Source organism: Barbus barbus (assembly GCF_936440315.1).
Source record: "Barbus barbus genome assembly, chromosome: 36".
Taxonomy (NCBI): domain Eukaryota; kingdom Metazoa; phylum Chordata; class Actinopteri; order Cypriniformes; family Cyprinidae; genus Barbus; species Barbus barbus.
Genome location: NC_136714.1, coordinates 26,062,395 through 26,134,483, shown reverse-complemented (window position 1 = coordinate 26,134,483; position 72,089 = coordinate 26,062,395). Strand labels below are relative to the sequence as shown.

The 72,089-nt window shown below is 36.3% G+C and overlaps 1 protein-coding gene across 3 annotated transcripts; it reads left to right on the top strand.

Annotated features, from left to right (window-relative positions):
* Positions 1–31,718: 31,718 nt before the first annotated feature.
* rapgef1b (Rap guanine nucleotide exchange factor (GEF) 1b) lies at positions 31,719–70,880 on the top strand. 3 transcript variants are annotated; one of them, XM_079395065.1, is made up of 27 exons: positions 31,734–31,974; positions 46,004–46,146; positions 46,767–46,945; positions 47,073–47,229; positions 47,312–47,400; positions 47,477–47,629; positions 49,959–50,021; positions 51,656–51,776; positions 52,157–52,343; positions 52,425–52,898; positions 53,414–53,619; positions 54,930–55,088; positions 57,059–57,205; positions 58,973–59,059; positions 59,136–59,221; positions 59,328–59,424; positions 60,538–60,613; positions 60,769–60,853; positions 60,937–61,029; positions 62,399–62,584; positions 63,376–63,460; positions 64,319–64,413; positions 64,944–65,022; positions 65,192–65,293; positions 65,411–65,508; positions 66,402–66,530; positions 69,064–70,880. In XM_079395065.1, the coding sequence occupies exons 1-27, from the start codon at positions 31,947–31,949 to the stop codon at positions 69,212–69,214; spliced, it is 3,555 nt and encodes a 1,184-aa protein (XP_079251191.1). In that variant the 5' UTR covers positions 31,734–31,946; the 3' UTR covers positions 69,215–70,880. The 3 variants fall into 3 exon arrangements, with proteins under 3 accessions (XP_079251192.1, XP_079251191.1, XP_079251193.1); XM_079395066.1 differs by lacking the exons at positions 49,959–50,021; positions 54,930–55,088; positions 57,059–57,205 and having other exon boundaries at positions 31,719–31,974; XM_079395067.1 differs by lacking the exons at positions 49,959–50,021; positions 54,930–55,088; positions 57,059–57,205 and having other exon boundaries at positions 52,160–52,343.
* Positions 70,881–72,089: the final 1,209 nt, after the last annotated feature.

Genomic DNA, 72,089 nt, shown 5'->3' with positions numbered 1-72,089 from the left:
TGTTACATTTTACTGTAAATAAAATTAGTTTACTTATTACAGTTGGACCATTAGTAAAATAATGATTAATGTACATTGCTGCTCAAAATGAAATTTTTTCTATAGAGGAATAATGTAAATATTTAAAGAAAAATGCATGCCTAACATCTGTGCTTTGAAAACCTCCCAACTGCCATTGTAAGTGCATTACTGTAAATGAGATTTTGTTCGTTTTTTTACAAACTGAGAAACAAGTCAATTATTTTCTTTTGTGATCAACAGCAGTTTAATTGAAGCAGAGCATTCCTTTAAAGAAGAACAAAAGCGAGATCAATTTTGATGTGTGACGGCCTACATCTGTTAAACATTTGTATAAGGATGGATATTCTGTGATTTCTTTGTTTTGGTTTTACAAAATATGCTTGAATATTATTAATAGTGCTTCTCTTCACTCTAACATTGTTCAAAGGAGACGTTTGATCTTTCATTGACTTCTAAGGGGAATCTACTGTGTTTTTTGTCCATGTTTTCTGTAATTACTCACCATATTTGTTTTTTGGCTTCTTTTCTCTGGCTATAAACCTCTCCAATCTTTTCCTCCTCACGCACGCTGAGATCTTAAACAAAGACTTTGTGTGATTTTTGGCTTGTGGCAGGTGTTGATAAGTGTCACCGCTTCAAAAATGACTTGGGATTTAAAAGTTCTTTAGCTATTTTTCTTTAACACTTTCTTTTATTTGTAATCAAATAAAACACCAAAACTACCGCGAGAAGTTCATCACTTAAAAAGTTTGTCATGTGCATATCCTGTTTCCTGTGGGTGTGAAGAAAGGCTGTTGTGACTGCTTGTGACATCCATCTACAGTAAGACAGCAGCAATTAGTTCCACGCTATAAATCAGATATCGCCTATATATTTGTGAAGATTTTGTTAGTAATGCATGCTTTAATTGGACATTAAAGAAATAGTTTACACAAAAAGCTGAAAATGTTCTCAGGCCAAACAAGATGTGGATGAGTTTGTTTTTTCATCAGATTTGGAGAAATGAGAGTCTAAACAGCTGATAAAACCATCACAATAATCCACAAGTAAACCACTCCAGTGCATCAGTTAATGTCTTGTCAAGCCAAAAGCTGCGTATTTGTAAGAAACAAATCCATCATTAAGGCGTTTAACCTTTGGTCACTTTTGGCTAAAATATGAGTCCATATAACCCATAATAGCGCTTCCTCCAGTGACAAAGTCAATCTCCTGTTGTCCTCTTATATCAAAATCCACCAGCTGTTTGTAACAGACGCAGGCAAGTGTGCTGGTGCGTGTAAACCTCACTCCCTTGATCTCAAAGAAGTGGCGCTCTGGCGACTGACGCTAGAGGCCGTGGCCTTTAGCCTCCTCGTTAGAGCGCCCGCCTCCCGCGTCGGAGACCGCGGTTCGAATCCCGCTCGGAGCGAGGCGAAGTAGAACCGGTTACATTGGTGCCGTGACCCGGGCGGGAGTGAGGTTTAGGGGGGTGAGTGTAACAGACGCAGGCAAGTGTGCTGGTGCGTGTAAACCTCACTCCCTTGATCTCAAAGAAGTGGCGCTCTGGCGACTGACGCTAGAGGCCGTGGCCTTTAGCCTCCTCGTTAGAGCGCCCGCCTCCCGCGTCGGAGACCGCGGTTCAAATCCCGCTCGGAGCGAGGCGAAGTAGAACCGGTTACATGTTTACAGCTGTTTTGAACTGTTTTGACTTATAAATAGTGCATGATCTGTGCAGATTTCTCTCCTGATTCAGACAAAAGCAATATTATAGACAGAGCATTCTTATTTTAGCTGGAAGCAATGATTTGAAGTAAAAAATGTTTCTTGTTAACATGCAGCTTTTGGCTTCAAAATGATGGATTGGAGTGGTGTGGTTTATTTTGATGTCTTTATCAGCTGTTTGGACTCTCATTCTGACGGCACCCATTCACTGCAGAGGATCCATTGCTGAAAAAGTGATGTTAAGATGAATTTCTCCAAATCTGTTCTGATGAAGAAACAAACTCATAATTTAATCAAATCTTATATAAGTGAAAAAACCTTGCTATGTGTACTGCATTAGGCTACCGAGACTTGTCATAGCACTTGCTTATTATTGCTCTTTTGTTGGTTTTGATTGCTTCTATTGTCCTCATTTCTAAGTTGAATTTGTAAGTCAATTTTCTTTTCAATTTCGTCCAGCCCTACTAGCCTTTATTCCTTATATTGTACATTATGTGCATTGTCCTTGACATTACATTTTTATGCATTTAGCAGACGCTTTTATCCAAAGCGACTTACATTGCATTCAAGTTACAGTTTTAACATTTTATCAGCTCTTGCTTTCCCTGGGAATCAAACCCATGACACTGGTGTTGCTAGTGCCATGCTCTACTATTTGAGCTACAGGAAAGTCCGTCTTTTGTCCGTCTTTGTTTGTGTGTCTGTGTATTTGTAGTGTATGTGGGTATGTTTTCCAGGCAGTAAACGCTCATTAGTGGTGAAAGCGGTCCACAGGGCTCTTTCAATCAGTTGGCCAGATGTTTGCTGCTCTCTTTACACCGAGAAACCCAACCCACACAACATGCTCACAGGTACAACAGCCCAGATTGATTTCAGCTCAGATACATTCAAAAAAACTTCAAAGTCACAACAGAAGGGAGAATTCTAAAGAGAAGATGTTCTAAAGATTCTAAAAAAGAAAGGTTCCAATTAGAACCCAAACAGGTTTTACCGTTTGGCTAGAACCTTTTTAAGAACTGTTTGTTTTCTAGTTCTTTAGCAGATTTCTGTGCTGGTGCTCTGAAATCAGTGGTAGAAAGTCTGGATCGTGCATTAGTTGCTCAGATAGAAATCTGATCCAGGATTGGCATAGAGAGCTTCTCTGCGGTTTGGAGCTGCTCTCATTGTGGAGCGGTGACAGATCAGTTGAGTTTGAGTGTTGTGAAGCTGCCTCTCTAATGGTTGATGGATCTGCTCTGATTGAGCAGGTCTGGAACGGTTTTGTTTCTTTTTATGAAAGCACATTCACTAGATCTGATTAGAAATTTTCTTGCTCAGAAGTTGCTTTTTCATTGCTCAAGAGACTTAGAGTTCTCAGATTTGCTGCTTTTAAATTTCATCTGTTTTTAAATTGCTTTGGAAAATATAAAAATAGACAGAAATGAGAAAAGTGTTGACATGCAAACAGAGAAAAGAGTTTATTTATTTATTTTGCATGGAGAAACTATAAGCCTCTTTTAAGACCATTAAGATTTTTTTAATTGTGACATTATTTCCATGGCAATTAAGCACTTATAATGTATTTAAAAAAAAAAAATACAGATACACTGAAAAACTGGTTGTAGAAACAATGATCAGTTAATTTGAGAAATAATTACAAAAGTAACACATTGAATTCAAAGAGAAAATATGAAGCAGAAAGTCTGAAATAGTAATTTCTTGTCAAACATACTCCAATAATCCTTCTCTTATTTGCAGTGTAATGAACAAAAGTAGCAAAATAGATATTATTTTAATAATATAGTGTATTATTTAAATTGTACAGTATTTATGCATCTTAGTAATACACTGAAAAAAAAGTTTAAAAGATTAGATATTGGAGTGTTTTACATAGAGATGCACCAATACTGAATTTCTCTGCCGATATCGATATCCGATTATTCAGAATGATATCGGCCGATACCGATGCCGATATCAATTGTTATGTGCGAGTTAAAATTTGACGTGGTTGCATTTGTGCCAGTGCGTGGTCTGCGCTGCTCCAAAACGTCTGCTGCTGAGCCCGCCGCACAGTGCAGCAGGAGTAAGATTTCTGATCACGTGAAAAGAGTGAATGCGAGCTCTTTGGGATCAGAGCCTGGTTTATACTCGCCACGTCAGCACGAGCGACAAAAATGACGGGAATACTGAGGAAACGATGGTGGACGGGACGGAGGATTTGGTTTTCAAGCGAAAGTAAAATAAAAGAAAACAAAACAGACAATTATCTTTTCTTGTAAAAAGAGACGGTCATGAATTCGAATTTGAAAGTGAAAGCGTCCGAAGCCCGGCTTATAGCACAGCACAAGAGGAACTCCCGTTCACAAAATTCAAATCACAAATATTACAATATTATTATTATTACAAATAATACTGATGAAAAAGAACAGATTGAATGTTAACCACTTTTGTTACCATACACTTAAACTTCCCTTTTTTCTTCATAAATACCTTAATGTCAGATTTATTCAAAAATACATATATAATTATAAGTAAAAAAGCTCCTCTTCAGTGTTGTTTTATAGCTAACTAATGAACTCTGAACAGCAGAATAACTTTGCTGAGGTAAATGTCACGTTAAGTGACATACTGTTCACAATCTGTTTTATTGACATCTTTCCGCGGTTGAAACACTGATTAAGCGATTACATTAGACAGGCATGATGATACATTTTGGTAAGCCATACTGTATCTTTCAACATCTTATGATGTACATTCATGTGTATTTTGCGTTATAACTTATTAAACTGGAAGAGACTTGAACTGAGGAGCAATAGAGATCTGTCACGTCATATTTAAAAGTGTCAAAACAGCATTCGTTGTTTGTATTTCGTGATAGAATGTACAGGATTTGAAAGCTGAGAGTTTGTTTCTTATCAGAAGTAAGAAAGCACAGAACTCTTTGTGATTATTGGATGCGAGGCGTGCTACAAATGCCGATGGTCGATGGTTGCTTTTATCGGCCGATACCGATTGTTGGCCGATACATCGGTGCATCTCTAGTTTTACAAGGAAAAATATTATTTCTTTCTACTAAAAATGTCATGCTGTTTTGCTTTGTAATTATTTGTGAAATTTACTAGAAATGTCTGAGCAAAAATTTTTCAAAACATTTTTTTCAGTATACTGTATATCATATTGCCTATAATTTATGCAAACAAAATAACACGGGTTTACAATATTTGTACCTTCTAGAATTGTGAAAATAAAGATCTTGTTTGTGATTTCTTTTTCCTAGACAGAAGCACTGAGTCTGATCTACTAATGCAGTCCAGGAGCTTGAGTGTATAAAGTATGTAAGAGAAAGAGTGCTGAACCTGCGCTCACCTGAGAATGATGGATTATTTCTCCAGCACATGGCCACGTATGTGTGTGTGTTTTAGTCTGTTGGGAAAAGAAAGAACTGATGTGACATGAACCAGAACAAACAAGAGTGTTATGCACTCAATGGCCCAGTTCAGTGTGTGTGTTTGAGAGAGAGAGATTGATTCAGATGGTGATTATGTTGTCAGTGTCCTTGTTATGCATTGTAAACACGGCATTTTGCATATATACACACTTACACACTAAAACATGCACGCAAAAACCCACGGTTGTTCACCTCTCTGTCAATTAATGCATATTTTTTAGGCCCATATGCACATGCAGATATGTGAACACAAAGGACTCTTTCTACGCAATGCATAAGATCAATTCGGGTGTTAAAAAAGACAGGTCAGTTTGAAATCAAACAGAAATACAGTGAAGAGAAACGCAATTCATGACACAATGCTGGCATGCATTCTTCATTTCCTTGTGGGATTTATTTTTTGTTTTTAAAGAAATGACTTGTATTCAGCAAGCATGCAGTAGTGACAGTAAAGACATTTATAATGCTTCAAAATAAATACTGTTCTTTTGAACTTTCTATTCATCAAAGAATCCTGAAAAAAATAAAGGCATCACGGTTTACACAAAAATATTCATCGGTGCAACTGTCTTCAACATTAATAATAATCAGAAATGTTTCTTTAGCAGCAAATCAGCATAATAGTATGATTTCTGAAGGATCATGTGACACTGAAGACTGGAGACAGGATGTTGAAAATTCAGCTTTGATCACAGCAATAAATTACATTGTAAAATATATTCAAATTTAAAACACTGTAATAACATTTCACAATTTTTACTGTATTTTTAATCAAATAAATGCAGCCTTGGTGAGCAAAAGAGACTTTTTTGAGAATAGAATAGAACGTTCTTGTGATGCGTTATGAAATTAAGTCTTAAGACACAAAAATGAATTAGTGTGGATCAAAGCACTTACGTTCACAGGTATATATTTTACATTGTTTCACGTCTGTGTGCTTTAGTATGTTAGCTTTAGAATAAATATCACTAACCATCCCTGTCTCTCTCTCTCTCTCTCTCTCTCTCTCTTTCTTTCTGTCTGTCTCTCGCTCATTTAAAATCTGGGAGCAGTTTCAAATAGTTGCCTCATCCCTGAATGACTGCACCAGAGAACCTGTCCTTAAATAATCTCTCAAACACACACACACACACACACGCTGCCTTTTCTTTTCATCCTTCCCCTCCATCCTCTTCATCATTTCATCTTTTTCTTCTGTCACTCTTTCTGGAGTTTAATGATTTCACTCGCCGTAGCATTTATATTTGAGAGCGTGTGTCTCCTCTGCTAGATTCCTTCACTTTGACACACACACAGAGAGAGAGAGAGAGAGAGAGAGAGAGAGAGATCATTAGTTTTGGCCCTGAGCTGCTGTTAATTAAATAAATTCTGGGTTATGGTGTGTGTGTAGAGGATTGTGTAATGTAGAGGGCGTCCCTGCCTGTGGAGAGAAGCGAATCACACACACACACACACACACACACATGTGGTCTGTCTCTGCTTGCAGTTCAGGGCTGATAATTAGTGCAGGAGGAGGAATATTTTACATCTGTTGGCAAACATGCACACACAGACTTTCGTAAAGGCGTCTAAATTGGCTGGGATCAAACATTCCCTTGGTTTAAACAGACTTTCTGCAACAAAACAAGCTACACACACACCAATACAGTATAGCGGTTTGCTAGTTAGGAGGAAACACACACTGATGTGGGAGGTGACGTTCACTAGACGTTCTGTGATTTTCATCTCATACACACACATAATAGTGTTTAGTTTTTTTAATTGCGGAGAGACACACGTGGACGTACAGTATTCAGATCCCCTGAAGGTGTGTGTGTGTCTCAGCGAGCGTTCTCACAGCGTTCTGGCAAGGTTATCTGGTCTTTAATAATGTTCTCAAATCATTAGCACAAAAACGTTGTTTATACATGGAATAATAATAATAAAAAAGATAATTGTGACTTTTTATCTCACAGTTTACAGATACAGTTTGCATCTCACAAATTTACATTCTGTCAGGAATAAAAACTTGTCTTGTATATATGAGTATATCTCACATTTCTGACAGTATATCTAGCAATTTGGTTTTTTTTCTCAGACTTTTGAGGGGGAAAAAAGTCTCAAATGTGAGCTAAATGTGAGGATTTTTTTTTTCATCCCATGGCAGAAACAAGCTTCCATACCCATCATCCCTCTCTACACCCACTTATGCATTGCTATGGGTATAAGATGCATTTTTATTATGAGATACTGGAACTCTAAATGCATGAAAAAAATGTTTACTGAATAATTTGTCATTGCAAGTGTTGTTTGATTGTTAGTTTCAGTCTTTTGGTAAACTGTATCAAAGCTGATTCTTCCACCTATCAAGATAATCTGTTTGTGAACGTCCGTATAACACACACACACCCACACACACGCGTCTGTGCTTGTAGAGGAGGTGAGTGCATGCACTTATGGTGGGGTGAATGTCAGTGCAAGGTGACTCCGCTATAAGTGTGTTGAGGCAACTGAACACAAGTGATGAATACATCAAATGTTGATGATAAAAACGTTTCCCTCATGAAGATATCCAGAGAGAAGCTCAAGCTTGAATTGACAGTAAGACAGACCACATCTGTCCCAGATGACATTCAGAAACATTAGATTGGTGCAAAAGGGATGAAAATTTAGTTTGCATAGACTGCATTATACAGTTTTGCTTTATATATTATACTATATTATATTATATTATATTATTCTATACTATATACTTATTTAAGATTACTTATATTAGATTACAAAAATTATATTTATATTTTTACTAATGTCTATTTCACAATAGTACTCTTTTTACAGTTTTCACAGTATTTACTGTTTTTTTTCTTTCAAAAACAGCCTCACATACAGACAGTGTGTGTGTGTATATATATATATATATATATATATATATATATATATATATGTGTTAAAAAAAAAGATTTTTTTCATTAATAAAATTATAAATACATATTGCTTTATTAAAAATGTCGTAATTTTATTTATATTTAGTTATGAATATTTCATTTCTCTTATAATTATTTATTTTTTGTATCATATATATTTTAAAATACATTTTTATTATAATTATTTTTGCTCCAACAAATGCAGCCTTGTTGAGCAAAGAAACGTCTTTCAAAAATATTTAAAAAATCTTATTAATCTCAAACTTTTGAATGGTAGTGCATAAAATGTAGATTTTTTTTTAAATAATTTATTACAATAATAATTAAACATTTAATTATTGCATTAAAAAGTATTATTTTATTACTTTAATTATATTATTTTGTTTATAATATTTATGATAATTTAATCATTTTTATAATATATATTTTATAATATATAGATTTTTTTTATTATCACTATTTTTACAACTAAAAATGCTAAAGAAATGCTGTGCATGTTTCTGTCAAATCCCTCTCTTCACCTCAGTCCATGCTTTAACTTTTCTCTTTGTCGTGTGAGAACACACAATGATCTTTTGAATCGCGGCCTGTCATCTCTTCTGTCCCTCTAACACACATTCTCTCTCTTTTGTCTTTTTCTCCAGCAGACGAGATGATTGATCAGGATGGAGAGACAGACAGAGCAAGTATCGGGTTCTCCACGGCAGAGGTTTGACAGCAAACACCGCAGGCGCACACGCACAAACACACGCTCTTGTTTCAATCGTGGACGATGGCCGAGCTCTGAGACTTTCATCAGAAGATTCATCACGTGTGTGAGTGTGAGTTCATGTTTCCTGACACGCTGTGATAACCAAGGTCATCCCGACAGGCCTGCTGGGAATGCCCTCTGTGTGTGTGTGTCCTTGCAGGATGGGTCCGGGGGTGGCGTGTCAGGACGGTTCTGATCTGAGAGGAAGTCAGGCGATCCTTTGTGCCCGTGTGTGTCAGGAGAGATCACCTGACTGTCAGGTATGAGGTACTGTCGCAGAGTGTGAAAGATGATAACGAGGTGGTGATGATGTCAGTGTGTCTGCTGGGTTTATTCAGCTGTCCGTCTCGTCAGCACACACGCCAAACACACGCTAAAACACTCGTGCAACTTCCGTGACGGCCGGATGTGCTGCGCCTTTTCCCATGGGCCGTCCAGAGTTATTATCGTTAACTAAAACTAAAACTATTAAATCAAATATAGCTCAAATAAAATAAAACATGTATTTTAGATGGTGAAATATTGCTGAAACATTTAAATGATCTGAAATATACCTTTAAACATATGATTAAATCTGTTGGTTGTTTCTGCCTGATAAACCTGACCTGAAACAACCTGGATGTTTTTTGAGGTCTAACAGCAAACACGTCACAGACACTCTAGCGTCACATCTGTCACCCCCATTAAATGCCCTCTGCTCAAGAGATATGTGATGAACTTTGAGATGGTTTTTCTTTGTCTTTTATTTGTCCATATCCATCTTATATAAAGCGGTGTGTGTGTGATCTGTGAGAGACGGGGATTAGGATTGAGATTATACACCGCTGGATTAATCTGACCCCGATGCAGCGCTGACCATGTGATCATGAGAGAAGAACACACACATTACCAGTGCTGTACTACCATATTACTACACACGCTCTCCTGACACTGATTTCAGTGGCCAAAACTGAAGATATTTGATTTTTTACACAAAGTTTGATTAGAACAGGCAATACACTGAAAAAAATACTTTCAATTTTCAGAAACTGCTTGTAAATTTCACAAATAATCCCATATAAACAACAAATAACACATTGAATTAAATGTGAAATTTTGAAGGAGAAAAACTGTAATTTTTTGACACACACACACACACACAGACACACACAAACTATATATATATATATATATATATATATATTATTTAAATCTTTTTCTGTAATTGAAATAATTCTGAAATAAAAACAAAGATAAACTTTACATGAAAAGCAACTAAAAAAAATACTTAGCATTCAACTAACGTTAATAAAGTAAATTTCATTTAAAATAACTAAAACCGAAACTAAAATAAATAAGCGTAACAGAAAAATAAAAACATTAAATAGAAATATTAAAAACATAAAAATAAAAAAAGAACAAAATTATTAAAACTCAAATTTTAATTAAAATTAAAAATATAAAAGTCAAGTACTATAGGAATATATAAATAATAAGAGGTAGAAAATTTGACATTTTGGCAGGTGGATTTAAAAAATATATATTTTTGGACAAACAAAGAAGTTTAGATTTCTGAATAATAAAATAAATACATACATACGAACATACATACATACATACATAAAGTACTCTTATTAAAAAAGTACAAAGCTGTAGCAGTATCCTATGAAGCTAAACTATATCTTTTACATATAAGTACCTTAAAAAGTACTTTCTTCCTGGGACTGTACATTGTATCAGCTACTCTGTGTAATTTCTCTGCTGAGAAAGTTTGATCAATTGTAAAAATGACAATGTTAGTTCATAGACATCATTCAACAAACAGGAGAGTCCAGTTGTGGCTCCCTCTTGTGGTTTCTAATGCAAAATTAAACTCTAAGATTAGAAATTTACGAAAAAAGATACAGGCAAAATTACTTTATGTTATCAGAATGATAACTCTGTCAGTACTGAATGGTGATTGATTTGCATTAGTGTATCACACACACATCGCACGCTCAGAACTGACCTCCATCCCGCAGAGAAAGTGTGTGTCTCTGACACTCTGTCTTGTGTTTCTGCTGACACAGATCCATACGGGGTGTGTGTGTGTGTGTTTGATCAGGACAGCAGTAAACTCACCCCTGTCATTGATAGCATTGATAAATCAAAGACAGATTTGTTTCCACGGTAACAGTCTCATCCGGTCGGACACATTGACAGATGTCACACACTGACGAATGAACCACACACACACTGGGTTTGTTTGTGGTGTAAGTGTGTAACTTTAGGAAGAGAATATCACAAAAAACATCTCTTTAAATGTTCTTCTGGATAGCAAAAATTTTGGCATTTGCTGAAATTTCCTGTTTCTCAGATATCTGAGTAAAAATCCAGAGTAATCTCATATATGTCTCCTCTAGAGTTTCATAATGTCTCAAATATGCCAGGATCCCAAAGTATCTCAATATTAAGCAGTTTTATTTTAGTATATATATATATATCAGTCAACATTTGAAGTGGTTCAAAACACTTTTGCCATTTTATTTATTCATTTATTTATATTTCAGTTAATAATTTTAGTACTCCAGCTTATTTCAGTTAGATGCCAAGGCAACATTTCTCATATTACCTAATATTTATACTGTTTTATTTCAGCTTAATATATTTATAAGCTGCTCTCCACATTGATTTTATAACTCTTTATTGTTTTATAGCTCTTACTGTATGTCAGCTATTGACTATTTAGGTCTGTTTTTATTTTAGAAGATGCATCAGAAACTAAGCTGAGACTAAAATGAATGTGTTTCTAACCAGAAGTATGAAGTATCCAGACTAACTGGGATATTCAGCATGAACGAGCCCTCAGATGGTGTGTGTGTGTGTGTGTGTGTGTTTGTCAAGGTCAAGATAATATATTTAACGAGGCATCACCGTCTTAATGACCCGCTGTTAATTAACTCTTTTCACAGATTCACTCTAATTCCCTTTTTTGTCTTTCTCTCCTCACGTTTCAAAATCAGATACCGTCTGTCCTAAATAGTGTGCAAAATTGAATTGAATGCATTCCATATAATAGTACATACTACAATTACCTGGAAATGTACTAGTTCATTCTCTGAAGTGTTTTCTTTTCTTATTTTTTTTATGTGGAGTGCTTATTATTCATTTATTAGTGATGGTCATGAATGATTCGTTTTTTGCATCTGTCACGTGACAAGGGAATATTGTATATTTCTCATAATTTATCTTTGGCTGCATAACGATTTCCTAATTTAGAATATGATCAAAGATGCATATGTGGACATGTTCAGAGGATTTAGTGGCTGAAACATTTTAACTCTGGCCAATGAATGAAATTATTTCATTCTGATCTTCTCATCACTACTGTTACACACAACTTGTATCAAGAGATATAATTTTTTGCATAATCAGATTCAATTAATACTTCTATTCAGGAAGGATGCATTAAATTCATTAAAGTGACAGTAAAGACATTTATAATGTGACAAAAGTTTTCTATTTCAAATACATCAAATAATCCTGAAAAATGATATTGCAGAATCAAGTAGAACACTGTTATTTGAAATTGTAATATTTGACAAATTTTACAAAGTTTTTGATCAAATAAATGCAGCTTTGGTGAGCAGAAGAGACTTCTTTTAAACCATTAAATAATCATACGGTTTCCCCAAACTTGTACATGTATGATCGCAAATCACTTATTCCAGATGTCACAAGGGTAAGTGTGTGTGTGTGTCTGAGGGGTTAAAAGTGATTGATTAGTCCACGTTAAACACGTGCCTTTCTAATTAGCTGATAGGTTTTATTGAGCGCTACAAGTCGATCAGCAATTGACAGGACATTTCAGCTGCTGCTCTGCACAGAATTACCACTTTACACACACACACCATTCGTTACAGAACTGCAGGATGAGAGTGATCTGCGAGACTGACTGAGGTTTCTGTTTGAGAATGTGCTAAAAGCTGCTGTAAGGTCAGAGGCTCTTTATTAACCCTGAGGACACACACACACACACAGCTTCCTTTCTGCTCTGTCTATGTAGTCTCAATGAATTATTCTTTATGAAATCATAAATCCATGTCACATAGCATTGATCAGTCATTGGTTAAGCTGTCCCAGGTTACCAGCCTCTCTCTAGATTACTGCATGTGTCATAGTTGAGATTTGAGAATCGCATTTGCACAGTTTAAAGGAACAATTCATCCAAAAATGATAATTCTGTCATCCCTTGGTGACCAGGGGCTTCAAGCTCCAAAAAAGGAATAATTTGTCCAAAATTTAAAATTTAATGAAATACTCACTCTCAGGCCATCCAAGATGTAGATGAGGTTTGTAGAAATGTAGCATTCTATCACTTGCTCAGCAATGGATGCTCTGCAGTGAATGGGTGCCGTCAGAATGAGAGTCCAAACAGCTGATAAAAACATCACAATAATCCACACCACTCCAGTCCATCAACTTATGTTTTGTGAAGCAAAAAGCTGCATGTTTGTTAGAAACAGACTCTTATTTCATCTCATTCTGATGGCACCCATTCACTGCAGAGGATCCATTGGTGAGCAAGTGATGTAACACTAAAACTCATGAAGAAACAAACTCATCTACACCTTGGATGGCCTGAGGGTGAGCACATTTTCAGCAAATGTTCATTTTTGGGTGAATAATTCCCTTTAAAAGCATCATAAAAGTAGTCCATATGACTTGTGGATCATCTGAAGCCATTAGGTAGATTTGAGCAATTATCAAATCTATTTTGTGCTTATGTATATTCAAACTCAGTTGGCATCATTGATAACAAACCAAGTTTGAATACACAAAAACACAAGTCAGAATAAATACTGTAACTCATTTTGACCAGGCAGGAATTTTATTTTTGGGTGATTTTGTTTTTTTAAAGAAAGTGTGTGTTTGTCTCTTGGTGTGCATTCATGTTTAACAGTTTTAACAGAGATATAAAAACTGTCAAAACTTCAAAAAAATCTCTCTCACACACAATCCTGTCTAATAATTTAGCATGCACATATTCTGACAGGCAACTTTGAAATCAAAAAATAAGAAAGAAGTCTCTTCTGCTCACCAAGGCTCCTTTTATTTGATCAGAAACACAGTAAAAATTGTGAAATATTATTACAATTTAAAATAGTTGTTTTCTATTTTAATATATTTGAAAATGTAATTTATGCTGAATTTCCAGCATCATTACTCCAGTCTTCAGTGTCACATGATCCTTCAGAAATAACTCTTAATATGCTGATTTGCTGCTCAACAAACATTTATTTTATTATAAATGTTGGAAAGAGTTGTGATGCTTCATATTTTTGTGTAAACATGGATTTTCAGGATCCTTTGATCAACAGAAAGTTGATCAGCATTTATTTGAAATAGAAATCTTTTATAACATTATAAATGTCTTTACTGTTACTTTTTATGAATTTTATGCATAGCTGAATAAATGTTTCAATTTCTTTAAAAATTAAATAATGGTGTACCTCTCAGTTTCACACCTTACTGGCTGTTCTGGACTATAATTGCATTGTGGGTAGTCTTTAGGGTTTGTGGTAGTTACTAAAGAGCTGAAGTCAAATGATGTAGGTCGCACAGGCTGTGTGTGTGTGTGTGTGTGTGAGAGAGAGAGAGAGAATGGAGTGGGAGTGTGTCAGTGTATGGAGGGGAATCAAAGCAGGGCTTCAAAGCTGATCAGGGGTCTCATGGGTAATCTGCCATCCTGCACTGCACTAGTTCAAAGCGCCACGCTGTGAATGCCAGTTAAGAGTGAGAGAGCGATGGAAATTTAAAGAGGAGCGGCGAGAGTGGGTTGTGTGTCTGTGACTGTTAGTGTGCGTGTTTGTCGAAACGCGTCTTGTTTATGTGTGTGTGCTGGCAGAAAATGCTCAGGGAACATTTTGAGATGCGACTGCCTTTGAAACAATCTTATACGCTTCAGCTGAGATGGTGATAGAAGAGAGATGTGTCAGAAATTCATCAAAAGTCAATGCTGAGTATTTGTAAACTCATAATACAGCACATAACTTTATAAAACAGACCATTTCAGCTCTAAAATTGGATTGGATGAGCCGCATTAATAAACACGACTTATTTTTATTTTGTAATGTTTTTGACAGAAGTCTCTTCTGCTCACCAAGGCTGCATCTTTTTGATTATATACAGTAAAAACAGTAATATTAAGAAAAATTATTACAATTTAAAATCGTTTTCTGTTTGAGTACATTTTAAAAAGTAATTTATTCCTATGATCAAAGCATAATTTTCAGCTTCATTACTCCAGTCTTCAGCGTCACACTTTTTTTTTATTTGCTACAAAGCATTTAACAGCTTACAGTTAGACATTATTATTATTATTATTATTATCATCAATTTTGAAAACAGTGCTGCTTATTTTTGCAGAAACCATAACAATATATCAACATCCTTGCTGAATAAAAGTATTAATTTCTTTTAAAATAATCTTACAGACCCCAAATTTTCAGCAGTACAGGACATTATATAAAGTTATATAAAATATGTATTTATTTATTTTTTTAAATTCACTACAAAGCATTTAACAGCTTACACTTAGACTTTTTATTATTACTAATTATTATTATTATTATTATCCATTTTGAACAGTGCTGCTTAATATTTTTGTGGAAACCATAACAATAAATGTCTTTACTGTCACTTTTGATCAATATAATGCATCCTTGCTGAATAAAAATAATAATAATTTCTTTAAAAAATATATATATATTACAGACCCCAAACTTTTCAGCAGTAGTGGACATTATATAAAGTTACATAAAATGTGTTATATTTCTTTTTTTAATTCACTACGAGGCATCTAACAGCCTGTTAGACTAAAGACCTATTTAATCAAATGCATTCATAAATTCAGTAAGCCATAAGAGGTCATGCGTTTCAGTGATTTGCCTCTGTTATTTCACTTCACAACACTCTTTAACCATGGTGAAATCACTGTAACGCACAACTTGATTATTATACACTAGTTTCACTTTGAGCCATTTACACACAAATGCATAGAAAAGGCTTAAATGAAAGTTAACTTTTTTTTTTACTTAAAAATGATTTGCTTTATGAGCTGTTTTTCCAGCATCCTTGCATGTCCCCAAAGGAAGTTTTTGTCAGATTTAGCTCACTTTGTTCCCTAATTATAGCTAACTAAACCCACACACACATTGTTTGTAGGTCATTGAGTATGAACTCACATGAGACCTCCCTATGTCTACTATATTTACATAAACATACATTCATTTATTCACAGAAAATGCTCAAGAAAACACCGCATGGAAGCTGGGAATGAAGGAGATGCTGGCGCTGTGTTCGTTCAGTTAATGAAGAATGATATTAAGGATCAAACAAGTGCATTTATACATTGACATTACGGAGTGACTCCCGCTGAGATTTAATGTCAACACAAAAACACTTCCTCTCTCGCTCTGCCATTGTTTCACTCCTTTCTTTCTCATCTTTTGAGCAGATTTTTAATCTAACACCCCCGCCAACCCCAAACACCCTCCACACACACACACACACTGTCACATGTCGGTTTTCCTTTCAGTTCTGTTTTGACCTTATTTGGTAGTTCCTGTTCTTATTTAGTTAATTAGTAATCATCATTTAGTCTTGTCACCTGTGTTTGATTAATTATCTAGTTTGCTCCTTTGTTTCCTGTTTCTTTATAAGCATTCAGTTTTGTCCCTATCCTTGTCGGTTCTTAAGTTTACAATGGTTCATGTGTGTTGATGCTAAATAAATATATATTTTGTTATTCATCGTTGTGGGCGCCGATTACTACAACCACCAACCGTGACAGAAGAACCGACCTCTTACAGAAGACGAGAACTGCTCAGGAAGCTGGAGCTTGTGCCCGTTGTTTGCGGGGGTTCACGCCGCCGTTCGCGGCTCGCCCCTGCCCGTGCTGCGTGGGATGTCGGGCTGCCTGTAGCGGAGTACCCTGGCCACCCGTTTTGGGGACAACGGGTCGCCATTCGCCGCACACCCTTACCCACCGCCCCAATGAAATTCGTCCCGCCTGAGACGGCGATGAATGTTCCGCCCGCGGCGAGGAGGATTCCGCCGCAAAGGGCGATGAACGTTGCGCCGTCCGCGACGAAGAGGATCCCGCCATACACGGCGATGAATGTTCCGCCTGCGGCGAGGAGGATTCCGCCGCAAGGGGCGATGAACGTTGCGCCGTCCGCGCTGAAGAGGATCCCGCCGCCTATCACGGTTCACCCCGAACCACCGAGGAGGGAAAAACAGGTGCCGGTAGGGATTCTGATAGAGTTTGAGGGCATGTCAGTCCCTCCAGTGCCTGCTCCTCGCCAGTGCCCTCCAGTTCCTGCTCCTCGTAATCGCCCTCCAGTGCCAGCTCCTCGTCAGTGCCCTCCAATTCCTGCACCTCGCAAGTGCCATCCAGTGCCTGCTCCTCGTCAGTGCCATCCAGTGCCTGCTCCTCGTCTGTGCCCTCCTATCCCTGCACCTCGCAAGAGGATCCCGTCCAGCCCGCCTGAGTTCCCGCTGGTCCCGTCCAGCCCACCTGAGTTCCCGCTGGTCCCGTCCAGCTCCGCGCCTCCCGTGCGCCCTCTAATGTCCGCGCTGCGAGAGCGCCCTCTAATGTCCGCGCTGCAAGAGCGCCCTCTAAAGTCCGCGCTGCAAGAGCGCCCCCAAGTGCCCGTACTGCCAGAGCGCCCTCCTGCGTCTCCGCTGGTCCCGTCCAGCTCTCCTTCGTCTCCGCTGGTCTTATCCAGCTTCGCGCCTCCCGTGCGCCCTCAAGTGTCTGCGCCGCAAGAGCGCCCTCAAGTGTCTGCGCTGCAAGAGCGTCCTCAAGAATCCGCGCCGCAAGAGCACCCTCCTGCGTCTCCGCTGGTCCCGTCCAGCGCTCCTTCGTCTCCGCTGGTTCTATCCAGCTTCGCGCCTCCCGTGCGCCCTCTAGTGCCCGCTCCTCCAGAGCGCCCCCAAGTGCCCGCTCCTCCAGAGCGCCCCCAAGTGCCCGCTCCTCCAGAGCGCCCTCTAGTGCCCGCTCCTCCAGAGCGCCCTCATGTGACCGCTCCTCCCGAGCGCCCCCAAGAGCCCTCTCCTCCAATGTGGCCCCCAGAGGGGAACTTTCCCAAAGAAATTTTGGGGGGGGGCCATATAGTCCCAGTCTATGTGGCCAGGCCAAAGGCCAAGGCCACAAAGGACCCCGATCCGCCAAGGCCGCCCAAGGACTCTGATCCACCATGGACTCCTGAGTCTCCAGATCCGCCATGGCCTCCCGAATCTCCAGTCCTGCCATGGCCTCCCAAGGCTCCAGATCCGCCATGGCCTCCCGAATCTCCAGTCCTGCCATGGCCTCCCAAGGCTCCAGACCCGCCATGGCCGCCCGAGGATCCAGATCCACCATGGTCGCCCGAGGACCCTGATCCACCATGGCCGCCCGAGGATCCAGATCCACCATGGTCGCCCGAGGATCCAGATCCACCATGGCCGCCCGAGGATCCAGATCCACCATGGTCGCCCGAGGACCCTGATCCGCCATGGTCGCCCGAGGACCCTGATCCGCCATGGTCGCCCGAGGACCCTGATCCGCCATGGCCGCCCGAGGATCCAGATCCACCATGGTCTCCTGAATCTCCAGTCCCGCCATGGCCTCCCGAATCTCCAGTCCTGCCATGGCCTCCCAAGGCCCCTGATCCGCCCTGGAGGCTTCCCTGTTCTCCTCCCTGTCCGGATCCTATGCCAGCCTCCAGGACGCCCGCCCCCCCTCCCCGATGTTACTGTTACGGTGCGGGACGCACCTACCGGGAGGGGGGCGATATCTGTCACATGTCGGTTTTCCTTTCAGTTCTGTTTTGACCTTATTTGGTAGTTCCTGTTCTTATTTAGTTAATTAGTAATCATCATTTAGTCTTGTCACCTGTGTTTGATTAATTATCTAGTTTGCTCCTTTGTTTCCTGTTTCTTTATAAGCATTCAGTTTTGTCCCTATCCTTGTCGGTTCTTAAGTTTACAATGGTTCATGTGTGTTGATGCTAAATAAATATATATTTTGTTATTCATCGTTGTGGGCGCCGATTACTACAACCACCAACCGTGACACACACACACTACACAACACTTCTCTTGAGTCTCTTGGGTGCTGGATCTAGCGTTCTTTCTGTTTAGCGTTTTGTTAAAGTTTTGTCATGAAGTACAAAAATATTCAGTCTTTTATCCTCGGCTGAACAGCTGTGGAATTCAAATGAGCATCAGTATCGATGAAACGCTTGCTCCATCACTCTTTTGTTCTGCATAATTCAGTTCATCTTCAGAATGCACACTTCACCAACAGTCCCGTCCGATAACGGCTAGTCATACACCTAAAAGCTTTTAATAATGCATGGAGAATATGTTCATAATGCATTATATATACAGGCTAAAGCAAGGGCCACCTACAGTTTTTAGGCCAAGGACCCCAAGGTGCATTGAAAGATGGAGCATGTTGCAAATTATATTCAAATGTATATGCATGCTTTATTTTGATCACAAACCCATTAGATAATAAAGCTGTGCATACTTGTTCGTTGCATTTAACCCAACTGTAACTTGTATTTTTGTTTTCACACATTTTAATTTTTCACGAAATTTAGTTTCAAGTAGTTTTTGTTTATACTTGAAATAAAATAAACATTACTGAAATATTTTTTTTTATTTCAGCTAGTTGCCAAAGCAACATTCTCATTTTCATTTAGTTTAACTTAAAGTACTAATAAATAAAAAATAATGATAAAAGAAGAAGATTAAAAATATATATAAAAACATAATTAAAATAACAATAGCACAACATAATTACTAACTGAATTTGAAGTGAAAAAATAAAATATAAACTATAATGGTATATAATTGATGATAAAATAACACTGAGTTACCCGTCTGTGATTAGTCTGTCGAGCTGTCAGTCATGTGACATCATTTTAATTGACACAAAGAGGTGGGTGGGTTCTTGTGTTGCCATGGAGACATCGGATTCAGATTCTGACTCTGTCACCATGGTAACGCTAGAACCCACCTGTGCCAGTTAAAAATGATGTCACATGACCGACAGCTCGACAAACAGGTGGGTTCTAGTGTGGCTGCGGTGACAGAGTGTGAATGAAGAAGTCATGTTAGTGATGGGAAGGTGATAGATGTGTGTGTGTGTGTGTGTGTGTGTGTGTGTGTGTGTGTGTGTGACATACAGAATCACTGGGGGAACAAACTGACCCTGACTGGGGTTTCTCAGGGTCTCCATCATAAAAGTAAAACTTTAATCTTATTCTCTAAGAATTAAAATAAGATTTTTTCAGTTCTTCTCTTAACAGTGCAAACGCTGACAGTATGTAAATAGACATTACAATGCAATTCAACATGCATATGTTATGTGTGTATTGTTTTGTGCAATGTACTGTAACGTTATTTATAACTGGGCCAAATGTAAATATTTTATTTTCTAGCATATGATGCTCATGCACATTTGAATCAGTGTTCTTTGGCCCATCAGTAAATGTATCGTTTAGATGCAGATTTGAACATCTGGACTGTATCAGACATTGAACTTCATTTTTCAGAGATGGAATATTTTTTTCATGAGAGGAAGAGAGCAGTGACTGTCCCAGGAGGAGATCTGTTATTTATCCAGATTAATATTTTGTTAAGTGAGAGAAAGACAGATGTGTGCCTGAAGCTTGTATTTTTAATTTTGTTAATTCGTTTTAGTATGTAGGCTAATATGTTTGTGAGTTATGGATTTGTCTGTTCCACATTAGAACCTCTCTCTTCACATGTAATACACTGAGAAAACATTTGTATACCCAAATATTGTATATACAGTGGGGGGGGGGATTATTTGGCCCCCTGCTGATTTTGTACGTTTGCCCACTGACAAAGAAATGATCAGACTATAACTTTAATGGAATGTTTATTTGAACAGAGAGAGACAGAAAACAACAAAAAAATCCAGAAAAATGCATTTCAAAAAAGTTATAAATTGATTTGCATAAGTATGCAAACATGACTTAGTACTTGGTGGCAAAACCCTTGTTGGCAATCACAGAGGTCAGACGTTTCTTGTAATTGGCCACCAGGTTTGCTCACATCTCAGGAGTGAGTTTGTCCCACTCGTCTTTCAAGATCCCTCTCCAAGTCAGGTTTCGAGGCTGACGTTTGGCAACTCGAACCTTCAGCTCCCTCCATAGATTTTATATGGGATTAAGGTCTGGAGACTGGCTAGGCCACTCCAGGACATTAATGTGCTTCTTCTTCAGCCACTCCTTTGTTGCCTTGGCCGTGTGTTTTGGGTCATTGTCATGCTGGAATACCCATCCACCACCCATTTTCAATGCCCTGGTTGACTTCAATGCCCTGACCCTGACCCGGGTTCATGGCCCCGTCCATCTTCCCTTAATGCAGTGCAGTTGTCCTGTCCCCTTAGCAGAAAAACACCCCCAAAGCATAATGTTTCCACCTCCATGTTTGACGGTGGGGATGGTGTTCTTGGGGTCGTAGGCAGCATTCCTTCTCCTCCAAACACGGCGAGTTGAGTTGATGCCAAAGAGCTGGATTTTGGTCTCATCTGACCACAACACTTTCACCCAGTTTTCTTCTGAATCATTGGCAAACTTCAGACGGGCCTGTACATGTGCTTTCTTGAGCAGGGGGACCAGGATTTCAGTCCTTCATGGCGTAGTGTGTTACCGATTGTTTTCTTGGTGACTATGCATTGAGATCATTGACAGATCCTCCAGTGTAGTTCTGGGCTGATTCCTCACCGTTCTCATGATCATAGAAACTTCACGAGGTGAGATCTTGCATGGAGCCAGAGACCGAGGGAGATTGACAGTTATTTTGTGTTTCTTCCATTTGCGATTAATCACACAACTGTTGTCCCCTTCTCACCAAGCTGCTTGGCGATGGTCTTATAGCCCATTCCAGCCTTGTGTGGGTCTACAATCTTGTCCCTGACATCCTTGGACAGCTCTTTGGTCTTGGCCATGGTGGAGAGTTTGGAATATGATTGATTGATTGATTGATTCTGTGGACAGGTGTCTTTTATACAGGTAACAAACTGAGATTAGGATTATATAAACAAAAACATTTATTTTGGATGCGATTAATCGTTTGACAGCACTAATATATGTGTATATATATATATATATATATATATATATATATATATATATATTAGTAATTGTGACTTTTTAGCTCACAATTCAGATTGGAATTCTGAGTTAACTTTTCACAATTTTGACTTTTTCTCAGAATTTTGAGTTTTCATTTTACAATTCTGACCTTTTTCCTCACAATTGTGAGACAAAAAGGTCGCAATAACCTATTTACATTTCTACTCCATAGCAGACATAATCTCCACTGACTTTTGAGCTTCAGACCTGGGCAAATCTAAGCACAGTTTGAGAAACTGTTTAGTTCTCTTCTGAAACTCTAGAAGAGACACATTTGAGGGTTTTGGGATCTTTTTCTCAGGAGAAACACCTGAGAAGCAGGAGACTTCAGCTTCTTCGTGTGCTCTCTTTGTGAGCATGTTGCTTTCCGTGAGAAACAGTGGAGCAGAAAGAGCTGTTTGAATATCATGCTGTGCTGATGATGATGATGTCATCTGCTGATATGTTATTCATGGCTCTGTGATTCATGTGTCCCTCAATAACATCTATTCAGTGCTGTATGTGCATGTGGAGACAGATGGTGTCGGCTCTGGATGTTGCCAGGAATGCTGCGTGAGTGTTTTTTGGAAATGTTTTGAGGGCCGTGTCAGTAGAGCTGTTCAACGCTCACCGTCCAGACACACGGCCATCTGCTCGTCCAGACATGATCTAGAACCGGTCGGATCCACATTCTCACCGATCTAGAACCAGCACAGTTCAAAAATGTTTTTATTTTAATTCACTAATGCTATAAAGATGAACTCCTGAAGGCCTGGTAAAGCGGTGAAGGTTTCTGCATAATTTTAAAGTAATTGACTATGGAGTCCCATTTGAGTTTGGAGTTTTCCCAAATTGTTCCCAAATTTCCCATATTTCCCAGTTAAACGGAATAGATAAAAAGTTACAATATAGAAAAGGATTTAATCCACATGGTTAATCCATGATGTATATGATTTTCAGTTGCTTACGGATTTTTTAAATTTTCAAAAATATTTTATAAAGATTTATAATGAATATAAAATATATATATTTTTAATCAAATATAAAAATTTATTTATAATTAATTTAATATTTGAAAGTTGCATAATCATATATTTTTTCAACATTATATATAATATATATATATATTTTTTTTTTTTTATTTATTTATTTTTTTTATTACAATTCTATGTAAATTCAGTTTTGTGTGTGTGTGTCTATATAATAATTTCAGAGGTGAAGCAAGTTGATGAAAGATTAAGAAAGTAAACGTAGTCAAATCTGAGTTCGTACTGATTTTGAGACAGATTTGATGCTTATAATCCTTTTGTGTGCTTGTCTGTCTCAAACGCTATGAGTTGTCAGGAGTGTTAGTCATCACTGTCATGCTGGAACAGTTGATGGTTAGAAAACACCTGTGATGCCCAATCGTACTGTAGGTCAGCAGCTCTGTGGGGTTTGAGACACATGCAGCCTGCGTGGGACTGTTATTGTGGAAATCCTAGAGCGGCTCTGTGGTGTGTGTGTGTGTGTGTGTGTGTGTGTGTGTGTTTCTGGTTATTAAAGAAACATTAGCAATAAAATATTGATGCTGGAATGACAGAATTGGAAAATAGCATTTCACAGATCAGGAGCTCTCTCACACACACACACACTCACACACACACACGTTTACTAAGCCTTCTAAATGAGAACATACCCTAAACCTCTGTAGTTTTATGTGAAACTAATTATACTTAAATTTATATAAAGCAAATCATGCTCATTATGGATTAACCATAATCCAAATTATAAAAAGAAAATATTTTAGAATAATATTTTTTTTTGAATAATCATTTTAGAATATATTTCGAAGTAGCTGAACTGAGAAGGATGTTTTTAAAAGGGTCATGAACTGATGTTTTTATATAATTCATAATGTTCAGTTTGCTCCACTTCTAGTGTTGATGAGATTTTTATAAAGCACTCATAAGTTAGAACTAAATTACCCTTTTCTACATTGCTTTTTGAGCATCTGGTCATCAAACTCTCTATTTAAAGGAGCGTGTCTCCTTTAAGACATGTACATGCCCACTGCTGGGATTGGGTAACATAAGTATTACATGTAGAACTATTAAAATGTGAATGTACAGTAGGCCTATGTTTTTTTTAGCACAATGACCACTTATATGTCAAAAGATCAAGCACCATTAAAGGTGCAGTATGTAATATTGAGCTAGTGGTTGAAATGGGTACTGCAGTCCAATTCAAAATACTGGAGAGAGATGTTTCTCCCGCTCCCTCCTCCTCAGATTCAATGCCCCCATGGGTTGCCAGATTGAGGACACGCTACAGGAATGAGTGCAACTGACAATGGGGGTGGTAAGATGATGAGTTGATTTAGCCACGTTTTTATATCTCTCTGGTTATAGAGCTTTTTAGGAGGATGCCGATGCCTCTGACCCAGTTCGTTTACTGGCTTCCATGGCTGGAACACACTGTGTTTTCCACCAACTGGCAACCCGGTGTGTTGAAATACTATTGGGTAAATGAGCAGTGGGCGGAGTCACACAGACCAAAACAAAAACAGAAATTCCGACACAGAATGCACATTTAAAAATAGAACAACTGGCTGTAGCGTTGTTTTTAAAAGAAACAAGTATGTGGACCTAGCATGTGTTTTTAGTATCTGCTAACATATGCTGTTTTTATGCAATAGTACAGACAAAAAATTACAGCACCTTTAAGTTCTGTTGGCTTTCCCATTTGTTTCCATTGTATAAGACCCTTTTATTGTGAAAGATCAAGGAGAAATGTTGAGGAAGCTCCGGTCTGTTCTTCATAAGTGGAGTGTGATATGATTGTGTTTGTGGCGTGAGGTTTATTGATCATTGTTCGTCATGATGTGTGTCGACTGCTGTCCTGTCTGCGGCAGAAATATTTGTCTGGTTAATCCATTTGAGTCTCTGCTGTGTGTGTGTGTGTGTGTGTGTGTGTGTTAATGCTAACAAGTCAGTCTAATCAATAACTGCTTAATCAGCCATTCACACTGGAGCTCAGATCAGGAGGTCGTGAGAAAGTGCAGGTCTGACCCTCATGCACACAGCTGTCTCTCTCTCTCTCTCTCTCTCACACACACACACACACACAGTCTATCCATAGTTTGCAGTGGAGGTTTAAACTGGAATAAGTTGCTTTTTCTATTTCTCTCAGTTTTTGTAATTTACTGCACTCTTGGGGTGTGATTATATGCTGATTATAATGTGAACTTTTTCTTTAGGAACGCCGCACTGTAAAAAATGACCCTCTGACCTGATCTGACAGTATTCCGATGGAAAAGAAAATTTAATCTTGGAAAAAGAAACAAAGTACGTTATTAAAAAAATGCTAAAGAGCAGACGCGCTAGGCTGCAGTGACACACACACACACACACACACACACACACACTGAATATGAGTGTGTTGAGTGTGATCGAGGCAATGCATCAGTCTGCATTAAGTACTAATCTGTTTCCTGTCAGCAGTCCTGTACGTCACACCAGAGGCCGCATTGGAGAAGTACTGTGTGTGTGTGTGTGTGTGTGTGTGTGTGTGTGTATTTGTGTGTGTGTGTGTGTGTGTGTGTGTGTGTGTGTGTTTGATATGTTAATATGCTGCACTACTGATAGTAACCATATAGACTCCACAGAGCAGAGACAGAGGGAATGTTTGGATCAGCATAATAATACCCATACTAGATTGCAAGTATGCAGATTTTACATAGTTTATTTTTAATTCCTTTGTAAATCAGTAACTTTTTAACTAAATTGAGAAATAAGTTTTAGTATTTCATTTATTATTTTTTTTTAAAAATACAAGTATTTCCTAATTCAAAAATCTTATAATTTACATTTAATTGTTTAATTTTTCTTTTTATTATTATTTTTATAATACAATTAATGATTTTAATATTTATTTAATTTTTTATTCCATCCAACTACCATACATGCATATAAAATAATTAATACAAAAAAAAAAAAAAAAACAATAATGTAAAATAATACATTATTAAATAATTTAAATAATTAAGCCATTTTAAATATGTCTTTATATTATGTATATAAAATATATATTATCTGAGTAAGCAGATTGAATAATAAATAAATTAATAAAACTTACACAATTAAATAATTAAACTATTTTAAGTGTCTTCATATATTTGTCCAATTCTTTTTTTTAAATTATTGTTAAACTGTTATTAATTTATTTTTCATGAATTTATTTTTTCCTATTAAATGTATCAAAATCAAATATTTATCAAATAAAACATTTTTTAATTGTTAACTTTAATAATTTCTTATTTAGTTTATTGCTTATAAAACCTTATTTTGTAACATATCCTTATTGTTTAAATATAGATTTTTACTTTAAAGTAAACCTTTACAATGGTTTCATAAAAGAAGCTGATAAATGCTTTTACCATAGGTTACATTTATGTATTATTTTATTATCTACCTAATGTTTTGGTCAGTTTTAATATTATTATTATTATTTATCATATTTTAAATGATTAAATTGATTTTGTTTTCATTTGAAGTCTATGTACTATGCAGTAAGTAGTACACTAGTATTCAGTACACTAAAATACGAGCAGTACACTAGAGCGAGAGGGTTTCAAGCTCTCACCTCACAGCAGCACATGCATACAAACGAGCGCTGGCCCATTAAATATTCCTTTTGATTGGGTTCGAGCTGCATCGATTTAAAACAGCAGCGCACATGCAAGACTTCACACACACACACACACGAGGCTAAAGACAATTCAGTTTCTGCCGCTGATGGAAGATTATTATATTCATAACTACCTCTGTATTAGTTGTGTTGACTTCAGGGAGTTTTAAAATGAATTACAGTCTTTGTGTTTGTTGTTCTGGATGAGCTTAACGGATGTTGTTTTCTTCTTTAAATGAGTTTTCCTCTGTGATATTTCTAAGTGGGGTTTGAGATAATGACCACTGTGTGTGTGTGTGTGTGTGTGTACATGCAGTTTTTACAGTGAAGAAACATTTCTTGGAGCACTTTTGGAATGCCACGATAATGAATTTAACCTTGAATCAATGTTACATACATCACACAAATGCCAATCAGCTTGTGTGTTTGTGTCATTCACACCGCTGGAGTATCCAGTATCAAGGGGAATACCTCTCTTTCTCTCTCTCTCTCTCCTCATTAAGGCGTATGGATCAAAGTGCAGGCCTGTCCTCGTCCCCTGTGCGTCTCTGATGTGGCCGTTCTCTGGACTCGATCCCTGGCTCACTCACTGGAACCAGCATGCAGCAAAATCCCACTGACATTTGTCCTTTGACTCTATGGCTAGGTTTGGAGTACTATACTGCATTTATTTATTTGTGTCCTATTTCCGATTTATTGCTTTTTTCATTAATCAATTTTTTAAAATGTTATTATTATATAAAGTATACTATTATATTATGTATTATTTTGGTTTTCAGTTAATTTTTTAAAATAAACTGCATTTTATAGATTTTATACTTGGACAGTCATAAAAAATGTTGATAAATGCATTTACCTTAATGTATATTTTATATTTTTATATATATATATATATATATATATATATATATATATATATATATATATGATCAAATAAATCAAAAAATCTTTTAGTGTAATCCCAAACTATATAAAAAAACATAAATACAAATCTTTTAGAAGTGACTTATTTACATTTTTAGTTTTTAAACTGTTATTTTATTAAATTGATTTTAAACTGTTATTTTATTAAATTATTTTAAGATCTAGTTTATCTTTATTGTTTACATTTTAATTTTTTAGAGAAGAAAAAAGCAAATGTAGTTTATTTACATTTTTCATTTTTAATTATTAATCTGATAATTGATTCATTAATTTTGTGCAAAATGTTTGGAACAAACACTACACTATTTATTAATATTATTTGACTGGACTATCTAAAGAGATTTTAACACAAAAATGGATTACAAATACAAAAATAACCATATTTTCATTCCAAGATGATAAATGCCACTTGCTACATTAAATATGTCATGTGTCAACAATGTATCATACTACTGTTTGAAACATAAACTGTGAGTGAGCAGTACGATAGTTTTCATTCCAAACAAAGCTTTGGTTTTTTCTTTACCGATTACTGTCATGTGTGTGTGTGTGTGTGAGTGCGTGTGTGTGTGTGTGAGACATGGGTATGACAGAGGTATTACAATATGAAGGTGGTTTATGAGGACACTGCCTATGTCCCCGTAATTCAAAAGGCTTAAAAAACATACTAAATGGTGTTTTTTTGAAAATCTAAAAATGCACAAAGCCTCCTGTGAGGGCTAAGTTTAGGTGTAGGGTTGGTGTAGGGCAATAGCACACACAGTTTGTTCAGTATAAAAACCATTACGCCTATGGAGAGTCCCCATAAACCACAAAAACCAGCATGTGTGTGGGTGTGTGTGTGTGTGTGTGTGTGTGTGTGTGTTTGACTGCAGAGCTCTGTGTTGAAATCGAGTGTGTAAGCAGTTTGCTGTGTGGAGTGAGAGTCTCCTCTTGACCTTATCTGTGTGTGTCGGTGTGTACGTATGTATTTGTGTCACACTTGATAGATCATTCTATTTCTTACGCAAGATATTGAGCAGGTTAGGAGGATGACCTTTGACCTTTCTCACTCTCTCTGCTTGTGTATTTGAGGACGTGTGTGCATCAGTCAATATGTCATTATGCTGGAGGTCAAAAGACAAAACATTCCTCCATCTAAGGTATTTTCATCTGTCTGTATCTGTATGATTCTCACACATTTTGATATTTGTAAGCCCATCTCTGCCCTTCACGTCAACAGTCAGGCGGATTAAACGATCCCTGCTGCACTGCTCTGATCTCCCACAGACCCGAGCAAACGCTCCAGCTGAGATATCGACATGAACTGATCAAACTCCCTGCATGGACACACATACTGACAGACGCCGCAGTGCCTTTGACTCTCTACAGTTCAGCTCGAACTGTTATAAACAGTATATAGAACAACTAAAAGCTTCAAACTGGTATTTAAGAGAAGTTCTCTCCGTTCAAAGGAACATTGATGTTTATATAAAAAAAGAGAACACACAATTATCTCGTTAACATTTTGCTGTTGATTAAGTGTTGTCTTCAGTCAGGACAAAAGATGAGAATGAGAGAAATACAGGTGCATCTCAAAAAAGGGGCAGTTGTGGCCTAACGGATAGAGAGTTGGACTTGTAACCTGAAGGTCGTGGGTTTGAGTCTCAGGTCTGGCAGGGATTGTAGGGGGGAATAACCAACACTCTCTCCACCCTCAATACCACGACTGAGGTGAGACCCTTGAGCAAGGCACTGAACCCCCAACTGCTCCCCGGGCGCAGCAGCATTGGCTGCCCACTGCTCCGGGTGTATGTTCACTACTGAGTGTACACTTGAATGGGTTAAATGCAGAGCACAAATTCAGAGTATGGGTCACCATACTTGGCCACACACCACTTCCATTCCCTCCCCTTAAAAAATTGGAATATTGTGAAAAAGCTAATTTTTTTCTTGTAACTTTTTTTCAAAAAGTGAAAATTTCATATAGATTCATTACATGTAAAACGCTTCAAAAGTTTTTTGTTTTAATTTTGATGATTAGAGCTTACAGCTCATGAAAGTCAAAAATCTAGTATCTGCACACCTGCACACACTGCCAAAATCACTCCCAAGTGGTTTGTTGACCATGATATTACTGTGCTTGATTGGCCAGTCATGCCTGACCTGAACCCCGTATGGAATCTATGGGATATTTTCAAGAGAAAGATGAGAAACAGTCGATCCAACAATCCAGACGAGCTGAAGTCTCAATAGTGCCTCAGCAGAGCCACAGGCTGATCGCTTCCATGCCATTCCTCACTGATGCTGGAGTTTGTGCTAAAGGAGCCCCGACCAAGTATTGAGTGCAGAAATGAACATACTTTAAACAACTTGAACTTCTGTTTTGCAAATCTTAGGAAATATTGTTTTTACTTTACATGTAATGAATCTAATATATATGAAAGTTTCACTTTTTGAAATAAGTTACAAGAAAAAAATAACTTTTTCACCATATTCTAATTTTTTGAGATGCCCCTGTAATATAAATGAACGAATGAAAGGAATTCGAGCGCCCCATCTAGCGGTCAACGATGTTATTGCAGCGTCACAAGAGCGTCTCTCCGCTAATAAACACTTAAAACTTTTGTGAAGTTCTTTCGCCTCGAGATATTAACCAAAGTGACTCTCTCTCATTTAATAAGTCTATTTATTTATTGTATATGACAAGGAGATACGGTCACTGACCATCCTAGAAATTATTGAGTTTGTACCATTTGCTATTTAGGAATTTTAATTAAAAAGTGTCTTGACAGCTATTCACAGTATATCACTAAGAAAATGATTAAACCTGTGATTAAAACATTTATTTTGAACAATATTGTGATTTCATAATGTAGCCACTGGATGGCAGCAGATCGCCACACTTCATATCCTTCAGTGAGTACACTAGAAAGTGCTCTACACTTAGTAGTCTGTGATATTTAATTTATTTCAATGTCTTGGAAGTCATTTAATTTACTGTAGTTATTTTTTAAATAATTTTAGATATGAAATATTGTGTTATTTTACTTTATGTTTGGAAGTATTTTTAACACAAGGGCAAAAACAAACCAGATAAAAAGTCACTAAATTGTACTGTACACTTAATAGTAATTATTATTAGCATGTTAGGAGTACAGATTGTGCAAAGAAATTTTTTTTATTTTTTTTTATTTCAGTATGTATGTGTACATCTCATTTTCTATCATTAAATTAGCAAAAATTACGTATATATCAATAATTTATTGACCATATTTCTATACCATATCTGCATCAGCATTTGAAAACCCTTATAAGTAGAAAATAGTGATAATGTAAATTAGTGTAAATAGTGATAGATTATATTTACACTATAAAATAGCAAGATGTTCTGCTATTTATATACTACTTATTGCAAATAGTGGCAATTATATGCACCTCAGTATTGTAGTACCTTATAAAGAAGTACGCAATAATAATGTATTGAGTGTAAATTATAATTTTCATTCAAATTATTAAATGGATGCCACCTATTGGGACAATAAAGCCCTCCCTACATCTACACTAACCTTACCCGATACTTTATTTTCAACTTTTTGATTATTTCCTTCATTTTTATTGAAAATAAATGCCTTTCCGATGTGATGAGATTTGAAAAAGGGGGATTCGAACTCGGGTCTAAATGCGTGCGCCTTTCCATCTACTCCACTGAATATTGCAAGGCGGGCTATTTGCACTTATAATGTAATTAGACACTCCTTAAAAATACCATTTGTGACCCTGGACCACAAAAGCAGTCATAAGTAACACAGATATATTTGTAGCAATAGCCAACAGTTCATTGTACGGGTCAAAATGACCGATTCTTTTAAGCCAAATCTCAATTTTTTTTAAATTGACCCTTATATCTGGCTTTGTGGTCTAGGGTCACATAAGGAATAAATGTCAAAAACGCTTGGAGTATAGAGCAGAAGTCGTATGGACTGTTTTTATTCTAGCTTTAATTAGTCCTTTTCGGAGTTTAATAGAGAAGTCTCTATCCGCTTTCACTGTATGGAAATGAGACAGAATACGTGTTTTAGCTCAATTATTCCCGTCGATTTGACAACAAACAATCCCATTTTCATCCCTGTAGCTCGTGATTCCAGTCAGAGAGCGGCGCTGTGTTCGCATCCCAATGGATCCTTAGGACGGGACTCGACACACACACAAGCAGTAGCGTGCACTGTCTGTCGCCAGCGTGTGCATGTGAACGGATTCTTGCCCTTTTTACCAGGGATCTACGGCCACACGGACCCAGTACGTCAAAATGTGTGGCTGAAGAACACAACTCGGGATTACTGTGGTCTAAATCCCCTATTTTGTCCTCCAGTGACTGTCTAAACTGAGGATTTGCTCCGTTCAGCGCAGCGATCATGTCGGGGAAAATAGAAAGCAAGCACGGTAAGCGCGAACCGGCCCGTTGTGTCTGTAGGCCCGGTTAGATCGCACTTTAACAGCTCCTCACTCTTTAATCAATGCATTTAATGTTCTTTTTAAGTATGCACCAAATGCACGGGTCTCTAATGTGTATTTCCACCCAGAAATAGTGGAATAAATCAGTGTCTGTTAGCACGCGCTAGTGCCCGCTGGGGACCCAGAGCTCGCGCTGGCGCACGGGACATTTAAACGGGATCATCCCGGTGCTTTTCAACCGAGAGACGCATGCAAACGAGCAGAGGCAGTTCTGTCCGCCTGTCTGTGCAATTAAAGATGTATTTATCAATGCTTACTCACATGCAAACACTACAGCAGCAGCAGTTAGAGACTCTCCAGCCTGCTGCTGTTGTCAATCTCATGCTCAGACAGAATGATATTACACACAGACAGGAATAAGTGAAGTTATAAGTTTAATGCAGTGTGTTATGCACAGGTTTATTTAATCTTCATGCATCTCATTCGTCTTGTTTACTGTGTGATTTATTTGCACAGTTTGTTTTAAAACTATTTAAAGGGTTCATATGTGCATTTTATATTTGTTGTATTCTTACATTAAGATAAGTGAAAATATTCTTAAAAGAGCAGTTGACAAATAACATTAGTTTGAATATTACTGTATTAGTTCAAATTTACAAAACTGATATGCTGTTTTTCAATATTTTATTAACATTTAATATTTGCACATCACTTAAATAGTCCTGATTGTTTTTATGTAGTAAAATGATTTCATAAAAGTAGCATTTATTATTCAAATGTTAGTAAGTTTTAGATGCAAGACTGGATGTCATGTATCCAAATGCAAATGTGTTTTTTGGTGCCTTTGTCATGTTTTTTGTGCTGAAGGTTTGAGTTAAATATGTTGAATTTGTCAGTCTCGTTGGCTTTATTTAGGCAGAGTTGGTTTCTGTCATGTTGCATGTTAAGTTTAGGAATATGACAACACAGACTGGAGACTCTGTGTGTGTGTGTGTGTGTGTCGTCTGTCTCTAGATGTGTCTGTCTGGTTGTGGAAAACGACAGGTTTCTTTCGGCGGTGGGAAGGAAACTGAATCCCCCTGATCACCTCACCCTAAACAGCTGTCCTGGATGCCCGGATCGGGTCAGGGTTTAGGGTGAGGCTACAGGGGAAGTTTTGTTGTTGCTCGGTGGATATTGCTGTAATAAAAAGCTCATCTTCGGTTAATGACTGTTACTAAGATTGAACAATGCAGTATATCAGTTACTATATCCTTACTGAGCAGTGCAGTTATTTTAAATGATTTCCTTAGCAATCAAGCTGTTTTCTTAGTGAAATGGCAGTGATCTCCTCGTGGGAAAGGAAAGAATGCGTATCCCGAGGCGTTACTCACATGAACATTTCTTTTTGACACACCTGAAAGGCACATTTTAGCAGGGCTGAATGTGTTTGAGCCTTATACATCATGTTAGGGCGCTTCTTATTTGAGAATGACCATAATTTGAACAAAATACGGACATAATTTGGCTGTTTTATTCAAGTCGGAGAGGTTTTGTGAAGCCGCATTCCTTGCATGTTTTGTTCAGGTCCACGTTGTGTCCTGTCTTGTAGCGACCTGTAGGAAGTTTACGGGACGGGTAAGTGTGCACTCGAATACACCCGCTTTGTTTGTTTTGAAGGTTTGTGTGTTTGGTTACCGGGTCGCCTGTTTGTCTTTTGTGTGTTCTGTTGGTCAGGCGAATCGATGGATGTTTTGGATAAATCTAAAGCCAGCCCGAATCAACAAGAGCAGAGTGTGCAGACCGAGTCTGTGTGATCGTATGATGTAATTCTCGGCATCAACATGTTTCTCTGTCGCTGTGGATACGCTGACCTGATGTCATAATGGCACTGTCATTCCTGCAGAAATTTTAAAGCCGGTCACCTGCTTTGAACTAACCTCCCTCTGTCTGCCTCTCTCTTTCTCTGTGGCGCTCAACAAAACCAGGAAGCTGATTTGATCTCCCTCAACTTCCATACGACAGTGAGAAAATGAACTTTGGGGAGGAAAATGAGCGTGTGAGAAATCTTGGGATCATGAGTTTTTCGGGGATGGATGATTTTAAAGGAAAAGTTCAGTAAAAATGATAAATGTTGTCATTTTCTCACCCTAATGTTGATACAAACTTTCTAAAGGAAGCCCGTTTCCACCACAGAATAAATACTTCAAATTGTATTCTCAGTTCTGACTTTCTTTCTCACAGTTCGGACAGTTGTGTGTTATAAAGTCAGAATTGCAAGATATAAACTCGCATTTCTGACTTTTTTCTTCAGAATGGTGAGTTAATGACTCAATATTATAAAGTCAAATTATTAGATACAAACTTGTAAAGAAAATATAAATATTTTTTTTAACAATTTGTAGCGTACTTTATAACTTGCAATTGTAAGTTTACATCTCACAATTCAGACTTTTTGCCCTCGCATGCTATAAACTCTCACAATTGAGGAGAAAAAGTCAGAATTGTGAGGACAAATTCACAATTGTGAGAAAAAAAGTCAGAATTGGGAGTTTATATCCTGCAATTATGACTTTTTGCTCAGATTTGTGAGTTTATATCTCAAAATAAAGTCAAAAAATTATAAGACAAACTCACAATTGAATTTTTTCTCACAATTATGAGTTTATATAATTGAATTCTTAGAAAAAGTCAGAATTTAAACTGAGATGCCAGTGCCCCCCCCCCCCCCCCCCCCCCCATAAATTTCTATACTGAAATTGTTTAAAAAAATAATTGTTTCATAATTTCTCCCTTTATGTTCCCTGAAGGATTCGGAACATCATAAATTCTCCTTTTTTGCAAGAAACAATTTATTCAATACTTAAAATAAGTTTTCTGCTGAAATCATGTTGTGGTTTTAACGTGCCCTGTGTATGTGTATATATATATATCTCATTCTCAAAATAACTCTACTGTAATAATGTGTCATGTATTCGGTGGGTTTTTTGGATGTATTTCTGAGTAGTTGCATTGCTATGCAAATCCCTGACAACACAATTATTTATAAGTGTGCATGGATGTGTAATGCTTTGGTTGGGTGTGTGTGTGTTTATTTATGAGTAGTTGCATTGCTATATAAATCCCAGACAACAAAGTGTGTGTGTGAATGCTCACATGTACATATTTGTGTCTTAAACACAGTCTAGCAGTAAACTGAGAGATAACATAGTACTGAGAAATTCAGACACGACAGATTAAGACTAGTGCATGTCTTGGCAGGATGAGAAATTGCGTGTGTGTGTGTGTGTGTATATTTATCCATGATAATTTTGTTGGCAATATAAAATATAAAAGCTACATTTAGAAATATAAAATTGTCCGTTTATTTGCAAAGCGCTTTTCACAATAGGCCTAAATATATACTAGAATATATACTAGAACTATACTAAAATAAGTGTATATGCATTATAAATGTAAAAAACGTATAGAAATATGTACTCAAATAAATGAGTATATATATTATGTATTTAGAATAAAATTTATTTTTCAGAAATTGCTAGTAAATTTCACAAACAATGACAAAGATTTGGCAAGTAACACACTGGATTGAGAAATTTTGAAGTAGAAACAATGAAATAGTAGGCTATTTTCTTAATCTTTGATTTATTTACAACTTTGAAAAATCTTTTTTTTAATAGTGTAAATCGACCAATCAAATTGCTCTGTCAAGTTTTAATGTGAATATTTAAGTGGTTGTCATTCTGACTTGTGAAACAATTTGAGTGGTTTTGCAAATCAGTCTAAATCGAATTGAGAATTGGTCTAAATCACATTTGAATGGAGTTGTTCATTTGGGCATTATTTTTTGCATCTTCACATACAGAGCATTTAGCCACACAGAGTACTTCCAGTGACATCACATTCCCCAAAGTCTTCATTCTAATGGGTTTTGTAGTAAAGTAAAACAATATGATTATGCAAACTTCACTCTGATGCTGATCTAAGATAGAATTGGTTTTAAATGAATATGCTAACTTGATGGGCTTTATTTGGCTGTAGCTTCTAATTCCTGATTGGTTTCGTTTGAGTGTACTACATTCTGATTGGTTGTTGGAGACGTTTTGGTTTTTGATTGGCCAGAATAAGTGTAGAATTATTTTAAGTCGTCTCTGGCCACTTGTTTTTCATCCCAAAACTGTAATTTGGGGTTTTAGAGAAATGAGTGCAGTAGATTACTAGAATGAAAAACATGCTCTTACTATCCTGAGCTTCTGTAATTAGATGGTGCTTGTGCCGTGTGTGTGTGTGTTTGAGAGAAGCAGCGTGTATATGTGGACTTACAGGGCTTTGTGGGAATAAAGTACTGAACGGATAGACGCGAGATTGAGTATTTCAAGCGCTCCGCTCTGATTTGAGCTGTATTATCTGATGTCTGCTGCTTTTTTCTCCTGTAATAGAGGTTTAAAATGTATTGACCGGTTTTCCATTATCTTTTTCCAGATCGGTGTAATTTCGTTTGCGCTATTTTCCATGCCGTAGGCTTTATCGATCTCTTCTCACATGTCAGGTAGTTGTTCATCTGCGGATCTAGACCATCATTGCTCCGTAGTTCCTTCTGGAATCGGGATGTTTTGGCATTCCGACATCATCCGGCACACACGGAACTCTGAGACGACGGACTTCTCTGCAGGTCTATTTTTAGATTCCACTCGGTTTGATGTCTGAATCAGGCTGGGTCGTGGGATTCGACTGAGGGTGACTAACCACAAACTCTGAGTGATGTCTCTGACCCTGGATGCTTATTTCTAACTTCCACCAGTGACCTGGATGTGGATGGACAGCAGGCTGATGTCTTGGGGCTTGAAGGAAATGTCCAATATCACCTAAAAAAAATCCCTGTTTGAGGTGAATACGACTGAAGAAAGTCTAAACCAGTTCTTAAGTTCAATTACCAGAACTTGTCCAGGTTCTACATGGGGAACAGCAGTCGGAGAACCCAACCTCTTCTAGAGGAGACAGACTATTTTGATACAGGAGAAGCAGATACAGGTGAGAACGGATGGGCTGAAATTCCATACAGGAAAGATTTGAATTGATCAGGGTCATTGTAGAGTTTATGTGGAGGCATTTGGACTTTGTTTTCTGATGTAACAGGTATAATATATATTATTAAGGCAGGATGGAAGTGTAACATTGCTCTTTTGAGATTTCACTAGTTATAGGTGTACTTTGGTTTTAATGACTCTCATTGTGAAGATGCAATTTTGACCTTAAACGATACAAATGTTGTCATATTTCTGTCCATTTACTGTTGGTTTTGATTGTTCAGGCTCTGTTTTGGATGTTCTTGGAAGTCAGTTTGCTTATCTTGAAAGTTGGATGTTTATATTCTTATTAAAATCTGGATTTGGATGTTTTGGAGTTTATGTATCAGACTGTAAAACGCTATGATATTTTAATATATTGTGGTACAGATCACAGAATGATTGTTATTTATGTACTGTTATCATTTTTGCTAGTGTTACATTAATACATTAATCGCTCTCTTTAAAAAAAATGTGCCAGCAAGTTCATCTCCAACAAAGAGAGTATTTCTGGGAATACGGAAGCTTCTGATCTGAAATTCCAAGGACATTCATTCCCGTTCCAGTTGTGTGGCTTTTGTCTAAGTGCTCATTTCATCCAGTCAAACTCTGGGTGGATCCAACCCAAAGATCAGCGTCCAGAAACAGCCGTGCAGAGAAAGTCTTTCAGGTTGTGCAGGAGATGAATGAGTTGGTCATTTTGAGTGATCCGTGTGGGATATTTAGGATTCAGGGCATTTAGTGGATTGAGGAGAGTTTCTCTAAAGAGGAAAAAATGTTGGTTCTGATACCTGTATCTGAAACATTGTATTTAACTTTCTACTTTATCATTGAAACATGCACTTGAATGTTTGGCCTTTGCTGTGCCAGCGTCTTATTCAAGGCCTGTAAGTCCAAAATAGGGCATTGAGAACTGCTGATGGCAGAACCTCGGATCGTATTAAACCGTCGGCAACTCAAGCCAAACATCTGGGTTCATATTGTGCTATCGAAGCATCCTGTCTGATTTAGAGGATAGAAATGATCGTTTTACCCTGTAGTTTCAGTGTGCCAGTTTTTAGTTCATGCTGAAATGGAGCTCTCCACTAGGACATTTACATTTATTCATTTAGCTGACGCTTTTATCCAAAGCGACTTACAAATGCTATATATGTCAGAGGTCGCACGCCTCTGGAGCAACTAGGGGTTAAGTGTCTTGCTCAGGGACACATTGGTGTCTCACAGTGGATTCGAACCCGGGTCTCTCACACCAAAGGCATGTGTCTTATCCACTGCGCCATCACCACCCAGGAGTGAAAATATTAAATGTGTAAGAAAAAATAAGAATCACTTGCATTTGATTCGATTACATTTAACATTTAGTAGTTCATTCGTTCCCTCGTAAAAGATTATTAATCTGTAATTCCTTTTAATCTGTTATCCTTTGACTGGATTATGAAAAGTGGGCGTGGCATTTAGGGCTGCATGATAAATCGCATGCTATTGTCATGTGCATCTCTTCAGTAAAGCCGGTTCTGTGATTAGCAGTAAATCTCCATCACGTGCCTCCAGATGGAGAGGCGTTTAATACACAGAGCTGTAGATCACTGAGAAACTACGCAATATCGCGTTCATAATCGCATTCGATTATGAACTCGATATTGCGTAGCTTGTATTAAATGCCGCTCCATCTGAAAGCACGTGATGGAGATTTGCTACTAATCACAGAACCGGCTTTACATGAGTTGCATGCAGCCCTAGTGGCATTGCAGAATTGAGTCAGGTGGTTGAGGGGGAGGGGTTTAAAATAGGTGGACTTGTTGATGTCATCAGAAAAAGAAAGTTGTTTGAGCATTTTGATAAAACGTTGCGAAGTGTGTTTATTTGAAATAATGTTTAATTAATTGTTCTCGATAAGACAAGAAACTTTTTGACTTTTTTAAATTTTGATTTCATGATGATATTTAAGTAAATGAATGGGTGATGAAAGCATTAAAACAATAAAAAGTTTAGACTAATACACCTTTTCTTTTTTTCGTATTAGAATGTGTCTGTTTAATTAGATTTTTTCTAAGGAAAAAATAATGATTATCATACATTTTACAAGGATTTACAAAAAAAAATGTGTAATAATAGTAAAAATCTTGTCAAGAATCATTAGATGACATTAAAAGATTCATAATTGTCAATTGTGTTCATTTGAAATCTTTATCATTATTCCTTAAATCACTATAGGTTTTACCCATTTTTCAGCAAGACCTTTTTAATCATTTAAAATATAATAAAAGTTACTTATTATTTATATATTTTTATAAATTCAGGTCAGAATAAGTATGTTTTATTTTTACATAAATATATCTGATGATATAATCCATATTTTGACATTTCATTTTCACAAACGTTATTTGAAACAAAGTAGACTTGACTTGCATTTAATATGCATTTTATGCATATAAATCACTTCTGTTATTTTGGGATGTCTCATCTTTGACCTGCACAGTATTGTTTTGAATTCTTATGATCATTAATCTTGGTGCTGTTGCTTTGGTTCAAGGCTGATGATGCTTTATTGAAGTTTTATGATTTTTTTAATGCTCTTGGAGAAAATGAATGGGGAAAATACTTCCGGGAATTCTATTAGATATCATCTAAGGCCAGACAGAGAGAGTTTAGAGCCGGAACAGTGTTTGGGAACAGGATACGGCTCTCCGGAGAAGGGTGTGTGTGTGTGTGTGTGTGTGTGAGAGAGAGATAGCGAGTGAAGGATAACGAGTGTTTTGCGTTCGGAAATGATAATCCTCATGCATTTCTCCCATTGCTGCGCTGTCATTGGCTCTCAGGCTGCGTAATGCTGTGTTTACTAAACCGAAATTATTAAAACCCCATCAGTCCTGACGTACAGTCTGTCTTTACCTGACACTTTGACTGTCTCGAAGACACAAACGCTCTCAGAAACCCTGAAGACTGAGAGTTTGTGAAAGCACCTTCATTATTTTGTTCCCGTCAGGTTCAGGGGTTTATTTGACATTTCCAAAACATCACGACAAACAGAATTTGTATTGAAATGTCACTAGGTACAATAGTGTAGTTGCATTATGGGAAAAAATATGAGCAGTCACAGTTGTTTTTTGATGTCGTTGCACATTGTTTCATAGGAATTGTCTTTTTTATTTACAGTGGATTCTTTTGTTAACATGAATAACATGAAAAATAAATAATACATATATACAGAGCATAATTAAGAAAAACAATAATAATAATCAAATAAGGGGTATACTATATCTCCACTAAATCAGTTATTTGATTAAAAAATACAGTACTAAACAGTACATTTTTTGAATTTGTTACAATTTAAAATGTTTTCTATTTGAATGTAGAAATGTAATTTATTTCTGTGATGCAGCGCTGAATTTTCAGCATCATTACTTCAGTTTTCAGAGTCACATGATCTTCAGAAATCAGTCAAATTGTATTTTAAATTTAAAAAACATTTCTATTTCAAACATTTGCTGTTCTTTTGAAATTTCTATTCATCAAAGAATCCTGAATAAAGTGTATCCCTGTTTCCACAGGTTTTTTTGTTTCATTTGCACCAAACTATCGCATCAAGTTAATTTAGAATGTTTAAAGTAAAAAAAACACTTAGTTTTGCTAGCAAAAATGAATTCAGGAATCATATTACAGCTTTATTTTATATGCGCCAATACGAATGAGGGTGAGAAAATTACAGAATTTTATATTTGGGTGAAAGTTGGTGTCTTTTATTTTTAGTTTTGGAGCGCTGTTGTGGGAATGTGTTTGCCTTTGTCACGTGAAAACTGTCTTTCCTGAATCTAAATCCTGCGCGCGCACACACACACACACACTCTCTCTTCTGAACCAGGTTAGTAAGCGTGTTCAGATAAGTCTTCTGTATGCTGTCTGCAGTCCTTCAGCTGGCGGCACATGCGTGTTTTTTCTCTTGAGTAAGTCTGTGCGTATCATGTCTGCTCCAGTAACCCACTTCACCTCCTCCTCTTCCTCCTGTCGTCTTCGCAGCTCGTTTATGACTCGCTTGATAGCATTTCCTGTCGGATTGTGTGGGTAGATTCATGTCTACATCTGAGACGCTCACTCTCACAAGAGCATGTTATCAAGATCACATTGCAAATTTACACTCGTGCAAGTGATTCTGATTCTTACCTCTCAGTATCTTTATCCCTTTTAAACTAATTATCTGGTTTACACCCACTACTTATGTTTCTGAAACTCGCAATAAAGAGGCTTCACAGTCATAGACATGAATTCATGCCTTTTTTAAATCAGAATAGTATATATTTTAAAAATATAAAAATGTTAATATATATTTTTAAAAAATACAATGTTCAGAATATATTTGTGACCATATTGATATATTAGTTTGTTTTATTATTAGTTATTGTGTCTACATTTATTGTATTGTGTGTATTGGTATTAATTTTGTTTGTTTATTATACTTTAAGAGACAGTTTTTATTAGAACAGACTTTGAAGGACTTGTTTTATAAGATGGACACAGAAAACTTTAACAAAAATTAATAAAAAAAGTGCACAAAAAACTAATTAGGCTTTGGTGTAAAGTGTTACTGAATAATTGATCATTTAAATTAATAATATTTTTATTAGTTATCTTATTTTTAATAGGTTAGTTTTCGTAGTATTATTTTTTGCATTTTATTGTGCTTGTATTATACTTTAAGAAACAATAGTTTTTTTCAGGACAGACTTTGAAAGATTTTTGAGAAAATCTTATAGAATTTTTATTGTTCATTAACAAAAATAACAAAGCATTTTTGTATTTGTATTATACTTTAAGAGATGATGACCTTTTTTTTGTGAGGTGGACCCAGAAAATGAAGAAATTGTTTTATCACAAGTACAGTTAAGGACTCATGCAAATATAATAATATTTAGTCTGTTTTGAGTTGTATTAAATGTTTGTATTTATTGAATGTTGAATTGGAATAGCTTGTGAAGCTTCAAAGGCAACAAACTTAAATATTACCACTAATATTAAAAACTTATATTTAGGGCTTTATTGAAATTAGGTGCTTTAAATATGATAACTAGTAATCATTTTTGCTTGGAAAGCACTATTTAAAATAGAAACACTGTTCTATATTAGCGTATACCTAATCATTTTGACTGTAATATGTGATAAAATATTTTATTTAACGTTTGGGATTTAACAAACAAAAACGAGCACTTACCAAATTCATAATGTATAATGTGAGAGGTGTGTGTGTGTGTGTGTGTGTGTGTGTGTTTTATCCATGACTCAGTGTTCCAGAGTTCAGCACTCCTTGTTGTAAAGAGGATTCGCAGTACAGTAAGTGCTCCTGCTTGCTGGAGCCAGACAGGAAGTTGATGGGTAAAGCAGGAAGTGGTGGCTGTGACCTGCAGGTGACATAAGTTAGGAGTAATTGTGTGTGTGTGTGTGTGTGTGTGTGTGCGTACTTTCATGCTTACATGCTGAAGCAGACCTTGAACCGGAGATCGGGGAATGCAGTCCGCTGCTGTGTGGTCGCTGGACAGGAAGTGATGCACTATTTGGGTGTGGCTTCCTATTCCTGAATTCATTTTTCTAGTGACTGCCCGTGTGTTTAGACACGTGTGTTCATTAGTCTGTAATGGACATGGTTTGAAGGACGAAGCTAATATCTGATGCCTCCCTTTGTTTTTTCCGTCAATCTATATCATCAGCATTCCATTAAAGCCAGTGAAAACACTTCCTCTGGCGGACTGAGCGAGGGAAGTGTGCTATAGTTGAACTTTCAGAGCAGTACTTTAGCCTGTCTGTTGAAATACTCGGAGTTTAATTGACAGTCTCTTACTCAGACTTAAAGCACAGCATCAGGGTTACCATTAATGCATTTCAATTAGGCCTTGCTTCCACCATTTTTGCATTTTTCCAAATCTAATCGCAGGTATTTGTTAGAACTGTCATATGTATAAAAAAAAAAAATGTACATATGTAAATTTATTATTATTCATGTCATTCTATCCCTGTCAATATCTGCCTTAAAGAATCATGCAATAAAATGTATGATTATAATGTTTTCTTAGGATGAATGTGTGTATTAAGCTTATACTGTAAGTGTCATCAGCAAAAAAGGAAATTAAATTATTTAGATGACAATTAATCACTAAGATAGCGATAGTTCTGACTATAATAATGAATGGACGAATTACAACAGTAATAGTTGTGTTTTTTAATAATATATATACAGTGGCATGCAAGTTTGGGAACCCCTTCAGAATCTGTGAAAATGTGGATAATTTTACCAAAATAAGAGAGATCATACAAAATGCATGTTATTTTTTATTTAGTACTGTCCTGAGTAAGGTATTTTCCATAAAAGATGTTTACATATAGTCCACAAGACAAAAAAATAGCTGAAATTATTAAAATAACCACATTCAAAAGTTTGTGAACCCTTGGTTCTTAATACTGTGTGTGGTTACCTGGATGATCTACGACTGTTTTTTTGTTTTGTGATGGTTGTTCATGAGTCCCTTGTTTGTTCTGAACAGTTCAACTGAGCACTGTTCTTCAGAAAAATCCTCCAGGTCCTGCAGAATTTTCAGTTTTCCAGCATCTTTTGCATATTTGAACCCTTTCCAGCAGTAACTGTATGATTTTGAGATCCACCTTTTCACGCTGAGGATGATTGAGGGACTCAAACACAACAATTAAAAAAGGTTCAAACATTCACTGATGCTCCTGAAGGAAACACGATGCATTAAGAGCCGGGGGGTGAAAACTTTTGAACAGGATGAAGATGTCCAAATTTTTCTTATTTTGTTGAAATATCATATTTTTCCATTTAGTACTGCCCTTCTGACGCGACAGAAGATACTTGCATGTTTCCTGGAAGACAAATGAAGTACAATTTACCTTGATCTTCAAATTCAAAAAGTTTTTCACCCCCGGCTCTTAATGCATCGTGTTTCCTTCAAGAACATCAGTGAATGTTTGTTATATATATATATATATATATATATATATATATATATATATATATATATATATATATATATATATATATATATATATACACACACTAAACCAAAAAATTTGCATTTAACCATGTTAATAAGTTTTGCAGATGAAGCCTTGTTGATCCCGTGCTTTCTGATCTTTAACACTTAATTTTTTGTAGTTTTACTCTACTAAACCATTTAGAGTTTAGAAACTGGTTTGAGTAGTTGTTTGCAATGCAGATCGCTTTGGATAAAAGCGTTTGCCAAATGCAAAAATGTAAATGTATTGTAGTATATGAAAGATAATCTGTGGATTCTGTTGGTTGTTTGTAGGGTTATTGCCGAAAATTAAACCATAAAACAATTGTTTCTTGGAATGCTTACTGTGGTAAAAAAACCAAAAAACTTCTTATTTAGTTTTAGCTGAACTGCAAAATAACAACAACAAAAAGCATTGTATACACATTTCTTTAAAAAAAGCAACAAAATTACTAAAACTTACATTTTAAATGACAATGGAAACTAAAGAAACTTTATAGTGTATCAATGATACTATAATAATAGTGATTGTTAATCATCACTGCATGTAAAATCATCTTTTTAATTGCACAATAATAGGTCTGAGTCATAACTATGTTAACTTTGTGTGACACACCCACCTACACGCTCAGTATTGTATTGTAGAGATTGACTGGTGAGTGCTGGTGTGTAATATGGATCTGTAGTATTGATTTTAGTGGTGGTTACTGTTAAAATACTACATTACCCACGCTCCACTGCTTTTCCTTTCAGCCTACAGGCCCTAATATGCCCACCATGCGTGTGTGTGTGTATGTATGTGTGTGTGTGAGGGTAATTCAGAGTTGTGTGTGTGTGTGTGAATTAGAGCCTAATGGCTCCACCCATGTTAGTTACAATACGACTTTTCCGTTTTACCCAGAAAGCATTGTTCTGAGCACGCTCTGAACGGAAAGGCAGAGCCCTTTTCTTCAACAATGGCTGTTAATATACACACCAAAACACACATGACATGTAATTTCCAGCATTTTTGCACTCCAGAATCACATTCACTGCTGTGTCGTGTTTTTTTCTCGAGAGGGGTCAAGAGGTCAAATGTGCATGCATATGTTTTGAGAAAGTTTGTATGACAATAGGGTCTCTGTACTAAGTACACACTTAAACACATTTAAAAAAAAAAAACAATCTTCTTTAATTTTTTGATTGTTTGTCTAGGTTTCTTGCACCAAAAACAGTTGATTTTTTAAAAAACCATATTCCACCCTCTTTGACTATTTTGTTTGTTAATGCTAGAAATTACACACTTTAAACAGGGTTTTGCTCTCTATTATGATTAGATGAACACTGCTGTTAATCGCAATGGCCTGAAGTTTCTAAATACTGCGTAAATCTGGGCATGTGGGCTGTGATATCATAATCATAACAATTTCTGAATGAGCTCGTATGTGAGAGTATTTTTATTAACAGCAGATCTTTCTTTGAGCAGGGAGATAAATTCAGAAATACACTAGCTGTGTCTATGTGTGCAGTGTCTCTCTCTCTTTCTCTCTCTATAATTATGGCCCATAAAATTCCAATTATGATAAAACCCCACAGACGGGGATTCTAGTTTATGTAATTGCCTGTGGGAGAACGTTTGTTCGGTGATGTTTATCGCCAGCAAGGTTTGTGTATGTTTATTTGTATAGATTAATTGTGTTGATTATATAAAATGACTCTGATCTTACATTGATTGCAGGTTGCAAATATCCCACCCCCTTTCTTTCAGTGACACATCATCCTTCTAAACGTATCTGTCATCTCTCTGATAACCAAAACACTGCTGTGAGTTTGTCGGAGATGAAGCCAGAATAAATGAACTGAATTATCCAGAGTTTTTTGGTCTGTGACAGACAAAAGATTTTTTGATGAAAAGCATCCATGTCTTTTATTCCAATTTATATGTGAACTTATCCTTTGTTTTTTGTTTTCCAGAATCCCAGAAGTCTCACCTCTCCTCTTTCACAATGAAATTGATGAAATTTCATTCCCCGAAGATTAAACGAACTCCATCTAAGAAAAGCAAACAGCTCCATCCAGAGCCTACAGTGACGACTCCAGAGAAGCCTATCAACAAGGTAGAGCAAGTCTATCCACTCCCTTTGAGTTCTACTGTTGCTCTACTGTAACTCTACATTAATGAATATTAATTTTCCACACTTCAAACTCTATAGTAACTCTACTGCTTCTCTATCGCATTAAACATGAACTTTCCACCCTCAAAACTCTACAGTAACCCTGCTACTCCGCTACATCTGTACACATTAACTCTATACCCTTTTGCAACTGTCTGTAAAGTTATAAATTCTACAGTAGCTCTACTGAAGCTTTGTCTCTGTAAAGGTTGCCTCTGCTCCTTCTCTGTACTGCTGCTCTATCTTATTTCTACAGTAAATCTGTTGCCACTCTATCCATCAACTTTACATCCTTCGTACTCCACAGTAACCTTACTGCCCCTCTGCATCAGTACAAATGAATTATATAACCACTTAACTCTACAGCAACTCTAGTGCCGCTCTATCAGCAAACATTAATTGTGTACTTTAAGTTGTAAAGTAGCTCTGTTGCTGCTGTCAAATTTAAATCCACAGCTTCTTAGCTGTATATTAACACTACGACTGCTCTGTTTCAACTCTACATGAAGTCTATTGCTGCTCCATCTCCTCAAAAATCAGCTTTCCACTCTGTCTTTCAACAGAAAGTGAGTCGTTTGGAGGAACAGGAGAAGGAGGTGGTGAGTGCGCTACGTTACTTTAAGACAATTGTGGACAAGATGAGCGTCGATACAAAAGTTTTGCAGATGCTTCCTGGTTCGGCTAGTAAAGTATTGGAGGCCATATTGCCTCTGATGCAAGTAGAGGCTCGGATACAGCACAGGTGATTGTACCAGCATTACACTACAAAACAATATTAACATGATATTTTGATGGTAATACCTTGGTTTTCTTTGCATGCAGCCCTCACTCCATTTTTCTTATATTAAAATCCATCTCTCTAACCGCAGCTCGGCAGTGTCCTCCTGTCATAACCGCGTCTATCAGAGTTTGGCGACTCTCATTCGCTGGTCCGACCAGGTGATGCTGGAGGGCATCGACCTCGACGACAAGGACACTGTGGCAACCGTCACCACGGTGATCAAAGCTGTGCTGGATGGTGTGAAGGTGAGTGGATGAGAAGTGCATTTGTGATGAGGTTAAAACAACACGGGCATATTTATAACCCAGGGGTGTGTGTTTGTAACAGGAGCTGGTGAAACTCACTATAGAGAAACAGGAGCAACCGTCCCCGACGTCCCCCAGCAAACCAGCGCCTCCTGTGGCCAAAACGGAGAGGTACAGTTGTAAATACCGATATGAATTTACCTATTTTGCATAGTGACTGTTATTAATGTTTGTCTCTCTATCTCAGTGTGTGTGAAAATCCTCTAACTGAACGAGAGAAGGTGATCCTGAGTAAGACCACGCCCATTGTCACGCCCACTGACAGTTTGACTGACATGTCAGAGGAAGAGGTTGCTCCGCCCAAACCTCCTCTACCCGGAGTTAAACTGGCAGAGCACAGGTAAGGGGGCGTGGCTTTAGAAAAATGAAAGTTGTTGTTGTGTGTTCAGAAAACTCGAAAAGGCACTGATAGTTTCTCAAAACATCAGTAAATACTACTTTTGAGTTTATTTTGCACACTTGAAATCAAAAGATTGAGCTTGTTGCATTGTGGGATTGCTTTCTAGTAAATGTAGTAGACCATTGAAGAATTCCTTACATACAGAAAGTTGCCCAGGATATGTATTGAATGTTAGTTTAGTATGCCATTCCAAACATTTAACACCTCACTGTTTCGTTTGCAGCTGACAGATTAAGGTAAACTTGTATAGTGTGTAGGATGCATTGATGGGGTGAACATCAAGTGTACTTTAGTGTGTGCTGTAGTGTATACTCAGGAAGTATATTAGCATGTACTAGGCAATTGCATATATGTAGTATCTTTAGTGATGGTAATTTCCCACAGATGAGTCATGTTCATTCTTAAACCTGCTTTTCTCCACAAGCAAGTATCTAAATATATGAATGAGAACACATCCGACACACACACATACACACACATTCATGTAACAGCATCCTCTCTCTATAACACTTGGCTTCCGAAGCAGAAGTTTGTTTTTCCGTTTACTTTTTGTCTGTGATTAGAGACACGTAGTAGTAAAATTGCATCATACACGTTCTGCAAAGGTCACATATGGATGGTTGTGAGTTGATTTTTACCATCTGATGAGGAGAGGTGTGTGTGGAGGGTGTATGAAATCATGTTAGCTATTTACGAAAGTAAGAGTACATAGCATATTTAATTCGACATCAGTGAAAACTTGCTATAGTTCAGAGCTGTAATTTATTCAGAATCTCACACTTCTGCAGGTCACATTTAATTCTCATAATTTTTGTGCTTTTGCAATAGACATTTGTTTAAATGTACATTTTCTATTAATGATGCACCAATAAATCGACTGATATTTAGTTTTTAGTTTTTTTTCAGATTAAAATGTTCACTATCAAGTTTTATTTTTATATGAAAATTCATTTAATGTTATGACAAATGTTCATTTAATTAAAACATTTTAGCTACATCTTATTTTGCATTGTTAAATCCAATTATTTATATAATTTATAATTTTTAAATATTAATATAATTAATAATTATAGCCATTTTAAGTTATTTTATAGCCTTTTTTAATGTCTAACTATCTATATGCAAAGCTGTTTTTTTTTTTTTTATTCTGCATTTATGAAAAATAAATCATTCATCAATAACCTCTGAAGTAGAACAGTATACTTTACAATAATAATATTGTGCACAGTCAGTAAGTAATTTTACCCATTTTCTTGGCAGTGTTTATTCAAGGCTGTTTGTTTTCACAATAGTTTCTCTGTGTGTGAATTTTTTAGTTCTAATTTTAGTAGAAAACACGATATTAAGTGGAATACTGTAAATATCTGTAAAAATGTCAAACCTATTATCAGTGTGTCTCTAATATTTTAAAGGGGTCATTGGATGCCCATTTTCTACAAGTTGATATGATTCTTAATTAAAAGTCTATAACATATTTTAAAATTTCTCAATGGTAGTGTAAAAAACACCTTTTTAAACATGTCAAAATCAGCTCTGTTTTCATCAAGCTGTTTGTTTTAGTCCATGTTGCTTTAAATGCTAATGAGCTCTGCTGACCCCGCCCCTCTCTTCCGTGGGGTGACGAGCAGTACTGTTTACTTTAGCCGCGAAACTGGCTAGCTAGTACATTATTAGGAAAGGAGATTTGCAAAGATATATAAAAAAACCTTATGCTTCTTCTGTAGCTGGATCACGAATGATTCACGTGAACATAGACACATTTAGGCGGATCGGGGATCGCCGCATCCACTTCAAAGCAAAAAAAAACTGAGTGGATTTTTATCATTATAGGATGGATGTGTGCACACACTTCCAACACACATTTATGTTCAAACAACTTGAAAAGTGAATTTTGCATCCGATGACCCCTTTAATATATAATGGCGTTATATTGGCCATCAGCCACCTGCACACATTTTTTGCATCATTATTAAACTCACAGCGCGAGATATTGAATGAACTGTACTTCCATCCCTCACAGCCTCATTTCCATTTGCGTCAAATTAAATATAGCATCAGCTCCAATTAATGTCTGTTTAGCTAGTTATATACCATGTTATTCTTTCAACCACTGTATCTGTTTTTCTCTCAATCTTCTTTGTGTCTTTCAATCACACATCATCTTTGTCTTTTCGGCATTTTCATCCATTTTTGTGTTTTTTTTTTTTCTGGAATCGTTTGTTCATCCTCTTTCTCTGTACTCTGTGATCATTTGGTTGTCCTGGGCCAGGAACAGGATGCAGTTGTGCTCCGATCCTGTTGCCGGGCAGCGGAGGGCCACGGCGATGGAAACGTACGTTAGCCAATGGTGTTCTCTGTGTGCATTTTGACAACACAGTTACACCCCTCGGCCTTCCTGATTGGACGGCGGCACTTAGCTGCATGTATTTGTGTGGCAGTGTGCGTCCAATTGGATTGCACTTTGCAGAGTGACAGCCAATCATTGGAAAGCCTGATTGCAGTGAATTTGCATGGCTGACCAATGAGGACTAGTCTGTAAATCCTAAAAGAATGTGAATGGAATTTCTATAATAATTTGCAGGATCCTAATGGGCATATTTTACAACACACACTGAAAATAAGTGTAAAAAGTTGTAAATAAAACAGAAATAATATTTAATTTTTCACCGAAAATACTATTTCAGTGTCTAAATTTCATGTTTAATTCAACATGTCACTTGCCATTTCTTTAATTGAGTGAAAATTGTTTCTTCATCAAATTTTGTAGTATCATTGATACTATTATAGTTTTATTGATATTTTTAATCAGGTTTTTATTTTTTATAGTTTCATTTCATGTAAAGTTTACTAAAAAGTTTAGTAATTTTAGTATATTGTTTTTTATAGATTTTATTAATTTATTTCTATTTTAATTTAAGTTATTTTAGTACAATTAAATGATGAGAAATTGTACCTTGGCAGCTGGCTGAAATTTTTTTTTTTTTTTTTATTTCAGTTAACTTTTTTTTTTCCAAGTAATGAAAATGTTTTATGATTTTTTGTTTCAGTTTTAGTCCCAATAGGAATATCGTAATTCTCAATAGGATACATTTCTCCTTTAGTACATCAAAAGATCATTTTCAGGATTTTCCAAATACTGTAAAATAAACCCATTAAAAGGTTAGTTCCCCCCAAAATTAAAATCTTATCATTTACTCACCCTCAAACCTGTATGAGTTTCTTTCTTTTGCTGAAAAAAAAAGAAGATATTTTGAAAGAATGTTGGTAACCAAACAGTTTACGGTAGCCATTGACTTCCATTGTAGGGGGGAGAAAAATACTATTGAAGTCAATGGCTACTATCACCTGTTTGTTAACCGACATTTTTCAAAATATCTTCTTTTGTGCTCAACATAGAAAGAAACTCATACAGGTTTGGAACAACTTGAGGGTAAATGATGATTTTTGTGTGAACTTTCCCTATAAATGTACAGTAGTCTGACAGTACTCTTGAACTTCTGTTAAAAATTCAGTTTATTCAGTTGTATTTAATTCAATCCTTTGAAGATTCTAATTGATTCCCGTTTGGATCCTTTACATGTTTTTTCAAATTATTCCAAAAATTCCAAATAGAATCCTGTGCACATTCCATCAGGAATGTTGACTAGCGCTGCATCCCGCTCTAATCCCTCCCACTGAGAGTTCTATGGTTAGTTTATTCTAATGTTTCCATGGTTACCCGCTAGAGCTTCATTGAAGTGTAAAGAATTGTCAGGGAAACCCAAGATCTGAACTCACCGCCCACACATTCCACCGCTGTGCTACTTTTATGTGTGTGTTAGCGTTTGTGTGTGTGTCCAATTAAATTCCAGGCTAGACCCTCACTAACTGTGTGTGGACTGTCTGTGCTCGTTTCGTTTTACCTTGTTACATTGTTTGTTTCATACTAGTGAGCTCATTTGCATATTTCTGCATACTGTGCCGTAGCCCACCCGCTCTGCCTCCCAAGAAGCGACAGTCAGCCCACTCCCCCACACGTGTTGCCGTCGTAGCGCCGATGAGTCGAGTCCCATGTTGTCTCAACCTGCCTTCTGGAGCTCCGAGACAGGTACAGCACCTGAGCACGACCCTTGACCTTTGACCTCTCTGAGATGGCACCGTGCCTAATCCTGATTATTGATTATTTTTTAACCACAACAATAAGCGTAATGCTGATATCTTAACTTGAAAGTGAAGTGTGTAATATTGAATGGTGTTGAATTATAAACTAAATCTATTTTTGTTAATTGAAATCAAGCTAAAATAAAAAATATATAACCATAAATACTATAATAATAAAATCATATTCAAAACTTCATTCAAAATCACATATAATAGTTTTGCATGTCATTACAGTGTGCATTCAGAGAATTATTTTAAAACAATGGATGGGTCAAAATCTAGTCAATCTAATCCAAAAAGTTTTTGTCACATGATCTGTGTTTAAAGCAGCAGGAGTTTGACGTGGATCTCCTCCAGAGGCGTTTCTCCGGTGGGAGCCGATCATACGGCGGGGATTCGCCTCGTCTTTCTCCCTGTAACAGTATGGGAAAACTCAGCAAGTCCGACGAGCAGCTCTCGTCACTGGAGCGAGACAGCGGCCAGTGCTCTCGCAACACTAGCTGTGAAACACTAGGTATGCAAACACTATTACGAATAAAAGTTGAAGGTTTTTGAACACTTACCAGGATATGATCCTCTCTTTGTTTGTCTATAGAGGGATACGATCCCGATTACGACTTCCTGCATCAGGATCTATCCGTATCCGAGCCTTTACCGTTTCCGACGGGCACTGGCAGCAGTCTGAGCCCTCTCCCAGAATGCCATGGGGAGTCTCAGTCGTTAAGCCCCGCCCAGGCCCCCGCCCACCCGCGTTTCAGCGCTCCTGCCACCAATCAGGCTTCCCTGGAGTACTGGACCCCGCCCCTCACACCTGGACCAACCAATAGCGTGCTTCCCCCCGCCCTCCCACAGAAGAAGCGGCGGTCGGCGCCGATCATATCGGCGTACCCTCTTTACGAGCGCCTCTCATCGCACTACGATAACCTGTCAGAAGAGGAGCAGCCGACGCCACCGTTCCCGCTGCTGACGCCGGCGTCGCCGCTGCCGCAGGTCAACGGAGGAGACGATCTCTCGTGCTGTACTGACACCGACAGCCCACCGCCGCTGCCAGAGAAGAAGGGCAAACAGAGTAACATTGATTTTATTTTTAAATTTTTTTTAAGTGGGTCTCTTGAAATACCGTCCAGAAACATGTCTGGGTCATATTTCGTTAAATTTTTTTTATAATTTTTTTTTATTTTTTTTTATTGTGATACAAAAATATAAATCAAGCACGTTTAACTGTTTATAAACATTATAAAGACTGATTTCAAAACCACATATAGAAATAAATATTATATTTTGCATAAGAAAATCATGCCCCTTTCAATATTTTATGCATTGCCAGATCATTTAAAAAAAAATTTATTAGTCAGTTCTCAATACCAAAATGCTAAAACACCCTCTTTCTCATGTAATTGCTGTAATGCAAGTAATGATGTTATTTCAGGTTAAGTTTATATGATTTTTCACTGTTATCTACAACAGGATCTGCATTTTCATAGGTTTAAATAAAAGCATACAGTAGTTTTTTATTGTGAAATAGAAATCAAGAAAATGGCTCTCTTTCACATGTGTAACACTTATTTTTTTCTCTCTCTGTAGTCCTCCAGTACATGCAGTTTGTGGAGGATTATTCTGAACCGCAGCCGTCCGTCTTCTATCAGATGCCTCAGAACGAGAGTATTTACGAGCAGCGGAGGAACAAGCGCTTTCAGGAGGTTTACGGCTTCAACGATTCCTACAGCAGCTCGGACTCCGTCCACGAACCCATCCCTCCGCCAGCGCTGCCTCCCAAACAAAGACAGCTGGTGAGTTCTGATCATGTGCATGCGTGTTATCAGTGAGCTGTGCCTGTGGGCGCGGAGCATGCAGCAGGTCAGAGGTTAAGCTCCTGAAGGTCAGAGGTCAAACTGAGCTTCTTTAGATTAGGCAACACGTGACTGTTTTGGTGGCCACGTCAGGGTCACTGTAAAGTCAACTGGAAAATACGGATTAACTATGTTTTTTTTTTGCTTTTAGTGAAATAGTTACAGATTAGATGCTGTGGGAAATTTGTGCCACAGCAGAATCTTTCTCTTCTTATTTTCACATTCTCTTCATTTCTTTGCTGCTGAAAATTTCTAAAAATCTATAAAAACAATTACATAAATTGTGTGTGTGTGTGTGTGTGTATATATATATATATATATATATATATATATATATATATATATATATATATATATATATATATATATATATACACACATACACTGAACAAAATTATAAACGCAACACTTTTGTTTTTGCCCCCATTTTTCATGAGCTGAACTCAAAGATCACAGAAGGCCTATTTCTCTCAAATATTGTTCACAAATCTGTCTAAATCTGTGTTAGTGAGCACTTCTCCTTTGCCAAGATAATCCATCCACCTCACAGGTGTGGCATATCAAGATGCTGATTAGACAGCATGATTATTGCACAGGTGTGCCTTAGGCTGGCCACAATAAAAGGCCAGGCCACTCTAAAATGTGCAGTTTTACTGTATTGGGGGTCCGAAAACCAGTCAGTATCTGGTGTGACCACCATTTTGCTCAGTGTGTGTGTGTGTATGTGTGTGTGTGTATATATATATATATATATATATATATATATATATATATATATATATATATATCCCTTTGCTGAAAGAATGTTATATAGAAATCCATATAAAAATGAAAGTCATATAATACGTATAATTAATTCTAAATATGCATTTATTAATTAAATACTTTTTTTTATTTTAATATATAAAAAGTTAGTTAATAGTTTTCTTCTCTTCTGTTAATTTATTTTTTTGAAGGCAACATGGAAATCCAAATTGACCTTATTTACCTTGAAAGTTATATAATATTTAAACATAAAATACAAAGTAAATGTAAATGCATAATTACGTGATATATTAATAATGGTATATATTCAAAAAAGAATGTAAAAGCATCTCATTTCATGTTGCCTTTAAATCATTTTCTACTTTTTTCCCTGCTGAGTTGATATAACTCACTTTGCCTTTCTTTCTTTTTAACCTGATTTCATCCTTTGTTCTTTTCTCTCTCTCTCTCTTCTTCCTGTCCCATGTTTCTCTCTTGCGCTTTAGGCCACCTACACTTCTTCTCCTCCTCCATCCTCCTCTTCCTCTTTTTCAATTCTCCCTCCTCCTGCTGGGCTTCCGGAGGAGGCGGAGCCTGCTCTTGGTCTCAGCCTATCAGTGTCTAACTCCTTCCTCAGTGGCCACGCCTCTTTGACCACCCCAGTGGTGAGTGTCGAGCAATCAGGAATGTAACATGCAAGTAAACAATCCCAAAAGATTTTATCCTCTCTCTTCAGATATTTTAAAAATTTTATAACAATCCAGTTTTTAGAAAAATTTAGAAAGAAAATAAATTTTTTGAAATTTTTTGAAAAATTTAATCCAAATTTTTACATTTTTAACAATTAATTAAAGTGTCATTCTTGAGCAGAATACATTTCTGTGCTCTTAAATTCATTCTTATAAAGAATCTCAAATAATATACAGAAATTTGTTTCTACTCATGTTTTATGAACAATGCCCTCTATGTGTATTGTAGGTTTGCTTATGTATCATCTGTTTTCAGTGTGTTCTGGTCATTTTGTGTGTGGTTTGGAGACACATTCTCTTCATATGGTTTTGCCATTTTATTGTCTCTCTGGGGTGGTTATTAGATGTGACTTATGGAGTTTGTGAGTCCACTTTGCCCTTTTGGGTGTTTTATTTTTATTTTTTGGACTTTTGGAACCAGAACTGAAGCTGAATTAAAGTTTAAGTGTAGAAGCTTATCTAATCTTCGTTTATCTGGGTTTAAGGTTTAAGTCCAGAGCTTATCAAAATGCTGTTTAATCTTCATGTAGCATTAAAACTTAAGTTTTGCGTCTATGCTCATGGATGCCCTGCGTATGTTATTTTACTGACTCAAGGTCATTGCACACGGAGTCTGAAATTTTTGCATGCGTTTTTTCATATTCCCCATCCTTTCCTATCAAAATGCATGCTACGGATGTGAAAACGCAGAAAACCTGATTGAACCTGATCCGAATTTATTTTGTCGGACGAAAGTTTCGGAGGCAGTGTGCAAACGTGATTGACACAACATGAGCTCATATTTATTTTTTAACGTATGAAAATTTCGGACTCTGTGTACAGTGACCTTAACTCTGGCCTCCAGTTAGATTTGACTTCACCACCAGCAAATTCCAGTGCTGCATTTGACACTATTTTTTAGTTTTTTGAAGATTTTGCTCATTGCATCAGAAGTGGTTTATGTAGTCAAATGTTATATTATTTCTAGAGGTTTTTTTTTATTGTTTATTAGACTTGAGGTCATTCAGAATGTGTCATTGTTTATATGAAGCAGAAATTGAGAGATTTTACAAAAATCTAGTACAAAAGCACAGAAAATAACTAAAACTGAAATGAAAATGGAAAATATAAAAATAAAAGCTAAATCAAAATAGAAATAAACACGATAATAGTATATAACATAACAATGGTTATTACTGATGGTTATCACGAGGTGCTATTTAGAGTTCTTTTCCCTTGTGATGAGTTTTAGGGACTAGTTTGTCATGGTAACGGAATCTGGGAATTGTTCTGGAATGTTCTGTGCTCTTGACCCCTGACCGTAGAGGTCAGAGCAGAAGCAATATGATGTTTATGTGAGCGTGTGTGTGTTTGCCTAAGGAAAGAGTTAGTGAGTAAGTGACCTCTTTCTGTGTGTGTGTGTGTGTGTGTGTGTGTGTGTAAGATTGTGAGGAACCATATGGAAGTTTTTTCTCTTTCTATCTCTTTTCCTCACTCCCTCCTCTGAGTCTCTGTGGAATGCTTACATTCCGGAATGTCACAGAATGAGGGCTGCTCTTCCCGATCTCTCAGGGAAACATGTTGGACCATGTTTGCTGTGTGTGTGTGTGTGTAATGGGATGATCTGGAATGTTGTTGGTGATCCGGGCGAGTCCCTGCAGGTGCTGACTGAAATCCCTCTGAGCAACATCCGGAAGTTCAGCCAGGATTTGACTTGTCCAGTGTTCTGTTGTGTCGTCTGATGGAGGTTTTCTCTTTATAGTTACAAATGTAAACTCACTGTCCCAGTGTTTCCCTCTCCGTTCTCCAATCTTTTTCCTCCTTTTCAGATTTTTTCCATATACGTCCTCTGATTCCATCTTTCCTCTCCCATTTCTTCTCTTTTCTTCTGTCTCGACCAATCGCAGAGTTCCGACCTGGTTGGTTTGACCAATGCCGGCAAAGCTCTAGATGGTGGGGGTGTCTCTAACGGGTCCTTGACCAGCTCTCTGGTTTCTCTGGCTGTCTGTCTTCCTTCTGAGTCTTCTCTTTCTGATTCACTTCTTACCTCCGTGGTAAACACACCCTCAAAAACTCACACACATGATAAATATGGACTTATTGAATTCTAAATTAATCCAATCATAATCACTACAGAACTTTGTTTTGCATTTCTAGAATTAAAAATAAAGCATAAATGACTTTTTTTTTTTTTTTCCCACTAAAGACGTCTCCAAAAGGAGTTGCGGTTGTATGAAAAGCATAGCTACCTTAGGCACACATACATAATTACCTTTTATCTTTATCTCTAATTTTCCTGAAAATACAAAGTGGACTGTCAGATTATGTGCAGGTCCTTGAGAATGTGGATTTACATTGTGCAAAATAATGTAAACGAGCGCCATCTAGTGCTCAATCGACACTGCATGTAGTCTCTGTGTAATATCATTTCTTTTTTCAGAGTTTTCCGAGTGAAAAAGAGAGGTGTGCTGTTACTTTTGGAGAAAAAAAAACTATTTTCATGTGTGAGACAATGAAAGAGGGTCTTGGGCAGTGTTACTTACTATTGTAGTTTAGGTTAATATTTTAAATTAAATTATATTTAGATTTTTTTGTTCTTTTTAATTTTAGTTAAATTTGCAGTAATTGTTTTTTTTTTTTTTCAATTAAATATTCCCATATAGTTTTTTTTTTTTTTACATTTAGATTATATGTTTAGTTATTTTAATACTTATTTTATGTATTCCTTTATTTATGCATCCTTAAATATGGGCATTTTTAAATGTGTACCATTTTAACGTGTAATATTTACATACGTCTATATTATTCCTTTTTTTAAATGTGTATTGTTATTAGTTTTAGATAATTTATTTTTTTTAATTTGAATTTATTAAGGGAAAGCCCCTTGAGATGCTTCATCTCATTTTCAAGGGGGACCCAATAGTGCATGCATAAAAGAATACAAGATACAACACAAGTAATATCCAAAAAATAAAAAAAATAGAAAACTAATAAGACCTAAAGGCAATTCTTAACCCAAAATTAAAAACATAAGCAGGTTATTTTCAAATGAGATAGTAAATTAGTCCTGAAGAGACGGAAAGATGTGATTGATCTAAGGGAAGAAGGGAGATTTTTCCAGTCAGATGGAGCTTTATATTGAAAAGACCTTCACTGAAGATTCTAGGAACAAGAAAATGTGGATACTGCATATGTCGAAGGAAGTAGATGAAAATGGAACCAAATAAGAATGTTTAATTTTAAAGAATAAAAAAGTTTAATTTATTTTAGATTATTTATAAGGCAATATTAGTTTTTTATATATATATTTATTTTATTTTTATTTTTTAATTAAAAATGTTTTTTATCAATAATAATGAATTTTTTTATGGTTTTGATTAACAATAATAACTCCTGGTTGTGGGTCATAACTATAGACCAGAATATCAAAAGCAACTGCCCATAAATCCCTAGCAATCATCTGTGACAACTTATTGTTGTGGCATCATTTTTGCATGGAAATTAAATTATTTTGCACAGAATTGACGTTCTACCCAGAGCCGGCGCCAGGTCACCTTCGTCGGGGGGGCATTTAAACTTCTAGGGGGGGCACAAATCACGCAGTCTCTCCTTTGGGGGGGGTTAAGGAGGATCGGACGATATATGTCTCAACCGGGGGGGGAATGGCATCACTATCTTATGTGCGCGAGTGCCCCCCCCTTGGCGCCGGCCCTGGTTCTACCTATATGTCATAGAAAACTGTCACATTGTGTGTTTGATGGTGAATATTTGCTGTCTGTCTGACCGATCTGTGGCGTTTGTCTCTGTTGTTTTTGCTGTAGAGTGAAAGTGTGGATGAAGGTGGTGAGGGAGAGTATGTGAACCTGTACTCCTCCACACAGGCTAATGGAGAAAACACACACCGCACTGTAAGTATGCGTGTCATTGTATTAAGCTGTGTGTATGTGTTTGGATTGCAATTATACATTAGTTTGAATTCTTCAGGGCCCCTCGTCATGTGACGATGTGCTTCAGGACCATACCCCTCACATACCCACCTCCAATAGCAAGGAAGCTTTGTCTAAGGATAGGTATGAATTCCGATCTTTGTACGTGTGTGTGTGTGTGTGTGTTTGCTGTCATATGGACAGGTCAGAGATATGTAGATATTTGTGATATGTTTTCTCTCGCTCACAGGCCGAAGGAACCCAGTCATGGTCAGATTGATGATGTTGATGAACTGTCCCTCATTGATCATAATGAGATTATGAACCGCATCACACTCAAAGCAGAGGTAATAATACTGTTTAAAGCTATATAACGTGTTCATTAAACCTTTATTAACACAGTCATGATAAACCTGGGAGTATTAACATTGATTTGATTAGTTATTTGTATTAATTTATTCATGCTTTTGTTTATGCATTTATTTATGTGTTTATGGTTGAATTTATTTGTGCATTTATTTGTCCACTTCTGCCTGCATTTATTAATTTAAGCATTTATTTATGCATTTGTGCATGGATTTATTTATGCATGGATTTATTTGTGTATTTAAGCATTAGATTTTATCATGCATTTTTATGTTTTTTAATGCATTTACTTATTTATCCATGCATGCATCATTAAATATGGATATTTGTCAATATTTTATAACATGTATGCTGTGCATGTATTTAAATGTATTCATATTTTAAAATGTCCTGTTTGGGAAAAGTTTAGAAAATTATTAAAATCTTAAAAGTCATAGACATGTTAAAAAAAAATGTTATGCAAAGATATAAACTATTTCATCATGTAGAAATTGGTCTTATATGAATGTGAAAACTCCTTATCCAGTAACCACAAACAACTGCTAATTCATGGAGATTCATTGGATAAACAAAAATGGTTTAGAACTGAATTAGTACGCACTTTATAGATGACAAAACTGTAGAGGCGCAAATAGTATGTAAATTGACAATCAAATTAGCATAATTATGTATGAGATGTACAGTCAGCCAATCATAACTACAAAATAAAATCACTAGGGTTAATTCCGCATGGCATGTTCATTATTACACGGCTTATCAGATAAATAAATAGATTGACATGAAATATTAATTTGAGTTAAAAATATGCTATATTATGGGTAAAGAGAGAGGAATCACAGCGGAATTAAGTTAACAGAGTTATGTTGGAAATCTGTTGCATGAGGGTATTTGATGTATTGTGTTTTTTGACAGGGTCAGAGCTTTTGTCTGTTTCCTCCGGTGTTTAGAGAGTAATTCTGTAGTGGTTGATGCAAGTCTAAAACACACACACACACACACAGACGTCAGCTGGTGCAGTGCTGCGATGGGCAGCCGGAGCCAAACTGAGCCGGACTTCAGTTGCCTGCAGTAATATTTCTCTCTCTCTCTGATAGAATGATGATGGTCCTGATGTGAGAGCTGGCTCTGGTGATATACTGTTAGTTCACGCTACAGAAACAGACCGCAAAGGTAATTCACTCGCTTTCTTCATATGAAGCTCGCTCAGTCAGAATTTTTCTGTTATAATATGTCTGTTAGACTGATTGATTCCTGCAGTGTTTGTGTGATGGAGGTTTGCTGGATATCTTGAGTGCATATTAATCATTTGTCTGTTTGTGTTGTAGATTTGGTGTTGTACTGCGAGGCTTTTCTCACCACCTACAGAACCTTCATAACGCCTGAAGCCCTCATTAAAAAACTACACTACAGATATCCTTTCTACTGTGTGGTTTATTTTTATCTGTTAGTAGCAGTCGGTTTGCATGGTGTGTTTTTTCTTAACTCCGCCGCACATATACTCGGTTCTGTCACAGTCCAGACACCTTCAAGAAGCGTGTCAGTAAAAACACGTTCTTCGTGCTGGTGAGAGTTGTGGATGAACTCTGGTGAGTCAATGCATTAAGGTTTTTTTTTTTTTTATGTGGCTACTTCTAACAAAAGGTAGCTAAGTTGAAGCTGGAAAATATGTTTTCAGTTTATTTTTGCAGTAAATGCAATAGTTTATTTGCCAGAAACACAAGGACTTAAACAGGAATAGCAACATGTCATAAATATGTACAAGTTCATGGTGATTGTTTCTTTGAAAAAATAAATTAATAATAATTTATTCATAATAAGTAAAAAAATATATTGAGATATTCAGCAAGATTGCATTAAATTGATCAAAATTGACACTGATGATAAGATTGGATCAAATGATTGATTAAGTTAAATAATGTTCCATATATATATCATATATTGTCATTGTCATATATATATATATATATATAAAAACGTGACCCTGGAGCACAAAACCAGTCTTAAGTCGCTGGGGTATATTTGTAGCAATAGCCAAAAATACATTGTATGGGTCAAAATTATTGATTTTTCTTTTATGCCAAAAATCATTAGGATATTAAGTAAAGATCATGTTCCATGAAGATATTTAGTAAATTTCCTACCGTAAATATATTAAAACTTTTTGATTAGTAATATGCATTGCTAAGAACTTCATTTGGACAACTTTAAAGGCGATTTTCTCAATATTTTGATTTTTTTTGCGCCCTCAGATTCCAGATTTTCTAATAGTTGTATCTCGGCCAAATATTGTCCTATCATAACATATTTATTCAGCTTTCAGATGATGTACAAATCTCAATAAAAAAAAAAGAAGTCAATTATGACTGGTTTTGTGTTCCAGGCTCATATATATCTTTTATATGTATTTAAGACTTTATTTATTTGAATAGATATATTTTATGTAACATATTTAACAATTTGTTTAATAATGTTTTTGAAAGAAGTCTCTTCTGCTCACCAAGGCTGCATTTATTTGATAAAAAAAACACACAAGAAAACAGTAATATTGTGAAATATTATTAGAATTTAAAAGAACTGTTTTCTATGTGAATATATAGTAAGATATAATTTATTCCTGTGATCAAAGCTGTATTTTCAGCATCGTTACTCCAGTCTTCAGTGTCACATGATCCTCAGAAATCATTCTAATATACTGATTAGCTGCTCAAGAGGCATTTATCATTATTATCAATGTTGAAAACAGTTGTGCTGTCATATTTTTGTGGAAACTGTGAATAAAAAAGTTCAAAAGAACATTTATTTGAAATAGAAATCTTTTGTAATATTATAAAAGTCTTTACTCTCACTTTTGATCAGATTAATGTGTCCTTGCTGAATAAAAATATTAATAATGAAATCTTTTGAACAGCAGTGTATGTGTGATTGATTGACCTCTTGGTGTTGTCTGTGTGTCAGTCTGGTGGAGTTGACCGAGGATATCCTGCGGCAGTTGATGGATCTGGTCTTCCGGCTGGTCTGTAATGGAGAACTGAGTCTGGCGCGGGTCCTGCGAAAGAACATCCTGGATAAAATGGAACAGAAGAGGCTCCTGAGACACATGCACATGCTGAAACCTCTCGCCGCGCGGGGTGTGTCTGCCAGGTAAAGGTCAAAGTTCAGGGGTCATTGGGACGGTTCTTATCTGTGCAGGCTTATCTGTTGCCACGCCCAAATTCGCCTACTTGTACTATGCCCTAAAAGTATGTACTATTTTTGTGAAGAAAAAGTACATACTTTTGAGTATGTAGCAGAATACTAGGCACGCTTTGGGACATACTACTTCGTCATAGCTGCTTCTTTAACGGACGATCTGTTGCTTAGTTACGTGCATCCTGTCAATCATCTTGTCACAGTTAAAATCATCCACATTTCGTTTAATTTGATTTCCTTCCATATTGGAGAGAAATAAAGAAGCACATCACGGGTCTTTCATGCAGAGAACTCTGCTCATAATGATGCATTTAAAAGTTAATGACCAAACGCATCACTATAAAAGTTCACAGTGTTGCTGCAGATGAAATATAACGTGAATAACATTAAATTAATAGTTTTTAATCAGGTTAGACATTGATTATTTATCACTCAAATCCCTTTCTCTACTTGTCCGTCACTCGCGCATATCCGCAATGTTTGTAGTTTTTTAATACGTTTGTAGTTCTAATCGAATCCACGTCCACCGCGCAATGTGTTGTGGGCAATATTAGCCGTTAGAGTGAGTATCGATCTGCACTTCGAATTCTAACCGGAAGTAGTTGACCATCTGGGAATCTTTGGCATACTTATTTAAACACTATGATTTGGGACATACTAATTCTATTTTCGAATACTATTTAGGACGGATAGTATGCGAATTGGGACGCAGCATGTGTGTTTAATCGGCTCTTTCTCCACAGGCCCGGAACGCTGCATGATTTCCGCAGTCATGAGATCGCCGATCAGCTGACGTTGCTGGACGCAGAACTGTTTTACAAGATTGAGGTAACACACACAGATTCTGTTTTACTTGATATAGTAATGGAAAAAAAGAGTTTTGAGATTTGTGAGTGTAAAAAGTAGGGATGCCGAAATGTTTCATCTAATTTTGGCCGATACCGATATATTTCCTTTTGTTTGGAAACAACACCAAGTCTCTCCTGTGCAGAAATTATAAGCAAAATATTTTTCATTTTGGTTTGTTTTTAACTACATTTTTTAAATAAAAAATAATGAAGGTTTTTTTTAACAGTACATTGAAGCTTTGAAAATAACTATAAATAAACTAAATCAATCTCTGCATTTTTACCCCCAGAAAGATGCAGTTAACCCTAACATTTTATTTTAAGATTTAACATTTGTAGATGATCTAAAACAAAAGAGCTGTAAGAAGTCTGAAAATGTTTGAGCTCATGATTTAAGAAATAAAACATATTACACATTAATGAATAAATCAGTATATATAAAATTATTTAATTTACAAGTGTCATGTTTGTGATTTTCTTCCCCATGTAAGCTATAGTTTCTGACCATTAAATCAAAACATAATCATTATTTTATGACATCGATTACTGCTGTATTTAATCAGAAACACAGTCTAAATGTTATTTGCGTAGGCTATTTTTATAACTTTTAATTTAATTAGAAGTAGGCCAACAGCGATTTAATCCAATCACTAGCACACCCTGAGCACATGTGAGTTAACCCATTCCTCTTATCGGCAAGACATATCGGCATAATTTTTCATATCAGGCCGATGCCGATATTTACATTTAAAGCCATTATCGGCCGATTCCGATATCAGTCCGATAATATTGTGCATCCCTAGTAAAAAGTAATACCCGCTGTTCTCACTGTCATCAGATTCCTGAGGTGCTGCTTTGGGCGAAGGAACAGAATGAAGAGAAAAGTCCAAATCTGACACAGTTTACAGAGCACTTTAACAACATGAGCTACTGGTAAATATTTACTGAAACCTGCTATCCCTTCAAAATGACGCATGTTTTCTATATATGCATATTGCACACAAAAATATCTTAAAACAGCATGTTGTGTGTGATTGGCTGGATTTACGCTGAATTTGCCAGCAAACAGCACCAGGCTGATACAAGGATTACTTCTGAGGAAGAACTGGGGTCTGGAATTGTGTATGAATTTGAAGTTACAATTTTAGTTGAAAACTTTTAATGTAGACATATAGACAAATATAGACATAGGGCCTTATGAAATCCATTGTATAGTATTTTTTCCCAAATTCGATTTTTCCTGCTTTCATTTTCTGGATTATATGTAATAGAAATTTAATTTGTTTTAATTAAATGTTAATAATCAAAAAACATGTCTAATCAATTGAATTATATTATATATATATATATATATATATATATATATATATATATATCTCATGCCCTACTACATATTCCCCATACTCACTCAATACCTCTGTCATCCATGTGTGTACTGAAATGTGATTCCTCCTGTCCAATAGGGTGCGCTCTATCATCATCCAGCAGGAGAAAGGTCAGGACAGAGAAAAACTGCTGCTCAAATTCATCAAAATCATGAAGGTAACTAGAGTAACACACACACACATTTGAACATTACACGCCAAACTCTCGATCATCCACAATCATTCACTCTAAACTGCTTTAGGCTCTATTTGTGGCTGTGGGGTGATTCTGAATGCATCACTCTCTGTATTTTCTGAGTAATTTAATGGTTTTGTCTCGCTCATAGCACTTGCGGAAACTGAATAACTTCAACTCTTATTTGGCGATTCTCTCGGCGCTGGACTCTGCTCCAATCAGACGACTGGAATGGCAGAAACAGACGTCTGAGGTCAGTCACACCAGTCTGATTTCCTTCTCACTGCCAAAACTCACACAACTGAAGAAAATCATCCAATAGTAGCCAATCATATGAGTTTTTTTTAACCTCTGTCTCTGTTGTTTCCAGGGTTTGGAGGAGTACTGCACCTTGATTGACAGTTCCTCGTCCTTCAGAGCGTACAGAGCGGCGCTAGCAGAAGTGGAGCCTCCATGCATACCATACCTGTGAGTAGAAACTAAACCGTACTAAAATAAAAAACAGAGTCAGAAAATCAACTGAAATTAAATAAGGAATCGGCAAATAAAGCATTTTGTGCTCACTAAAGATGGCTGTTTCAGCCTTAGACTGCTTACCCAAGGATTGTCTGGTGAAATCTGCCCATTTTGCAGCTTTTGAGAGTCAGAGAAGCACAATTCCTAGGTTCGACTAATTTTATGAGGTTCATGACATTGAATTTTGACCTGCATAAAAATATGTGCCCGAGTGTTTAGTATTATTTATGTATTATTATATTATGTATTATTATTTTAAATTTATTTTGTTTTGTGCTTTTTTTTTTAATATATATTTTTATTTAGCTTTAGTTTTTTATTTCAGTAATTTTATTTCTTCAACAAACTGTTTTAAGCATCATTGTTGTTTTAGTATTATTTATGTATTTATTAATCTTTTAAATTACCTTTTTAATTTTAATACTTTGAGTTTTCAGTTTAATTTTATATAATTTTTTAGTAATTGTTTTAGTCATTTTTATTAGTTTTTTTTATTTATTTAGCTTTATTTTTATTTCAGTCATTATTTGTCATTTTATTTCTTTAACAAACTTATTTCAGTTAGTTGCCAAGGCAATATTTCTAATTTTCATTGAAGTTTTTCTTCTTTTTTAATTTCAGATTTTTATTTTATTTACTGAAAATGATTTGTAATAGTTTTTGTTAGCAATAACAAACACTGACATGCACATCTGATGTTTTCTACAGATCTGCTGAATTTCAACCAAAAAATGACTATTAAAACTAAACAGAATTTATCAATAAAATAAACATTCAAAACTGCATTAATCTGGTGTGAATTATATATACTTGTATAGTTAATTTTATTTATTTTTTCCTGACAGGGGTTTGATCCTACAGGACTTGACATTCGTTCACCTCGGAAACCCGGATTTTATTGACGGTAAAGTGAATTTCTCCAAGCGCTGGCAGCAGTTCAACATTCTGGACAGCATGAGACGTTTCCAGCAAGTGTGAGTAATCTGCTGGCCTGAAACCCAGCGTTTGACAAACATGAGATTAGATTACATGTGATTCAAGCTGCAGTCCAAAACTCTGCCTTAGACTTTGCTCTAACAGGCTTGTAGAATGAAGCAATGAGGCATGAAAGACTGTGGTCAAATCAAACATCACTTATTTAATTAGTTAATCATAATTATTGCATAAAAATTATAATTATGAGATACTGAATAGGGATGCACGATACCATTTTTTCCGATCCGATACATAAAATTCTGAGTATCGTCCGATACAGATACCGATCCGATACAGCACTGTTTTGTTTGTTTTTTTTAATCATCATTGTAGATTTTCTATACCTCATTGTACTGATCAACCGATATAGTTTTTTTTATATATAACCGATACCAATTATTTGCATGTTTATGTGCCCGATAACCGATATGCAGAACCGATATTTATTTACTGTTATAAAGTAAGTCCATACTTCACTTTGGTTTTGTCCTCCTTTCAGTCATCTTAACAAAAAATATTTTGGGAATTAGCAGTCTTTCATGTTAAATTTAATCTTCGTATTACAACAATAAAACATATTTTATTTATAAAAAGCTTCAGCAGCAACACTAATATTAGCAGTAAGCAAAATAAATGTAGAATGTCTAATCTTTTCAAATGGAGAAAATAAAGGACAGGAGACATAACTTCATTTTTAACTACAGTTTTAGTAGGTTTTAAGCTTTTTAATATGCTAAACAGTGAAGAATAATTAACTGGATAATGTTAATTCACTGAATAATATTCTCTGGAATATAACAAACATTGTATTTTATTGCATTTCTCAACTGGCATGCTGTATTTTTTGTCGTTCTAAATTATGCTGCTGACAGCGCGGTTTATTTATGCATTTACACAGAACTATACTCAAACTGCGTTCGATCGCAGAGATAATAATTAATTTCCATCAATTGCACGCTCCCTCAAAACTTGCGACATCTGTGGCATTGTGCTGTGTGATAAAACTGCACATTTTAGAGCGGCCTTTTATTGTGGCCAGCCTAAGGCACACCTGCGCAATAATCATGCTGTCTAATCAGCATCTTGATATGCCACACCTGTGAGGTGGATGGATTATCTCGGCAAAGGAGAAGTGCTCACTAACACAGATTTAGACAGATTTGTGAACAATATTTGAGAGAAATAGGCCTTTTGTGTACATAGAAAAAATCTTAGATCTTTGAGTTCAGCTCATGAAATATGGGGGCAAAAACAAGTGTGTTACGTTTATAATTTTGTTCAGTGTATATACTATAAAATTAAAAGACATTTCTTTTAAATGTATAGCACCGTAATGGTGGCAGCAACATATGATAGATAGGACAGAACAAGAAAGGCTATTAATAATCTTTCATTGTGCAAAAGTATTATAATATGAAAGGTTCCAATACAGAGCGGCACAAAAGAACTTATGCATATCCCGTGCGTATCTTATGCATATCTCACATTAAACTATGTAACGGCTTCAGAACACTTGGAATATTGTGCACAAATACTTTATGGTGCTTTATAATGTTTTTGTGCCTTTCGTGGGGCTTAACAATAGCACAGAATACTATACGCACAATATCGGATTTGGATCAGTCTCCTCTGACCAATACCTGATCCGGTAGAAAATGACCGTATCGGAGCCGATACCGATACTTAGTATCGGATCGGTGCATCCCTAATACTGAACCCAAAAATAATTAACATGAGGTAAAAAGTTGGTGATGACAAAAAAAACTAAACAATTATGACAAGTCATAATTATGACAAAAAAATGCACAATTGTCACATAAAAAGTAAAAAAAGAAAAGAAAAAGTCCATTATGGGATAAAAAGTCAAAATTATGACAAACAATAATGGAAGTCATTTATTTTGTCAGTCTTTGTCATTGGCATGAAAATAACTCAAAAAGACAAAGTTATGAGATACTGAGTCAAGAGATAAAAAGTTGAAATTGACAAAGTTATAATTATAACATAAAAGGCACAATTTTGACATAAAACATCAAAATTATCATTAAAAACAATTATAACATGTCGAAATTGAGATACTGAGTCATTATGAGATTAAATGATAAAATTGACAAAAAACATAATTATGACCAAGTCAGTAATTTTCGACCAAGTTGAAATTGACATTAGAAGGCATAATTATGACATAGAAATTCAAAATTGAGAGACCGAGTCACTACGAAATAAAGAATCATAATTATGAACGATAATGGGCAAAAAACAATTATGATGTAAAAATTTGAAATAAGATCATTTATAATGAACTATAATTTACCAAAACACAATTTTTTCCCCCATATATTTTAGAGCTGGAACTATGTTTTTAATGTGTACGATTTTTATTTATGCATATTAATATGATTTAGTTAATAAGAAAAAATATTATATTAATATTTAATGTTGTATATATTTCATATCATATGCAGATTTCACCAGTAACTGGTTTAAAAAATTGGTTCCATTATTAATTTTGATCTTTAATCGTCTTTGTAGACACTACGAACTGAAACGGAACGAAGATATTGTCTCGTTCTTCAACGACTTTAGCGATCATCTGGCAGAGGAGGCATTATGGGAGCTCTCGCTCAAGATCAAACCACGAAACATCTCGCGGCGCAGGACGGAGCGCGAGGAGAAGACCTAGAACTTGAAATCTAGAACCCCAGAGACAATTTACGGTGAGACCTGAACCTCCTTCAGAACCTTGGGAACCCACGCTAGGCTGTTTCACCCACGCTAGAGTTCTTAACCCGGTTCTGGATCTGAAATGGGCTGAACCGACACACGCAAGCTCCTATTTGCACCAGTAAACTGAGACATTGGCAGTATTTTTCCCTGACTGTTGACTTTAAAGACTCTCGAGGGGAATCCTGATTCAGTACAGATATACAGATATGCACGCGCGCGCACAGAGGGCTCGAGTGGACCCCAACGCTGTGATATAAAGCTAAATCCTCACAACTTTCTATGTTTGCGTGTGTTGATGTGTGGCTGTACAGAAAGACACACTCTTAAGAGGGCTTGGTTCATTTGATCTTAATACACTGTGCCTGATGGAGTGAGTTCGTGTTTGTTTGTCCTGCTCGGACGTACCATTTGACCTTCCAAAGGTCTGATCCAACCTACGATTCGCCCGTTTGGACCTGGGTCCATTCGGAAATGGGTGGACGTGTGCAATCTTATAAGCGTTTTATAAGGAATATTCGCTGATCTGTTGAAATTAATATGTTTTGACAGACGCGGTAAGTAATGGACTATATGGAATATATTAATTTGAAAATTAAAGAATGAACTGGACATTTGGACTAATTGTTCACATCATCTTGCTATATTGTTTTGCGTGTGATCATGTGCACCCCTCATTATAACTGTTTACCCCGTCACAACGCTGACAGCCCCACGAATTCCAAATAAATCAAGAACTTTGCTTTTTTTTTACCTTAAAATAAAAAGAATTTACATTGTGACACTATTTTCATGACCATTTCTTTCTCTTCCCAATTCTCAGTAGCTTGCAAAATGCAAAAAAAAAAAAATATTACATTAAAAAAATGTCAAAAATACATGACTGTAAAAATATAAATGTTAATTTAAAATAAATTTAATGAGTAAAATCAATACTCATGAAAAAGCAAATTGCATTTGTAAGGTACAAACATAATGGTAGTATTTACGCTAATCTGAAGGTGAAAAATGGGTCACATTCATAAAACAAAAACATAAATCTTAAAAATTTTTAATTGTTCATAAAGCCTTTATGCAATTTAAGTAATCTCGAGCTTAATAAAGTGTCATAATGCAAAAAAATACATTTATCTTTAAACCGTTACCTTAACATTTACCGAAGCAGACTATGATGTCACAGAGAAGGGGCGGGGCTCAGTTTGACAGCGTGCGGTGTGTATGGATTTTAAAAAATTTTTTGGGATGTGTATATGTTCTGTATAAATGTACATGTACAGTTGATGTATAATCTCCCATCATGTAGAGAGGGCAGAGGAAATATATTTTCAAACCAAACGAGTCATGCACTAAAATAACTAACATTATGAGGCAAAAAAAACTAAAACGTGAGGACTGAATATGCTGTGATCTCTGGGCATCAGAGAGAGTGTGTGTGTGTGAGAATGTGTTTTTTCTACAGAGCGTTGTTATTCACATATGGGAGAATGGAAGCTGAAGCCGCGTTCTTCAGTGTGTATGTGTGTGTGTGTGTGTGTGTGTGATGTTTACCGACTTCTGGGAATTTTTTTCCTGATATACCTATAACATGCTGTATATTCAACCACCAATAAAACTGCTCTCTTTGTATTGTGTGTATTTTTCCAACACTACATTTAGCACGTTTACACCTACAAAAAGTGCCATTACTAACTAAATTAATACATTTACTCAGCAATGCATTAAATTGATCAAAAGTGACAGTAAAGGCAGTTATAATGTTACAAAAGAATTCCATTTCAAATAAATGATGTTTTTTACTTTCTATTATGCTGGAAATCCAGCTTTGATCACAGGAATCCGTTACATTTTAACATATTCACATAGAAAACCGTTATTTTACATTGGAATAATATTTCACAATATTACTGTATTGTTTGGACTTTTCTAAAACATTGAAAAATCTTACCGATTCAAAACTATTAAACAATAGTGTATCTTGGAGTATTATGTAAATATCATGATCAATTAATAGGGTAATCAAGATGTATCAAGTTACTATCATAGTAATACCATCATTTTCTTTGTGGATATTCAGAATCAGTACTATTATACAATACTATCACATACCTTGAACTAATAGCATACTTCTCAGACACACACAACGGTATTTGTGTGTAAATACTCATTTAAGTACCATGGTATTACTATGGTACATCACCTTCATCTGTATAGTGCTTTTCATAATACTATAAAAAACAGTGTACAAATAAATGAAATGAATTTGCATTATTTCGTCTATCTGACACTTTTATCAAACACAAAAAAAAGACATTTAGTCACATAAGCATGTTCTCTTTAATGTTTAAAAAAAGGTTTGTACAAGAAAAATGCAAAATCTGATTACAAATAAAGATCTATTTTAAAATAGTCACATTTAGGGACAAATTACAAAGAGAATCGAACAATATAAATTATACAGAACATTCAAAACAAAGAGACAAATCAGTGATAGTGAGATTAATATTTTAAATACTAAACTATCACTATCCTGACCAAACAAGAGTTTATGATCTTGACAAGACAGTAACACCCTTGTGAAGCACTGAAACTTTATTTCAGGTGTTAAAAAGACATTATACTTGATAATAGCAACACAAGTTGACTTTTATGTTCTACATGTGTAATTACAATCTCACGTTTTATAGTGGTGAAATTACAACCTTAATGAGACGGATCAGGCAGACTGGGCCCTGTTAAAAGTACTGACTGTTATTATAAATATCATAAGAGTAGAGACTGATGTGATTAGCATGTGAATTGTGACATGTAGGACATTCACTATTTTATATATACAG

Excerpts from the sequence above, each read along its gene's own strand:
- rapgef1b (XM_079395065.1), top strand. The coding sequence starts at position 31,947 with ATGTCGGGGAAAATAGAAAGCAAGCACG. Across the intron at positions 46,946-47,072 it reads GAGGCTCGGATACAGCACAG|CTCGGCAGTGTCCTCCTGTC; the intron begins GTGATTGTACCA and ends CTCTAACCGCAG. Across the intron at positions 62,585-63,375 it reads GCGCGGGGTGTGTCTGCCAG|GCCCGGAACGCTGCATGATT; the intron begins GTAAAGGTCAAA and ends CTTTCTCCACAG.